The sequence below is a fragment of the Corvus hawaiiensis genome, chromosome 28, assembly GCF_020740725.1.
Source record: "Corvus hawaiiensis isolate bCorHaw1 chromosome 28, bCorHaw1.pri.cur, whole genome shotgun sequence".
Classification (NCBI taxonomy): Eukaryota; Metazoa; Chordata; class Aves; order Passeriformes; family Corvidae; genus Corvus; species Corvus hawaiiensis.
This window is the reverse complement of record NC_063240.1, coordinates 7,599,268-7,659,936: the sequence shown is the minus strand read 5'-3', so window position 1 is coordinate 7,659,936 and position 60,669 is coordinate 7,599,268. Positions and strand designations below refer to the sequence as shown.

The following is a 60,669-nucleotide window of genomic DNA, read 5'->3' as shown; positions in this document are numbered from 1 at the left end:
GTACTTGGAACCAAGGAGGAGATGAGCTTTGCTAAACTCCTGTAGCCGCTGTGCACCTGTCAGAGTTTCAGAGCTTACTGAGTCAAGGCACCTTATCTCCAGCTCTGTCGTGGTGCGGGACCGACAGCGCTCTGTCCATCCACAAATCTGACCGTATCAGCTTAAATTCAGTTTAAAATTTTTAATTCAGACTGATTTTTTTCCCTTTCACAGTTCTGAAATAGACATACAGAGTGCCTGGACGCCGTCTTAATTTTTTTTTTTTCCTAATGCGACGAGGGAAGTGAATTGGAAACAAGGAATGATGTGCCTGTTTTTCTGTCTGACCTGTTTTGTACCTCAATCTTGTAACTTTTTCGGTCATTTCCTTCAAACCCTTCTCAAGTCCTTCTGCTCTTCTGCATTTCCTTCCTTCCCCAACAACTAATGCTATGAATTTATAAAAAACTGAAGGCAGACTTCAGAGCCCAGGGCTCTGCATTTGCCTCTGGACACTGGCTGAGAGGATTTTGTGTGGTGAGGAGAAAGGGAGTGAGAGAATCCCTGGAAGCCCCGACTTCAGCTGTGCCACTTTGTAGTCTGTGGACGGACTGAGGTAAAATTTTTCTGCTTCTGCTTGTCCAAGAGCTGTAAAACAATTCCAGTGATGCTCTGGGGTGAAGAACTTTTAAAGCTCTGAAGTACGACAGTTGCCCTGCACTTTTTTTTTTTCCTAAACGGATTCCTGTTGATTCAGCTTTTATGTGGTCACAAGTGATCGAGCCTCGGTCGGGCTGCTGCTCAGGATTTATACTCGGCAGTCAGGGGTGTATTAACTTTGGTGTATTTGATGCCGAAAATTTGATAATGGACCACAAGAAGCTTCATTGGGGTTGAAGGACCTTCACTGGATGAAGGCTGCTTTGACAGGGTTTAGAGCTACAAAGTTGATCGAGGACCGGAGCGTCTCGCTGCCGAGGAAAGACTGAGGCAGCTGGGTCTGTTCAGCCTTGAGAGGAGACCTCGCCCGTCTCTCAGTGTCCGCGGGGAGGGGTCAGAGCATGGCCCGGGGGCTGCTCCGTGGGGCCCAGCAATGGGACAAGAGGCAGCAGGCAGAAACTGGTGCCCACCAAGTTCCACCTGAATATGAGGAAGAACTTCTTTACTGTGCAGTGACCGAGCGCTGGAACAGATTGCAATCCCTCACCGGAGATATTCCAGAACTGTGTGGACGCAATCCTGTGCCATGTGCTCTGGGATGGCCCTGCTGGAGCAGGGACGTGGGACCGGGTGGCACTGTGGTCCATTCAAACCTCTCTCGTTTTGGGATTATGTGACTGCCCAGGGAGGTGGTGGTGAGGTCCCCATCCCTGGAGGTGTTTAAGGAACACGTAGCACTCAGTGCTCTGGTTGACAAGGTGGTGATCGGTCAAAGGTTCGACTCAACGATCTAAGAGGTCTTTTCCGTTCTAAATGATTCAGCGACTCTGTGGAGCGCTGCGGGCAGCGGGCACTGTCGTCGAGGAGCGCCTGCCACGTCCCGATAGAGCCGCCGCCACTTGCCGGCGGATCCCGGGCACCTCCTCAGCCGCGCCGCGGCCGCCTCGGGCCCGCCCGGCCCGGCCGTGCCACCGCCCCTCGCCCCGCCCCGGCCGCGGCCCGACCCAGCGGGAGGAAGATGGCGGCGCTCATCCCCCTCAGCCAGCAGGTACCGGGCTGCGTGGGGACGCGCGGCCCTCAGCATCGGCGACCGGGCGGGCGCGGGGAGCGGCAGCGGGGCTGCAACGTAGGCGGGTGCAGCCGGGCCGGGATTGGTGCTGAGTACAGGCCCTGTGCCGGGAGCGGCTCGGCCCGCGGGGAATGAGGGTCGGGGCGCGGCGGGGAGCAGGACCCGGGCGGGGCAAGGGCGGCGAGTGGCCCCCGCCGTGCCCCGGGGCCGGGGCGGCCGCTGCTGGGGGACCCCAAGCCGCGCCGGCGCCCTCCCCTCCTGGAGGCCCTGGAGCTGCGTCCTTGGGGAGCGGCTGAGGGTCTCCTGGCGCTTCCCCACCCCGAGCCGCCGGGATTACCGCGGGCCGGGGGTTTCAAGGCAAGGGCTGGGGCTCCGCACGTCACCCCGTTTTCCTGTTCTTACCGGGGGGGTTGATGCCGCCTGGGGCTGCTGCACTGTTGTGACCGGGTGTCGTGACTGTGTGTGGTGTTTAGGACGTGCGTGAGGAGCGCGGCCGTAGCGCGGGGACACCGGGAAGGGGCTGAGGGATGAGCGGGAGGTGGTCGCCTGTCAGGAGGAGGATGGGCTTCTCTGCAGGGCAGGGGACACGGCACATATCCCTGACCCTTGGGAGAGGCTGTTTCCAGCTCTGGTTGAATGCTTGGGATCCCTGGGTTGATTCCTGTTGTTACAAGTTTTTTGATTGATTTCTCACCCGAATAATTCAAGCCTAAGCAGTGTGACCGCGGTTTATTTTTTTCCATAGCCCTGTGAAGAGAATCGGTTTACTTATTTGCTTTAAAGCAAAAGAAAAGTAACACCACCCCACTACCCTCAATGCCTTGAAATTAAAACTATTTTCTACGCTGTGCCTAGGCCAGTCAAGAATTCAGAATGACTCCTATTATTATTTAAATATATCGATTTACTTTTGGTAATGATCTTTGAGATGCGATACTGTAAAAATTTCTCTCTCAGTGGAGTTACGTGGTGCTTGGATAACATAACTTGCTGTGTGTCTTACTAAGAACATGTATTGCTGTTTAGCTTCTGAATAGCAGGAGTCCTGATTAACATTGGTTTGATTAAGTGGACATATTCAGAAACATCTGAAAACATCCGTGTGCACACAAACTTATCAAAAATTTTCAAGTGACTAATGTGGTGCAAAATATGTAAGTCAAATAAACTCTGGATGTGAAATAGTTGTGAAACCTCTATAGTGCATTGGTAAAAATCAATTATCAAATATTTACTCTAGAAATGCAGTTTCTCTGTTGTTTAAATTCCCGTTGCTATTTGAGAGACTGGAATCAATGGTATTCCTTTTGATAAAAAGTGTGTTTAGGGGATAAAGGACCACATTCTGTAAACATACCAGTTATTTTTATAGTATTTTCCAAGTAATTCAGTGGAAGCATTGTAGTTTGAAAGCTTGTTTTCCTATATTGAACTGTCAAGAGTAATCTAGCTGTAATCAGGGCAGTAAACAGAATTTCTCTTAAAGTAATAAACTTCCTCTTTTAATAGCCTCCGTTTTGTGATTACTAAGGAGATGTGTACTTAGAGTAAATGCCAGGAATGGAATTAGAATAGGAGAGGGTACACGTGCTATAATGTTGAGGCATGTCCATTCAGAAAGATATAAAATAAGAACATTGATACCAACATATTAAGAGCTGCAAACAGCATGGGTAATTCGAGCAGCTTAAAATGTTTGATCATATTTGATCATTAATCATTTATTATAATAATCATTTTAGGAAGAAATTCTTTCCTTTGAGGGTGATGAGGCCCTGGCACAGGTTGCCCAGAGCAGCTGTGGCTGCCCCATCCCTGGCAGTGTCCAAGGCCAGGTTGGATGGTGCTGGGAGCCACTTGGTCTAGTGGAAGGTGTCCCTGCCCATGGCAGGGGGTGGAGCAAAAGGATCTTTAAGGTCCCTTCCAACACAGACCCTTCTGGGATTCTGTGATTCTATGATTCTGTATTATTCGTATTTAACATTCGGCTGTCTTTGTTTCACCTGGCTATGTATAAACCTAGTTGAAGAGCAAGCCTGTGAAATCAGTTCTTGGAGTTCAATTTGGTTTCAGTTGTTTACCTTCAATAAGTTTATTTTCTTACATTTTATGTGGTCTTTCCGCTGTGCAAAGCCTGTTCATCCTACAGCTTCAACAGGTTCTGGAGAGTTATGTTAGAGGTATTGGGACAGTGCAGATCCTTTTGTAGCTCAATCTTCTAAGACAACTCAGGATACTTGTCAGGTAACGTAAGGGCAAAGGCACTCATTTTGGGGCAGCAGCAACCTTCTTTTGGCTCTTGTCTTTGTGAACATCTTTTTTTTTTCGTCTTTTACACTCCCTGTTTTCAGCTCTCCTATGGTATGGCTAGCACGGCTGAAAGAAAATTTTTAAAGAGAAGGGACACCAAGGAAAATAATGAATGTGATCCAGAGCTCTTTGTGACCCTGAGATGACCTCAGGAAAGAGAACTGGATGTATGAATTGTTCTGGCGGCAGGAGCTTACTCCTGCCTTTTTCCCAGGCCTGCAGTAAGGGACTCGGAGCGGTATCCGTGCGTGCGCACTGCGTACCACAAACGCAGTGTACGGATCTGCTGTCACTGTGCAGGCTCAAGACTTGAACTTCTGAACAGGAAATCAACTTGGGGATTAAACAGCAAGGCGCTAGGGCTCCGAAGGGTCTGTTTGGCAGGTGGTCTAAAATATTAGTCAGAGGTGATGTTTTGGGGAGTATAGAGCAGGCATAGGAACCATGAGGTGGGTAAACTGTTAATCAAACTGAACCTCTCTAACAGGTTATGCTTTGACATCATCAGCTGTGGGCTCTTCAAAATTTTTGTCTCTGCCAGCGTTGACAGTCTTGGGTAGGTCTTTCATCAGCAGGTGTCACCAAATTACAGAATCCTCTTGAATGATAGTGATGTCATGGCATGTGGTGACGGGTAGATAGAGAGCTGTGCTATTTTTATCACTTGAACCCATTTTGTCTGGTCTGCTTCATCACAGAGGTGTAGTCATTTAGGTAAATCGGTCGGAGAGACTGAATCTTTGTAAAATTCCGCAAGTAGAGAATTGATCCTGAAGTGCTTTCCAGCAGCACTTGGGTGAATAATTTGCTGTAGAAGAAACTTCACAGCATTGAAGCACATCACCCTGGCTTCCTGCCGTGTCTGCCAGGTAAGTCAGCTCCACGTCATGGCTGACGATATCAAACGAGGGTGACAGGAATGTCTGGTGATGGGATGAGATCATTCAGTCCTGCTGCTGGAGTGGTTTGCTCTGTATCTTGGTACGAATCCAGTCTCTACATGCTCTAGGTCGCTCACCGCGTCGGGAGAGCATTAGAGGAGCTCGTAGTTGGTGGTTGACTCTCTTGTCAGAGCTTTCTGATTAAACAAGGGGTGCATAGTTTGGTGATAGTTGGCTGAAAACATGCTGGGTTTTATTCAGAGTGGAACAGACTATTTCCTACTTCCACCTTTTCTCTGAATGATGTTTCCTGCTTGGACAGGAACGCAATGCTTATATGTGCTGATCATTTACATGCCAGCAAAAAGAATAGTCAGATTAATGAGTTACGGTTGCAGCATTCTTTGGAAATCCTGTCCGCCATCAGGAAGAGCGAGAGCTTCCAGAGGGGGCTGATGTTGGAAAATGCAGCAGCTTGTTTTGTTGATGGATATAAGTGAAGTACATTTAAGATGCTTAGGAAACTGTTCTGAAAATGCCGGATTTTTCTATTCAAATAGAGCTACAATCCTCAGAGAGTCAGTGTTTGCTTGTGCTTGGTTCAGAGAACTTAGTTATTATGGATCGCTCCTTAAATGAAGATTTGGCATGTTTATTGTAAACTCACGGGAAGGTTTTCTTGGCATAAACTAAAATTTTCATGTTCTTGATTGGTCTTTTCTTTCATCTTGTTCCTGCCTTCCTTCCTCTCAGAGTAGGCAGAACATCTGGAGATCCATGACGATGACAAGGAAGAAGATGACATTTGGGAGGGGACACAGTAGTGATGGAACTTAGTGTGAAATACTCCTTTTCGGGTGTCTGACTGCTGTCCTGGAGGTGGGGAGTGGTTATCCCAGGCAGGTTTTGTGACATCTCTGCATCTCGCTCTTAAACTGTTTATTGGGTTGTTTTGTTGCTTTCTGTTTAAGGCCTCTGAGTGGTCTAAGGACTGACCTGTTTTTGACTGGATTGGTTTTGCTGTTGGCATTGAGGCTGAGGAGAACAGTGTGGAGGATAACCTGCACAGGGCTAGAGCTCACGTGGCAATTGGAGGAGGCGAGTGAGAAGATGGGTTTTGGGGCTTCTGCATCTTTTGGCATTCCAGTTCCCATCTGCTTGGAATGTCAGCAGGAGGGACCGGGATCTGCTTGTTTAGTACACTGAAAAGTCAGGGCTTCCCTTGGGTCTGCAGCTTTCGTGCAATGCAGTGATTACACCAAGTTGAAATCCTCCAACGGTGCCATCAGGAAATTGTGAGAGTTGTTAATTTGCCGTTCATTCTTCTTTTTTTTTTTTCTTTTTTTTCTTTTTAAAGTCTATTTCAGTTTAAGTTCCTAGTCCTGAAAATGTGTTAACACAGGCACAGGGCTCGGGGGGTGTGTGTGTGTATAATTGTCTGCTGAAAATACTCTGTAAGGATGTATACAGTGCAGGAGGTAGTCAGGTCAGTATTGTGTTGAAAGCTGGGCCTTTGTTATCAGTAGTTCTCATACTGATAACCTGAAATACTTGGGCAAATAATTTGAAGCTGTTCTTCAAAACCTTATTACTTTGTAGTGTCATTAAGTAAAAGTGTGAGGAGAGGTAGGAATCCTGATGAATGAGAAGTTCTAAGAGGTGACAATAGCCTGTGGTCTTGGTGGATCACTGTTACCCACACTTAAATTTCAAGTGTCCAGTTTGTAACACAGCAAATTAACACACTGTTTTAGGTGTTTGATAGAAGTAACACACAAAGTGCTACGTTTCTTTTCCTGTCAGTTCTGATTGTTGTTTATTCCGTTTTCTTACTTGTGTTTCAGTTTTCTACCGGGAATCCAATATATGAAACTTACTACAAACAGGTACGTTCTCAAAAAAAAGTAAAAATAAAGTGCAGTTTCTTCTTCCCCAAGATTCCCTTCTCTTTCTTTTCCCCATTGCAGTGCTAAACCTGTGTGAATTCTGAGTGGTGATGCAGTTTGTGTAACTCCTTTTGACCTAGGGGCGAGAGACATTGCATTTCTTAAATTTGCTTTCACAGCAGTTGTGTTTCAATTAAATGTTAATTTTTCTCCTTCAGGTAGATCCAGCATACACAGGGAGAGTTGGGGCAAGTGAAGCTGCGCTGTTTCTTAAAAAATCAGGTCTCTCTGATATTGTCCTTGGAAAAGTAAGTTGAAGGATTTGGATAATGCAGTAATTGTCTGTACACTTTTTTAAGTGAAAGGAAAAATTTAAAAAGAAAAATTGTCTTTTGTGTAACATTTTTGTTTTTAACTTGACAATTCAATAGCATTGTATGTCATAATTTGAAAGCTGAATGAACACTTTAAGAAGACATACAGTAGGAACTGTTGAGCCGAGTTAAATTTTATTTGAAATTCACAATGGCTTTTATTTTGTGTCTGCACAGATATGGGATTTGGCTGACCCAGAGGGTAAAGGATACTTAGATAAACAGGTAAATGAAATGTTCATGTAGACTTCCTATATTACCTTTCCTAGATTAGCCTTGTTTCAATCAAACCCTGGTACCACAAGTAGTTATTGTTAACTTTTTCTGGGTTGAGTTTTTGTTTACAAGATGAGTTTTTTTCCCCAGCACTGCTCATATCCAAGTGTACTACTCAGTGAGGCTGCAGGAGAAGTTTGGTTCTAATTTTCTGTATCTCTTTTGTTTTGTAAATAATCAGTGTGTGTGCTATGCAGATACACAGTCATCGAGTCACAAATGCAAAGTATGATTGTGTTTTAGAAGACTCTCTTGGGTAAAAAACTCTAGCATTTTTATTAAAACTAGCTTGGAATATCAAATAGCAAGTTACTTGTAGATACAGATAAACTCTTTCAAAACATTACTAATTTTTAAGAAAAATTGTTAAATTGTTGAGGAGAGTTCTTCATAAAAACTAACTTCCAATTTTCTGCTCTTTGTTTCTTGTTACTGTAAAAATTTTCCTGACTCATCTTTAAAAGCAAAGGGGTAGTTGTCATTATGGGGCTGTACATCTTGGGGTTTTTTTTACTGAGCTGCACATGTACGGTGTTAGTAAAAATCGTAAGCAGGTTATTTTTTGTGATTTGAACTGGTTTCTAACAGCCAACGCAATTGTTTGTAGGGTTTCTATGTTGCGTTGCGCCTCGTAGCATGTGCACAGAATGGCCACGATGTCAACCTGAGCAGTCTGAATTTGACTGTGCCACCTCCTAAATTTGTAAGTAATATCCACTTAAATGCAGGTATGTGTTATATGAGAGCTAAGGCTTCAGTTGGAACATTGGAATTCCATTTCATAAATGTCATGGAACATTGGAATTCCATTTCATAAATGTCATGGTTCTGGGGCTTCAGGCTGCTGTCAAACAGTTCCTTAGGACACAGCAGCCAGGGCTGCCACAGTCTTGTCATCCCGAGTGACAGGAAACCGGCCCCTTCCTGGACTGCAAAACCAGTGCAAGTTTAAGTCTGGTCAACTTGGTCAGGAAGCTGATGTGGCTAAACTCTGAATTTATGAAAAAAAAGGAAAGAAAAAAAGATTATTTTGGGGCTGGGTCAACAGGAGTGGGTAGTAAAAGTCACAGCTGTGGCTTTGCCCTGCAGTAGCTGCTGCAGAACCTCTTTGGCTTGTGTTGGTTCTGTGTTTGGGTACAAACAGAATGTGCCTACTGAATGTCCTTACCCAAGTGCTGTAATGCTATAAAATGAGTGTGACTTATATTTGGGTACACGTGCAGCCTATTTTCCTCAGTGTAGTTAAGCTTCATGTCTATAACCATCTCTAAATTAATGCAGTTAGTAAGTATTAGAGACAGAAGTGTGTGTATTTATATATTTATATATATAAAAATAAAAAATTTTCTAATTTTTAGCATGACACTAGCAGTCCTTTGCTGATCACACCACCCTCAACAGAGACTCACTGGGCTGTTAGGGTAAGTGTAAAAGAGAACACATTCCATCCATATTTTAGAAGTAAATATTTTTCTTGTGTGTAATTTTCCCAGTGAGAGAATTTTGTATCAGATGTATTTCCCATTTCAGAAGTCATCCCTTTCTGTGCAAACTTGTGCACAACAGAGAACACGGAGGTGTAGTTTTACATGTGCAATGAGTACTAAACAACTGTTTGACAAGCACTGGTGTGATGTTTTTAAGACAGTGAATTTTAATCTTCTGCCTGGATTTCTTCCAGAGTTCTACAATTAGGCACTTTGTTTGTATAAAGGAACCCCACTGGGAACAGCAAAGTATTTCACCACATCCAGTCTGAAGTATTAATTTAAAGCTTGAGTTCCTATGTTCTAATTAGTATTCAATGATACAAGCAATATATATCATTTGGAAAAAATAACTTTTGGTGCATATATGAGGATATTTATATTTAAATAATTTTCAAATGCTAACATTTCCAAAATGTAGAAATTTAATAAAAATACTTGTAGTTACATGTACTTTAAAGTGGGAAGAATACATTTTAGTTCTGCAGAGTTTATCAAAATGCAGAAGCACACCTTGTCTGCTGCATGGTCAGCTGTCATAACCTTAGATTTAGGAGCTTAATTTCAAAGCTTTCTCTATGGGTTTACATTTAAATACAGCACAGTGGCACTTGCAAGAAAGCTTGGAAATTTCGGATGAGTACGTTATAGACCAGTCTTAATTTCTTGCAAGATCTCATTTTCAGTACTCACACAGATACACTTTTTTACTTATTCAGACTATTTCTTACCAACTAGGTGGAAGAAAAAGCAAAGTTTGATGGTATTTTTGAAAGCCTTTTGCCAGTAAATGGTTTACTTTCAGGAGACAAAGTAAAACCAGTACTGATGAATTCAAAGCTACCTCTTGATATCCTAGGAAGGGTAAGTAAGCTGTTAAGATTTAGCTAGTCTCTGTTTAGCTTCTCATAGTTGCAATGTTAAAAATGTAATTTATCAACATAGATCAGGTTTTGGCTGAGATTTTGCATTGTGTGCATGCTATAAAGCAGGAACATTAAGACTCTGAAGTCTTCCACTTAGAAATAAGAATAAATGTAGTAATTTCGGCCCTAGAGTAGATTGGCTTTATTTTCTCTATTCATTTAAGAGCTGGAAATTTGATTTTGGTTGTTTAAAACCAAGGAAAGGCTTTCCTAAACTGTAATAGCTGTTATAACATTAGATTCCTCTGTTTTGTCATTTTTACAAATATCAGTTATTAGACATACCATTAAATCCATCCCCTGTTTGTACAGGAGAATACCTTAAAACATCCTCCTTTTATTGTAGCTGCCAAATTGTCACGTTGGTTTTTTTCTTTCATTTCATAAATACTTCCAAGGTCTGAGTTTAGTGCATCCATTGCTTATTTGCAAGGGAAGCAGACCTTAAATATTTTTCTGCCTCCATTAAAAACACATTCTTTAATGCTTTGCATATTGATATTTCTGAGAATGAGTATACTCTGTGTAAGAGCTGTATCTGCGTTACCTACTTTTATCTCTTCAGGAAGAACTGCCTCTTGCTCTGTATTATCTAAAAAAAAATCTAAGTAAGATTTGTTTTAAATCTGTACTTGAGTATTGCAAAGTCTTTGAAAGACTTTGGATTTTATATTGTTCTTGCCACAATGGAAATTCAGGAGGCTTTTACCTCTTCCAAAAAAATTTGTGGACAAGGTAAGGGACTGAGGAAATGGGCAAAGGACTAATCGAGGAGCTTAAATTTGCCAAGGGTGCAGTGATAAAGCGGAGTTCTCACAACTGAGCCTCGAGTCTTGGCTTTTTGTGCACTCCATTATCTCCAAGTCATATTGATGGTTAAACAGTGCTGTGTTGGAGTTCACAAAGTTTTGTATCTCTCTAAATCTTCTGCAGGTTGCATTGGCTGTGCCTGGCCTAATAATGAACTAAAGTTGATAAATGCTTAAATTCTCTCCCACAGGAAATTCAGGGGGCCAGAGGAAGCTGCGCATAGTTTTAGTTGTTAGTAGAAAACACTCATCATATAGGAATGGAATAGGAGTTAGAAATGTATTGACTCTTTCTATTGAACTTTCTTATGAAGAATTTGAATGATCTGCTAGCCCACACCCTTGGGGCAGTTCTGAAAGCCACCTCTGAATGCTTTTAGTCAGCTTGATGACTCCATAATTGCATCATAGAAAGATGAAAAACCTGCCTGTGTTGCAGCCAGAATTTGTTAGAGTCAGTGTTGATTCATGTGGCCGGAAAACTCTAATCCAATCTCTTTCATCAGAGAATGTTTAGATAGGTAATATAACTAATATGATCTTCACCAAAATCTATTAGGAGTCTTCAGGGGGCATGTTAATATGATGAATACATAAAATGTAGCTTGCTCTGCAAATCATTTTTAATCTTGATTGCTGTAGGTCTGGGATCTCAGTGATATTGATAAAGATGGTCACCTGGACAAGGATGAATTTGCTGTGGTAGGTTGCTTTAAATTCTCAATTCACAGCCTAGTCTGTCTGCCAAAGCAAATAGCTCATTTTTTTCTCAAGAGCTTTGCAGCTTTCTGTGCTCCAGTCAACTATTCTAATCTAACCTGTTCACATGGAGCTGTTAAATGACCTTCCTCAAATCCATCCACTCACTCTTCTCCGTGTCAAGATTAAACTTGTTGGAATTACATTCAAAATTATTTGCTCTGGTTTACATCTCTAATCTAACTGTCTTTGTTTTACTAATATGTAAATGACTTACACGGGAAGATCTTGTTGCTTTTTCTAATAATTTTGAATGTTATCTGACCTTCTTGCCTTTGCAGGCAATGCATTTGGTTTATAGAGCTCTTGAGAAAGAGTCAGTTCCTTCACAATTGCCCCCTTCTCTCATACCACCTTCTAAAAGAAAGAAGACACCGGTCTTTCCTGGTGCAGTTCCTGTTCTCCCTGCAAGTCCTCCACCAAAAGACAGCCTCCGTTCCACCCCATCCCACGGCAGTGTCAACAGTCTGAACAGTACAGGGAGCTTGTCTCCCAAGCACAGCATCAAACAAGCGCAGGTACACGTCTTTCTTTCTTATTTTTGTAATTTTGTGTATTTGTAAGCTGTAGGAAAAATAAATCTGCTTTTTAATTTCTGCCTCATGAGCACTTGAATTCGGGTGATTTGAGTGGAGCGGGCGAAATGAGAGTGGTAAGACTTGGAAGAACGGAAGAACATCAAGTGAATTTTAATTGGTGACCACGAGGTAGCAAATCTTAAGGGGGAATTTTCACTTTATGTAGAAAGTGAAACCATAGGTTTTGTTTGTGTATCTGCTTTAAAACTGAAGAAATCATTAATCTACTTCTAAATCTCCTGTTATTAGTGTGAGGACTTTATATGCCTAGTTGGGTTTGTATTTCCAAAGAATTAATGCTTTTCAACTGATGAATAGCTGTTTATCAGTGTTTTTATTCAGATAAAAAGTGTGAAGTTAAAACATGCAGTGAAAATACTTATTTACCAGTCAGACTGGAGTATGCAAGATGTTCAGCACCTCCGGCTCCGGATAGTGTCGTATACACTCAGTGTGTTCATAAAGACTGTTTCTCTTCCTTTGAAATACCGAATTTTGTTTTGCAGCCAGCTGTGAATTGGGTGGTACCAATGTCTGAAAAAGTGCGGTACGATGAAATTTTCTTAAAAACAGACACAGACATGGATGGGTTTGTGAGTGGCCAAGAAGTAAAGGACATTTTTATGCATTCAGGTCTGTCTCAGAATCTCCTAGCGCATATATGGTAAGAAATCCTTACTAGCTGTGTTTTTGTAACTTGCTGATCGGGGAACTCAGATTCAGAATGTGATCCTAACGTGAAAAAAACCCAGAAACAAACAAAAAACCCCACCCTGTTTTACTTGTCCGCATACTGCAACATATGGGCTATGTAGAAAATTAAAGGAGACGTAAATACTCCCTTTGCTTTTCTGGGAGGGAGGGCAATAGGTCAGTCTGTGAATTGTGATTGTGTTTTGAAGTTCTAGTGCTGTAAATATTTTCTCAGAGTAACACTACTCTATTCAATTAAATATGCGTAATAAAATACTGCACTGTTTAATAGAACCCCAACTAGAATAAGTAAACTCTGATGAGGATGAACCGAAAGGAAATGACCTGTATATGCGTATTTCAGGCTTTTTGGTAGAGCAGAAATAAGATTTTCTTGTTCGTAAGTATCATCTGTTTTTTATCAGGGCTTTGGCAGACACGAGACAGATTGGAAAGCTCAGCAAAGACCAGTTTGCACTCGCCATGTATCTCATTCAGCAGAAGGTCAGCAAAGGGATTGATCCTCCACAAGTGTTATCTCCAGATATGATCCCTCCCACAGAGAGGAACACACCCATCCAGGTAAGTCAGTGATTTGTCGTAGATAACATTGAACTTACGTGCTTTAAAAGTGATGGGCTTTGAGGGTGAATTGTGTATGGGTTTTTTTTTAAGTGTTATGATAAAGAATTGCCAGTACTTTTTCTTATCTCCTCTTACAAAATTCTACTAACATTTGAAAATATAGCTAAATTTCTAACAACCAAGACAGTAAGTAAAGAAAAAAGCAGCAAAATATTCCATAAACCACGGAATAATAATGCTGAAAAAAATCTAGCATAAAAAATAATCCTTTGTCGTAGAGAAGGTTGAGTCAGGGAACTTGTAACAGCAAATATTAAAAGCTGGTCGAGCAGCCTATCCCTGACTGTGATCAGCACCAAATTCCTCCCATGAAAACAAAATCTTTTAATGGCTAAATGAGGAGTGATGACTTCCTAGTTTCTGGGACTCATCTTTTGTAGCATGCCTGTCCACACTCCTGTATCCATCACTGCTAATACCACTTTACTGTAGTATCTGATCTTTTGCTGACCCTGCTTTGTTCCTTTCCTTGATAGCATGTCAGTGCATTTCTGAAACTGAAAAAAGAAATACTTCTGTCATGTCAATACATTCGCCTTTTCTATAAATTATATTGTATTTTTCTTTACTTTTTTTTTGCTTTCCCTAACCAGAAACCTTTGGAACTCTAAATATATGTTAATTATTGCTGTTGCTATGGTCCTCCTAAGGTTTTTCCTATATCCTTTTCCTATAGACTCTATCAGGTTACTTGACCCCTGTAGGAACTGAGATCTCAGCACTAACAGAAATGCGGCGTGTGAGTAATTGCGGTGTCCAAAGGAATGCACATTTCTGATGTATGCTTTTTGTAACTTCAAAAAAAGTGTTTCTTTCTACACCTTTGCCTGTCTCTGCTCTCGGGTTCTGTGCATGGTGATAATGTCACAGCAATGTGAAGTGCCCAGCACCGGCTGCCAACCTGGTGATGTTCCTTCCTTCAGCAACTGGAGATGTATTGATCTGGCAGGGAATTCCTGGGACAGGCAGCTCTGTGCTGTCAGAATTATTCCTGGACTAGTTCTCTGCATCTGTGAGCAGTAAATACATCTTGGTGTGAGAGCTTTAAGCTTCCCACTGTTTTCAGTTAATTGCAATTTTTTTTCCATGTGGTATGTATTTAGCTGAGCTAAGATAAAATAAACTATATGCTACTGTGAGCTTAGTTAAGTGACTCTTACCCTAACTGCTGCAGCAGCTCCTTTGATCTTATTTCATAGTCATGTTGGGTGACACCTGGCTGTGATCCTGTCCTGCATTCAGTACAGGTCTCCCAGCAAATCTGTATCTGGCCTGAGAGTATAAACGTGATTTTTGATTTGCTACCTTGAAGAATTAGTCTGTATTGTTGTTGTTATTTGTGATTATTTAATGGCGTATTACCAAAAAAATGATCCCCCAAAAGTGAGGACTTAATTAAATTATTTAAATTGTGTATTCACCTATTGTTTCTACAAAAATGTCACATCTTACTCTGCTGGTCTTGGCTTGTTCGTTGGGTTCTTGTTTGTTTTTTAATATTTAATAAAGCCAAGCTTTCTGTGGTTATCACAGTGGTCTCAAAGTGAGCGACGCAAGCAAACTCTGCATTCTTCTTTTTAAAATGCTATATAAAAGTTTTAGGTCTCTTGGTTTGTCATACTAGCAGTGAGTTCAGTGCTGCAGTTTTTGCTCAGTTGCAGTGGTTTTATTTTTTTCGAAGAGCAATCCTTTTTATAATAACAACCAATTTTGTACCTAATGCTACATCCTTTCTTAACTTCTGATAGTGATGGTCTTATCTAGAAGGCAAGGGATGCCCTCTGCATCTTCCCTGATCTACACCTGAATGAATGTAGGAACAACCTACAGGAAATGGGGTATAATTGCAGAAATTGCCATTAATTTGTGGCAGGGCTCAAGAAGACTGAAATTACAATCTGATTTTGTTAAGTCCCCTGGAAAATTTACTCTTGACTATAGCAGAACTGAGTGTTACGTTTTGAATTTTAATTCTGATGTAGTCTGCAATTTCCTTGTTGGCATTGTGCCTGTCCTTTCATTGCTGTGTGTTCAACTGTCCTGTCTATTAAACAGGCATGTTAAAAATTCTCCTGTCTCACAGGTAGAATTGTGTGGCATGTTCCCTGCTTGTTGCAGAATAATTTGATGCCTGTCATAGAATTTTGAAAACGCGAATAATGAGGATTTTGTATCCCACCTCTGTCCTCAGCCTTTGTTAAAGGAAGAGCTTCTGTTACAACTTGACATTTTAATAGATTGTTTCATTCTTAACAGGATAGTGCAAGTTCTGTTGGATCAGGAGAATTTACAGGAGTGAAGGAACTGGACGATATTAGTCAAGAAATTGCACAGCTGCAGAGGTAATAGTTGTGGACTTTAACAAAATCTTGGTGTAGAGTGACAAAATAAGTCTATAGTACAGATGTGTCAGTTACTTCTATTTTCTTCTAGCAATTTTGTCATTATTTGTTGCTGTAATCGGTGATGAATTTCCGAGTGATACCCTACAGGTCTGTCAGGTGACTTCAGAAGATTGATGATGGGCACAAGATGGTATTTTTCAAAGCGTAATTGATACATATGCACCTTTTCTCCTTTACAGAATACATGAGAATACAGGCTGGCGTTTTTGGCTGCGTGGTGTTTCCGGAGTAATATTTAATTGATTGTTGCACATGTGTTATATTATTTAACTAATCACAAATACATTTTCTTTTTTGTCTGACAGAGAAAAATATTCTCTGGAGCAGGACATTAGGGAAAAGGAAGAATCAATCAGACAGAAAACCAATGAAGTTCAGGTAAAAACTCTGTTTATCATTAGTGGTTTTCATTTTCATCTAGGTAATATATGGCAATTTAGCATTTTTTCTGTCTTTCTGTTGTTCTATCATTCTTTCTGTTGTTCTTTCTTTCTTGGGATTTTCCTCTAACTTACAGAAAGAATTTTATTTTAGTGTTCTCCATCAGAAATGTTTTCATCTGATGCTGGCTAATACGAGCCTAGTATATGTGAACAGTTTGAAATGTCTTTTTTGTTAGTGTTTAACTAACACCGTAATTTAGGAAATCATTGTTTGGAGAGTACTGGTTTTGATAATGAGGATAACTCGATGCCGTGTGCTCTGTGTCACAGTCCCTTTTCCTTCTTGTGAGCAGTGATTTATTTCCTGATGTCTTGCACAAGTTCCTGCAGAAACAAAACAGGCCAGTGCAGGGTGTAGCCTATATGATGTAGAAAATCTTCTGAATTTTGCTATGTTCTTTGTCTGTGGCTGATCCTTCCTTAAGACAACAGCTAAATGTGAGTTCCAAACTGTGGAATTTTCTTCAGGAACTGCAAAATGATTTAGATAGGGAAACAAGTAACTTGCAAGAGCTGGAGGCTCAAAAACAAGATGCCCAAGACCGCCTGGACGAGATGGACCAGCAGAAAGCCAAACTGAAGGATATGCTGAATGACGTAAGGCAGAAATGCCAGGAAGAAACACAGGTGGTGAGTGTGTGTTAATTCTGGACGTGCTCAGGAGTGTTACTTCTTCTGTTCAGGGAAAGTCTATTTATGTAATGAATAAGCTTGCTTGCTTTCCTTCTTTCTTTCCTTCTTTCTTTCCTTCTTTCTTTCCTTCTTTCTTTCCTTCTTTCTTTCCTTCTTTCTTTCCTTCTTTCTTTCCTTCTTTCTTTCCTTCTTTCTTTCCTTCTTTCTTTCCTTCTTTCTTTTCATTTCCACACAAATACAGAGGTCCAAGAAAGGATTCTGCTGTCCTAAATACCTTTCATAATGGTCATAAATGAAAGGTTGAACCCGATGATCTCCAAGGGTCCCTTTCTACAGGAATTGTTGCTGTTCTGAGAATATATGAAGCGTTTATTCAGCCTAATACAGCAGTTGAAAATCAGTAGTCCTAACCCATGAGACGGTCCATGGCAGTGGTTCTGGTTTTGATCTCTCTGAATGTCATCAGTATTGAGTTTTCAGGTTGATACAATTGCTAATGGAAATAGGATGTTACCTTGAGGTAGAAACCTACTGTGTAAGGAAGTCACCTAAGAAAGTGTATAAGGAAGGTTATCTGCAACTCTGTAATTTTAACTCTTACTGGAGTTAAAAATGCACTTTAAACTATTTGATAAATGTTTGAATGGAACCAAGTTCTGAATGGAACCGAGGTGTGAAGGTGAACATCCAGGAAACAGCTTTTGATTACCTTTTTAATTAGTGGGGTACTTCTCTGATTTAAAATAGTATTTCTTGGTTTTATTGAGTGTGCTTTTATCAAGGATTGTAGCAGAAGCAGCATGCATTTCTTCATATTAAGTTCTAAATATTTTCCTTAGTAGTTGATAGGTTGGTTTACCACTTTCTATTACTTATTATAAATTCACACTTTAACAAGTCCCATTTATTCCAAATTTCACTCTGATTTTTCTACTGTGTTGTTTCAGATTTCATCACTAAAAATGCAGATTCAGTCTCAGGAATCAGATTTAAAGTTACAGGAAGATGACCTTAATAGAGCAAAAGCAGAGCTGAATCGCCTCCAGCAAGAAGAGACTCAGCTAGAGCAGAGCATCCAGGCTGGAAAAGTGCAGCTTGAAACAATAATCAAATCTTTAAAATCAACCCAGGAAGAAATAAACCAGGTATTCACTGTACTTCATACAATTTTTCGCTTCTTGAAATGCTGAGTTGAACATTGCCTAGAAGAATTATTTTTCAGAGGAGAAAAGAAGTCCTGGTTCATGAAATAAGCCTTTTTGACTGGTGTTTGATTCGGTTAATTCCCAGTTTGAGTCAGGAAGCATTCAGTTTTGGTGGGGATGAAATGCAGCTGGCTGGCACCGCTGTTTTAAGGAGACTGTAAGAATGATAGTGTTGTCGAGTGCGTAACATGCTAAAACATTTTTCCTTCTCAGGCGAGAAGTAAACTCTCTCAGCTGCAAGAGAACCATCAGGAAGTGAATAAGAGTATTGAAGAGTACAATGAAGCTCTCAATGGGATTCATGGTGGGAGTCTGACAAATTTAGCAGATATGAGTGAAGGCCTTGGGCAGACAGAAAGAAGCAATTACGGAGCTATGGTAAAAACAAAATACTGTTGTTCAGTATGTTTTACACTAATTAAGCTTCTGACTTGCACCTAATCTGAAATAGTTGTTTAGTTGGTAGTTGGCTCGTTGGTCTTGTGGATTTGTAACCTGTCACACGTTCAGTCTCAGGACAGAGATGGGGCTTTATTTCCAGGTCAAGTGTTTTGTGTTTTCTTGCATGCTGTCCAGTTTACTAAGGCAAAACCTTCTCTTGCTGTAAACTTCCTCGATCATGTATTTCCTTCTTATTTCCAAAAGAAGCTCTACAAATTTCTTCTTTACACTGAGCTATATTTATTACATATCTCAGTAAAAAACATGTTCCCTTTCCAAAAGGATGTTTCTCTTTTGCTTAAATAATTCCAGCATCATCTTTCTCATTTATTAAGTTTTTATTTAATCAGCATTTTTTCCCAAATCATAAAATCTTTCAAGTTCTTAAACATTTTTTGAGTCAATTTCTTTTGCTGATTTGGGTATTAAATAATCCTCTAAATCACAAGAATTTTCTTTTTTTTTTAAGCCTATTTCTTGTCTTAAGTTGCATACTTGCTTGATTCTGCTTGCATGTCTGTGGCCCTTCATCATTATGGAAACATGCTTACCCTTGTAAGCACAGTATTTGCTATGGGTTTAGTATGAGGTTAAATATATAATGTGTTAGTAAATATTCACCAGGCATTGCTGCCTTTAATGCCATACTTTACACTTGCTCTGTAAAAACAAACTGCTCGAAAGAAGAGAAGTGTAGATAAAAAAGAGCAGTACATTGAGAAACATGGACTTAAAGGTCTTAAAACACTTTAGTGCTTAGTTTCTGTGCTTGCATGGCTTGCATAAATATATTTAATTTCCAGTGAAATCTTCCAGATGTTTTGCTTACTTGCAAAACCTAGGAGCCACTTACTGGCAGAAAACAGCAGTCTATGTTCATAGCAATTTTTTTAAACCATTGTGCCACTTTCCTGTTTCTCAATTCTTCCTTCCTCTTCCTTCTCTCCCCACCTCCCTCCCCCTGTTCTGAGAAGTATTAATTAAGATGTTTGCATTTGCATCTTGTGAAGGGATGAAAGAAATCCTGTCTCTTTCTGGTGTTGGGGGCAGTGTGAGTGGGTAGCTGTTTCTGGATATTCCTTACGTTGGTGTGGCACGGCTCTCATTGCCCCTGGAATTCTGCTGTGCAGGTGCTGTCTGCGCCTGGGGCTTCATCAGAGACCTCCAAATCAGACCCAAGCCAGGGGTATCATGCAAGTGAATGTCATGAAGAGGTTTCATAACTTCAGTTTGCTGCTTGTTCATGCAGGGTATTTTCTGCAACTTGACAAACTTAGATTTGGCCTCTGCTGAGAAACCTTGTCATCAAAATGTTGGGGTGACTCTTCCTGCATGAAGTGCTTTATCATGGGAAATCAGTATTTGGAGCTTTAAACTCAAAGATGAGTTAAAAAGAAGCAATCTAGTATTTGACTACTCAGCAGTAATTTGTTGTATTTCTAGTCCACAGATTATTTATGTATCCTTTCCTTTTAAGTAAGTGTCTTACCTGAAGCTGAGCTGTTAATGGGGGGGAAGAATTTTTTGATAGTGTGATGTTTGAGGTTGGCTTGCTTTTGTTATTTGAGATTTGAATATATTAATACAGGCAACAGTTTAACATTTAATTGCTATATGTACTGTTATCTTTTGATGTTCTGTGTAGCCTTGGGGTACACATTCCCGTCTGCTCTGTAATTACTTCTACTTAGAAGTCACATATTGAGAAAGTTCTTTAGAAAGCAATTTTTAAGATTGTTAAACAGGAACCAAGATAGCATTCAATTTCTGCTAAATATGTAACTGAGCATTTTTATCATGACCAGCTGCTGTGATGTTTCTCCTCTTAATTTTTAGGATGATCCATTTAAGAATAAAGCCTTGATGTTTACCAATAATACACAAGAATTGCATACAGACCCATTCCAGTCAGAAGATCCTTTCAAATCTGATCCATTTAAGGGAGCAGACCCCTTCAAAGGCAGTAAGTGACAAGTGCTTACCTAAGACCTTGAAGACCAATTCTTGAGTAAATTATATTTTCACAAGCTTTTATCATTCTGCTAAATAGTAGATAAAACAAATTATTTTTCTCTTCTGCATAGGTGACCCATTCCAGCATGATCCTTTTGCAGAGCAACCACCTGCTCCAGCAGGTAATAGCCCTTTTTAATGACAGGACAGGTGTGGTATAAATGATTTGTAGCCAAACACAAAGATTTACAAACACAGAGAAAGCATAAAGGTTTCCCTAGCTTCGGATTTTTGGTTTGCGTGTGGGAACATAGAAACCTGACAAGGTGTGCATTCAGAATCAATATGTTTAATGAGAAGTGTGTAGCTATTAAGTCTGAAAGCTTCATATAAACATGTACTTGCTCAGACTTAGTAAATACCCTCTGTAGAGAGGTCTCTGGAAGTTTATCGGATTTACCAAAATACTGTGTACTTGTGTAGGAAAAATTACCTCAGTGAGTGTGAGGTCAAATGTAGCATGTTTATAGACACACTAGTGCTACATTCTATTTACCTTTTCATGCTCCTTCTAGATCCCTTTGGAGGAGATCCGTTTAAGGAAAGTGACCCATTTCGTAGTTCTGCCCCTGAGGATTTCTTCAAGAAACAGGTGAAGAGTGACCCATTTACCTCAGATCCATTCACAAAAACCCCCACTTTACCCTCAAAGGTCAGTAATTTTTAAATCTACACTTAATAGATTTCTTTACTGTTGACAGGCTTATTGTCTGAAAGCTAAAAGGAGTGAAATAACACAAAATACTTTTTTCCTAACTGATGAAATATAATTAATTGTATTCTTAAAATGTAAGTATGGATTGTTAAGGCAGTCTGCAGTGTTCTCTCTGGTTCCATGATGATGAGGTACATCCACCATGAAGGTACTGTTAGGTGGATATTTTTTCTCTCTGTTGGGAATTTCAAACCAGCAGCACCCACTCATTCCCACCATTCCCTCCATCCCATAGATTTGTGCAGTCACACAGTGAGTGAGAAGGAGGAAGTGCTCTGGCTAAAGGATTCCTGAGCCCTGAGCACACACTGGAGCCAGCACAGTGGGGGGACCGTGCAGAAAGTGCTTGTTAGATCCCTAGTCACAGTTCTGAGCTGTTCTGATGTACATGTGTGTGCTTCTTTGGGGGGGAGTATGAATTTTTTGGTTTTGTTTTTGTTAGTGTTTTCCTCACTCATGCAATTCATTGAGAGTTTGCCACCCAAGACCAGTTTCAGTCAGTGGGAACTTAGTTTGTCTTGCAGTATAGGATTGTACTTAAATAAAAGCAGACTTGTCAAACTGAAGAGCAACTGTAAATACCATCTGTATTTACATATACAGATTCTCTGAATTAATAATAATATAAATGCATGACCCAAATATTCAGTCTCTGTTGCTTAAAGACTAAACACTTCTGGGTGTATTTTCATATGTTGCCCTGGTAACTAATGTTGCTTGTATTTCAGTGGGATCTCACTTGTAGGTACCTGGTGTTGTGTTCAAGGCTATCCATAGCTAAATGCACTAATAATGTAAATTTCATACAATCAGTTGATTTTATCCTACTCTGTCCGCTGAATAGAGTGGTCTGAAATCGGAAATAATTTGTCTTAAAGCAAGAGATTTTGATAGGCATAAAAAGCTAAGTGCACAGTCCAGCAGCAAAATAATTATGCCTATCTGTTCTTATTTAGCCTGACCCTTTTGAAAGCACTGATCCTTTTACATCTTCCAGTATCTCTTCGAAAGGTCCAGGTAAGAAGTAAACATTTTCACATGAAGATATATAAGGAGGTATCTTTTTATGAAAGAAGAATCAAATGTAAGAGTTAAGAATAAAGAGTCTTGTGAACTGTTGGCAAAAAGCATCACGGTCTTGTTCCAGTTCATGAAGACCATCTGTGGCACTATATATGCCTTTTTTTTTCTTCCTGTATTTTCCTCCAAACAAGTGGTAGAAAACCTATTGTTTTGTGGAGTTCTCTTGTAACATCTCATGGCAGGTCAAAATGCAGGTGTCTTTTAATCACCTGCCTAGTTTTGTGCTTCATTGGCACCACCAAGCATTCTTTGTAATTCTTAAGTATTACTCAAAATAACTTTTTTTCCCCCCGTGTCTGTTCCAGATCCATTTGGAACACTGGATCCATTTGGAAGTGGTGCTTTCAGTGGTGGTGAGGGATTTGCAGACTTCAGTCAGATGTCAAAGGTAAAGGTTAAAAGGAAAGCAACTGTCCTTTTAAAAATGTATGTACAGACACTTTTTTAAAGGGTGTGATACGATTGTAACTTTGCAGCTGACAAACTGGTTTTGGTCATTTTTTTCCTATCAGCCTCACCAATTACGTAGCAAAGTCTTATTAAGACTGTTAGATTCAGTAGGGATAAATAAACTTCTCACAAATATTTTCAAATACCAGATCAGGAAAAGAAACTAACTTGTAGTGTTAACTCGTGAGAAGAGGTAGTTGTTGTGGATATTAATGTATTTCAGTGTCCAGCCTTCCTGTAAGTTCTGGAATTTGCTTCTTTGTTACTTCATAGTAAGTATTCTGACTTGTTTCTAAGCTTACCATAAAATCATTCAGGTTGGATAAGGCCTTTGAGAGCGAGTCCAACCATTAACGAAACACCACACTACTAAATTTACGTAAACTAACCTTCCTGTAAACCCACTCCACTCTTAACAGTCAATCAATCTCTCCCACGTTTTAGATGTGCAATTTCTGTTCATTTTAAATAGCAGATGAAGAAAAAGGTTCAGGACACACATGAAAAAAATGGATAATTGTAAAGGTCTTGGTCTGCTGTTACTTTCCTGAGGTGGAGTTTGGAATTTACAGTTAACATCAGTGCCCAACTCCTTACATTAGTTCTACAGTAATGCTTGAACACTGTAGAGTAAATGTTAAAAATAAGATAGGTTATCTTTTCACTTTGATAATTACATTTCTTGATGGTTTTTTTATTCTCCCGTAACTTTTCTTACTATTTTGGGGAGGGTTTTAGCTCTCCACTAGATGGCAACAGCCTTTACCAATAGACGTGGCTGGCTTGAGGTAGAAATTTTAGCAAAGGTTTGACTGCGATTTTTACCTTTGCTCACAGAATTCCTCCTTCTTCATTTCACAGTGATAAATTTCCTTGCATGGCGGAATACTTGTGGGCTTCTTGAATCAATAGGAGAGCCCTTTAGAAAAGCCATCTGAATACAGGAAGCATTAAACCCATGCTTTTGGATATTCCCTAAGGTTTTGCTAAAAAGTCAAATACCCGTGTGTGACTTCAGAACAGCTTAGAATAAAGTTCTCTGTTCTGCAGTGTGCCGTGTTTTTCCAGGTTCTGTCATGGTTCTGTTTATCAGAGTGAAGGTCAGGCTGTGGTATGACTGTTCATTGCCAAACAGTAAAAAGTAGAGTTTTGCTTCCTTTTATTTTTTCATCAGCTTTTTGCTAGGACTAACAGTTCTAGAAGTACTTAAATGATTAAGAGCGTAAGTTCTTTTGAATGTGAATGGGATCTTAGCACTGCTGCCATTGGGCATTAGCCTCTTACACCAACTCTCTACATCTGCCCTCAGGTTTTGAAGTTAATGGTTTTACTTGAGTTAACCTGTAGCTTCATGAAACCACAGGTATTCTACAGTGTGCTTACATCCCTTCTCTTTTCTTTTTTTCTCGTGTAGTCAGTAGCTTCAGACCCCTTTGCCCCCTCTTTTGGAGGGGTGGGATTCGCAGATGACCCTTTCAAAAGCAAATCAGACACACCAGCATTACCTCCGAAGAAAAATGTCCCTCCACGACCCAAGCCACCCAGTGGTAAGGAGGTTTTCTTCTTTTAAAATCTACTTCTTCCAATTTACAGTGTATTACTGGATATAAGAACAAGTTGACAGTCTACTATTTATCTTGGTTTTACTATTTCAACCATGGAGGAAGATATGAAGTTACCAGTAAATTGACAAAATTATCAGTAAACCAGACTGGAACTCTTCAGACTGGAAAACAGATGATGACAGAGTGCTATGACGGATCTGTAAAATCACACGTGGCAGGAAAAAACGGGAAAAACCCCTATATTTTCTAAGTAGACAACACGTAGGATTAGTAAATGGCACCTTTAAAATAAAGAGGTTTGTTTTTATATGGTAATCTAAATTTAGGATTTATTTCTGTGTTTACCAGAGAATATGGTGAATGCAAGAAAGTTTGAATGGTCTTAAAAAAACCTCTAGATAGTTCTCAGAAGAAACAGGGGCAACAGGGTGTCCCAAAAGCCAAAATACTGGCTCTAGCTGCTTTGTAGCTGAGTAGCAAGGCAGTCTGACTATGGCTGCATCTTTATCTTGTTTGTATGTTCTTCCTGAGGCATCTGCCACGAGATACTGACAAGAACAGGGTACAGGGTTAGACAGACCTGTCCTGATCTGCCTGTCCAGGTAGGATCATTCTTGCATTTGCACATTACTGCGTGAATTAAACAGAAAACACTTCCTGAATATATATGTATATGGCTTTGCTCCTGCTTCAAGTCCCTTATTTATGAAAATCTGGGAGATACATAAATCTCATGAATTGAAAATAAGATCTCTCTTAGTGGAGCTTCAACTTCTGCCCTCCCTGGAGTTGTTTTCAAGATACTCAGCTACCAGTGAAACTGTTTAAAGAACTGAAGGCACGTAGTTTCAAGTCTCCTTTTAACAACTGTGGTAGAGTTCAGTTGATATTAAGAGGGAACTTTCAGTTGGCCTCAAAAACCAACAAAAGCTGGATTCTGCTTATGGATAGGCACAGACTTTTGCACTAAACACATGGATCAACATCTAGTATGTTTACAGTATCTAGTATCTATAAAGATACATGGAATATCTTATACTATATACATCCACAGACAGTATTAGGAAGCATCGTACAGAGAGAACAGATCCATGATTAATGTCTCCCTCAGTGTGTGGATTCTCTGCCTTTCTGTTGGTGCATTTTGGAGCAGAGCATGCAGCCTGTTTGTGATGGGTATTGTTGATCTGGCTGGTTTTGCAAACCAGTTATTCTAGAATGAACTCCTTGGATAATGTGAAAAGTGCTTTCTGTTACCAAGGTGTCCTTAATGTCATTATATGCCATCAATTGATCCAAGGTATGAAAGATACCATTTCACACAGTAGACTTACCAGCAGACCATTGCAGCAGCATTAGTTTGTTCCTGTTGCTGTGATTTCATTGCTTAAGAGACGATGGTGCACCCTAAAACCCTGAAAGCAACAGATGAGGTTTTTTGTAGGTGAGTATTGATGCAAACTTGTCAGGAAATGCTCTAGGATTGTGGAACAGCCCTTGAAGCAGTTCATTCCATGCTTGCTTTGTGTATTTTCTACTACTGAGGTACTAAGGACTTACAGTAATTAAAAAAAACCCCCACATAATACGTCATGTTGACAAATATCAAACACTAGGGCAGACATGAATAAAAGGAGAAATAGAAAAGCTGAAGGGAATCTCATCTGACATTGTGAATTATTATGTTATTTTTCTTTATTTGGTTTTCAAGGAAAAGAGTGCAAGTGGCCATCTTTCAAAAAAATGTCTACATGAAATATTTTAGTGTTAACAGGGCCTGTGTGAAGTTGGATGATTCAAACAAATACTAAATATACCCATGTTATCTCTTGTATGTGGTTTCTCTCTATTCCTTGTTAGAAACATGATTACTCTTAGCAAATGCAGCGTAACAGTAGCAGCAAAGGTGAGTACTGACTTAACCTACATGAGGGATTTGGGATTTCTGTGTCCTCATTCCCTCTTTTGTACATATTGAGGAATTTGGTGAATATTCAGCTTTATTAATATATTTTTAATTTAGCCATGTGCACTCAACCTTTAATCAGTTGGTTAAAAATGGTTTAAGTGTGTCTCTTCCCCCTTTCTAGGGAGATACAATATTTGTGAGGTTCCGCTGCTCTACCAAAAGCAAATCTTGTTATGATAAAATAGACTAAGGAGGAAACAACAGGGTTTTTTTTAAAGCAAATGAGCCTCGTGTGCTTATGCAGTTCTACTCCTCCCTTCCTTCCACAACTAAGGCAATCTTCAGTGGTTACTTTAAGCATGAGAAATTATATAGTAATATAGTGCGATTGTAGCAAGAGATACAGCCATAAAATGTGTGTTAGAATGGGCTCAGCAAACAAACAACAGACAAGAAACTTCCGTTGTTTCTTACCTTTCTTATTGGTCTGTTTAATTAAAAAACAAGTAGGTGATAAAGATCTTGCTGATGGATGAATAAATGCCAGTTATTACCAGACAAACCTGTAATTTGCCTTTCTGTTCCATCCTCATACTCTTTTTAGTAAAACTGTTCTTGGGGGGGGATGGTGCAATTTTTAATATTGAAAAGCACTTTTGTGGTTTGTTTGCATTTTGGTAGGCAGGTGCAAAAAGCTATAAAAGAAAACTTTACTTGTCCTCAAACCTCTGCTGTCAAGTAGAAAATAGAAATACTTCTGCAGAGCACTGGAAACTGTCTGATTTCCCAGGAAGTTGATAGTGGAAACTAAACAGGATCCACCAGGGATTATTCCTGGTTATTCCTGATTTGATGCTTTTGTGTACGCGAAGCTTTTGTGTGTGACATGCAAACATTGTCTGATAATCCACTGAGGGATTGCACGATGTCCTGGACCAAAGTGTGCCACAGTTCTCACCTTGCCCATGGGTCTCTGTTTTGTCCAGATGAATGAGGAGTTTGGCATCAAGTCTCATTCCTTCATGAAAACAAAGGCAGAGCAAACCCTTGGAGCTGAGCACAGGATCAGGGAAACACTTAAAATCATGGCATGTCCTGAGTTGGAAGGGACCCACAAGGATCATGGAGGCAAACTCCTGGCCCTGCACAGGACACCCCAGCCATCTCACCCTCTGTCTGAAAGCATTGCCCAAGCACTTCTTGAGCTCTGGCAGCCTTTGGGCTGTGACCCCTGCCCTGGGGAGCCTGTTCAGTGCCCCACCACCCTCTGGGGAAAGAACCTTTTCCTGGCAACCATCCCAGCCCCCTGACACAGCTCCAGCTGTTCCCTGGGTCCTGTCCCTGTCCCAGAGCAGACCTCAGCTCCTGCCCCTCTGCAGACCCTCGGGAGGAGCTGCAGCCGCTTGAGGAGTCTCCCTTCAGTCTCCTCTGCTGCAGCTGAACGAGCCAAGTGCCCTCAGCCGCTCCTCAGACCCTTCCCCATCCCTGTGTCTGTCCTTTGGACACTCTCCAACAGCTTTAGATCCTTCTGATCTTGTGGTGCCCAAAGTGCCCCCAGCACTCAGGGTGTGGCCACCACAGTGCAGAGCAGAGCAGGAGAATCCCCTCCCTTGCCTGGCTGGTGATGCTGGGCCTGGTGCCCTCCAGGACGTGGTGACAGTGAGGGCTGCAAGGGCACACTGGTGGCTCATATCCAGCTTGCTGCCAGCCAAGGACCCCCAGCTCCCTTTCCACGTGGCTGGTCCGCAGCCTCTCGTTCCCCAGTCTGTCCATGCATCCGGGGCTGCCCTGGCACAGGATCCGGTGCCTGACGTGTTAAGCTGGGGATTGGCCAGCCCTTTCCTTTGTCAAGATCTCTCTGCAGCACATCTCTGCCTTCAAGGGAGTCAACAGCTCCTCCCAGCTGTGTGTCATCACCGAACTTACTTAGTCTGCCTTCCAGTCCCACATCCAAGTCCTTCAGGAGGAGGTTGTAGAGCACTGGGTCCTGAAACGGAGCTTTTTGGACACAACCTCTGTTTACCGTCTAGTGATGGTCAGAGCAAAAGGCCTTCAGATGTACCTGGAAAGACCTTTAAAAGGAGTTTGTGGTTCAGGGGAGCTGCTCTCGTGTCCAGGCTCTGGACGCAGTCTTCACCCAGCATTTAGAGAAACTCGTCTGCGTCTGCCAGGGTTGTCAGCAGCAGGATTGCAGTGGGTCATCAGGTCTGGTCCTACACATCCTGACCTGTTTGCTGGCTGCTTGTAAAGTGAAAATGGGTTGGTTGTTTTGGTTGGTTTGTTTGTTTTTAGTTAGTGTTTGGGTTTTTTCACAGCTGGAACATTGAGGAGCAGCTGTGATCTGAGTGTATTAGCAGATAGTTCAGTTCACAACTCTCTCTGGTTGGTAATATCAGGCAGGGATAGGCAAACCCTTTTTGTGTGGCGTGGATTAGGCACCTTTCAGATCCATATCTTTCCCTTCTTGAATACTGAGATTAAGAGAGGGTATGACAACCATGAGATTATTTAATTAGGGTTGTATCTTGGGTAGAATCTCAGCCTTATACTTGTTTTGTTCATCATAGATAATTTCCTTCTTTCTTACTCTATTTTTGACCAGTCTGTCAAGATCTTTTAGACATTTCAAAGTCCTAATCTGATCCTTGCTTGGTTCAAGAGAAATCTCGTGTTTGTTTCTATGGTGAAATGCTCTATTGAGCGTTTTTTCAGTATAACTATTCAGAGGTTAAGTGCAGAATCTTTAAAGAGAATTGGAGGAAGGTTAATAACTCAGTGAATCCCAACAGAGAATAGCAAGGAGAAGGTGCTCCAGAAGCAGCAAACCTAGATACCAGTGTCCCTCAAAGCTCCACCATGCTGTTTGTCGTGGTTTGAATGCAGCTGAGCGTCAAGCACACGAAATCTGTTATTTTCGTAAGGGGAAAATAAGAAAATATTGAGGAAAACTAGAAAGCTGCGAGGCAAAACAGGTTCAAACTTAAACAGTTGCTGTACAAAGAAAAAGTTTATTACCAACAGAATTAAAAGTAAAAAGAAATAACAAGAAAATTAAAGCAAACCTCCCCTCTCTTCCAGCACCTCCCTCCTTTTACTCAATTCACACAAAGGATAACAGAACATGGGATTTTAGTCAGTGTTGCAGTTCTTGAAAAGTCTCTTTCTTTTGCTTAAGGAAAAAAAGGGTTTCTTCTGCTTCACGTGGTTCCCAAACTGCCACCAACAGCAGACCCGCCTGGAAAGAAACAATCTGCTGTGGTGTAAAACATCTCTTCCATGAAAAATCTCACAGTTCCTTCACACTGCCAGACATGGGCCATTGCATGGGGTTATTAATCTTTTTAAGGATGAGTTATTTTGGCCTGAACACAAAGGCTTTCTTCGCCACAAGTCTCTAAAAGCCTCTCACTGCTTCTCTATAGCCTGGCATAGGCACTCTTTGCAATCTTCACGGGCCACATGTGAATTCTCCATCCCCCCATGTACTTCAAATGGATTAAAGAGACAAACAGTTTGTGATATTACAGTTTCTTACAGTTCAACCCACTCCACTGTTTCATGAAAAGATTCGGAAAATCACCATCTCTGTCCCATACGTGGTTTAAGGTTCTCTTTAGGTTGAGGAAGATCAGCCAAGAAAAAGTTCTTTAGCTCTTCTGACAAGACTCTTCTAATGAAAATCCCCAAGAGAGTGCGTGCATGTTATTTTTCTTCAGGAAGGTATTCATATCCATGAAGTTCCTAATGGACATTAGGTTTCGTAGGGCTTCCCTAGGACTTGGCTGGAGTAATTTGATGTTCACCAGGTGCTACTGGAGAACTTGCAGGTTTCTTTGGAGAGGAGTGGAATGTTTTGTGTATTTATTGGTTATATCTTGAATGATGCTCAAAAAGCACCAAAGAAATTCCAGTGCTTTGTGTAATGAGCTGTGATAAACAGAAAGCAAATAATAGTGAAGTATCTCAACATTCTTAAACAAAGGTGCCCTGTGGCAAGGGTCTACATTCTGCTGCACATTATTTTCTCAAACTCCCCTAAAGTATAGCTGAGTTTTGCAGATTTATAAGTACATTTTATTTTCTGGCAGAAGACTGCCTGTGGTGTTCAGCACTACCAGACTTCTGGTCACTTTATATTTCTTACGCAGCTTCTCAGGGTTTATGGGACTTGTGTGTAATTAACGATAAAAAGTCTGAAAGAACTGGTAGACTGAAACCTGTCAGTTAAAATGGCTCTTGTAAGTTCTCACAGATTAAAAATTATGTTTTCTGCTGTGAGCTGCAGATTGAAATCAGTCAGAGTTCGCTGCTAACTAGTTTCTAGGTAAAAGTTGTTGATTACAGAACGAGAGAAAGAGATTTTTTTTTTTCTTTTTTTTTTTAAAGTACAGGAAGTTGCTGTGTGGGTGTCAGTGATTGGGTTATAAGTAAAATGCTCTAGTGCTTTGATCGTGGGACCTAGTGCTTATGCCCCACCCTTACCACTTCCTTTCAGTGCAGCCCCATGCATTCCACATTGCGGTTATAGCAGCGCTGTTAACCAGTGAGATTAACCACTACTGACAAGCATCTGACACATTACTCTCTATGCTCTGGACTCCTAGTCAGGCCCTTGAGTTCCTGAAGGAAGCAACTCTATATCCTAGGTAGGACGAGCAACACTTGACCCCTCCTAGTACAGAAGGTAGTGCCCTGCCTTACTGATGCTGTGCATTAAGGATGTGAGGAGAAGACACAGGCATTGAACTGTGTGATGCTGTTCCTGCCTTTTGTGGGCCCTTTCAGACACAAGAGTTCCTTCCCCATAAAGTTAGCACCACAACAGGAGTGTGTGACCTGGCTTCCAATGGGACAAGGCACACCAAGTTGTAGGATACAATCAGTTCCCAACGATGCTTTGCATTGTCTTGGGTTTTACCACTGAGTGTTCCTGTAGGCCTCCTTAGGAATGGGAGAGTTAACTCACACAGCCAAATGCCAGAGAGATGGTTTAATGCCTTTAAGGCTGCTGGTGCATTCAGTGACCCGTGCTCCTTATCCACCACTCAGTATTCCTGCATGGTACTAAAATGATGGGATATAGTTGGTATCACCAGGTACTAATTGGCATCCTCCAAACAAATGTTACTGGCCCTGCTCAACTAATGATGGTCCAGGTGCGCATGGTTGCCAGAGAAGCTCAGAGACTTTTTGCCACCAACAAGTTCTTGGATGAATGTGATTCTGCCTTAATCCTGATTCCAGGAGTGATGGATGAAGTACCCAAATTTCCGGATGCATGGAGAACCCTAGAACTGGCAGTAGGTTCAAAATGGCTTCTCGTGCAAAAGTCACCTTAAAGCGTCCAAACTGGCACCCTCTGTGACCCATGACTTGCATTGGCAGCACTCTTACCTTGCTGCAGAAACATGATTCCAAGTTAAGAGAAGTATTTAGAAAGAAACTTGAGCATAGTGGGCAGGCAGTGTTTACTGAGGAGCAGTGGAGGATGCTTGAATCATTCAGAATCACCCAAGACGCAGGGGTCGAGACTCTCAGGAAGAAGAGCTTTTGTGATGAGTCCTCAAGCTCAAGGACCAAAAAAGTATCCACCTCTTGGGTGCCCAGCAGAGGTGGGACATGAACCTGTTGGAGTGAGTCTGCACAAAGCACAAAGATGATCAGAGGGATGGAGCAGCTCTGCTATGAGGAAAGGCTGAGAGAATTGGGATTGTTCAACCTGAAAAGGAAAATCTTTGGGGTGACCTAACTGTGGCACTCCAGTACCTGAAGGGAGCCCACAGGAAAGATGGAAAGAGACTATTTACAAGAGCCTGGAGTGACAGGACAAGGGGGAATGGCGTCACACTGACAGAGAGTAGGGTTAGATGGGATGTTGGAAAGAAATTCTTCCCTGTGAGGGTGGTCAGGCCCTGGCACAGGCTGCCCAGAGAAGCTGTGGCTGCCCCGTCCCTGGCAGTGTCCCAGGCCAGGTTGGACAGGGCTTGGAGCACCCTGGTCTAGTGGAAGGTGTCCCTGCCCGTGGCAGGGGCTGTTACTGGATGAGCTTTAAGGTCCTTCCCACCCAAACCATTCTGGGATTTTGTGATATTAGTGGAAGAACCTTCACCACAGAGCAGTGTGAAACCTTTGACCTCTTCTAAATTTTTATTGCTTGCATATAGTGGTTTTCACCCTTTTAACCTTGAAAGAATGGAAGTCCTAAAAGCACAGGAAGAAAATACGCTTTTCAATTTCAGTGTGCTGCTTTCTTGCAATGATTCTTTAACAAACGCAATTACTTTAACACTCTACCTTTTTTTAGCTTGTGTAAATGTTATAATTTATATTATGTTATTGTATATTAGTGATTAATAGAGGTAGTGAATATTATATTAATAGTGAACTTCTTAAATGCTTAATGCACTTAAAAAATTCCATTTTTCATTGGGGTGCTAATATAGAAATAGCAGAAAAATACAATGTAACTTGGAATGTATAGAATCATAGAATCTCAGACTCATTCGTGTTGGAAGGGGCATTAAAGACCATCCAGTTCTAACCACCCCTGCCTCGGGCAGGAACACCTTCCACTAGACCAGGTTGTTTCAAACCGCATCCAAACTGGCCTTGAACAGTTCCAGGGATGAGCACTCCACAACCACTCTGAGTAAATTTAAAGGAATAACATATTGAATTCATCCTATATAAGAAATAAATTAGTGGAGTTATTTAGCTGCTATTTGAAATACAGGTATTAAAATAATTTACATTGGTAAATTACTATTCCAGACTGCACATGGGGAGTTTGTCAAAAAACTTCAGCTTTGTTTTGTGATCCATTTATTTTTTGTAGCTCTGGTCTGTGATGGCAACTGAATATTGGCATTTCAGAGGTTAGTGGTTAACACCTCTGTGTTAACTTTTTTGAGTTAAGGGCTTCAGTTCTGTTCTCACGGTGTTTTTATTACTTTTTATGGTTTTGAAATGTTAAAGTATTGGAAAAATATAGGTGACAGTAGCCTGCTGTGGGTTAGGAAGCATGACTCTGGTCCCTCAGAGAGGCCTGGTCCTGTGGAGCTCCAGACCTCAGTGCAAGCACAAAGGTCTGCACAGTGTTTAATATGAGTGACTAGAAATTATTACAAAATAATAGTAATGGTGTTACTGATAATGAATTTAATCAGTCAAGGTATTAGGGTTCAGTATTTCACCAAATCACTAATTGCAAGACTGCTAGGTGTATTTTGTTGTTCTACCAACAAAGACAGAAAAGGCTGATTTAAGCAAAATCTGACTGATCAACTCCCGTTTTTTCATCTTGCCAATTGGTTGATAAACGATATCTGAACCTGTTGGTGGCTTAAAAAAATAAAAAGGGGCAGGGGTTTAAGAGCTTAACAGGTCTTCAGGATCTTAATATTGTGTTTATTGAACCAATTGAAAACTTACAGCTGCGCTGGATGCTGTAATCCATCATCTACAGAAACACTAATTCCCTAATTTGGGGTGGCCATGCTTTGCCTATTCTTAGAAGTGTGGTTGCAGAAGGTTGTTGTCAGCCCCAGGGAAGCTAGAAGTGCAAGAAAAATTACCAGCCAAGTCCCAGAACATCTTTCTGTTCTGTTCCTGTGGTGCAGGGAGCTTGCAAGGAAAATTGCAGATAGATTGGCCCACTCAAGTGCTCACGGTTATGGAGGGATCCTGAAAGAGCGTCTTCTGCTGGCACTTTGACCTCAGTGCTGTAGTGAGTAGATACCCAGATAATCACCCATATGCAGACATATTCCAGGTTTCCCTGGACCAGGATTGTCCAACTGAAAGTTTTAGATTCACTCTTTGGAGGTGTCTTTTGTACCCCTGGGACCATTTCAGAAGCCTCTTGCTCCTTCTGTGTGTAACAGCTGCTGGCCCAGCTCAGGGCAGTGCAGGCAATGTTTGTGCAGCTTCTGCTGCTCCCTTCCTTTGTGTTTGATGCTTCCTCCTCCTTCATGTCAACGATAAATATAGTTCTTTTTTGTATGTGTCACTTCTCTAAATTTAAGGCATTTTATGGTTTGACTGTTTTTGCAATTTTAGACTTATTTTTCATCTTTAAGGCAGCCCCAGAGCACTGTCAGTGCACATTGACCTCATGCTGACACTTTCCAGTGAGGTAAAGAAGGCTTAGATCTTTCTTTGCTGCTTTTTGAGTCGGACATATAAATGGGTTTTAGTAGTTCGTTTGCCTAAGATGTGTCTTCAGTGTCTCACTAGACCAAAATTAAGATTTTACAATTTGTTTGGTATCTTGCTTAAAAATGCAGCCAAAGTCTGAATGCTTAGTCTTGTACATTTACTGAACTCAGTTCTTGAAAGAAAGTGATGCCTTGTGAATACTTAGTGTTTAAACACATTACATTTTTGTGGACCTTTGTTTTTTGATTTGCACCATGTACAGTGTCCCCATGTAGAAATTTGCTCTATGTATTTAGTTAGATAAATTTTAAAAGAAAGAAGCCATGTTAGGTATAATGGATGTCATCAGGAGTTAGCAACAAAAGAAAGGATTGTGTTAATCAGCAAAAAATAATGTAAAATAATTCCCTTGATTTAATTTAGATTTAACTCTAAATTATGTAGATTCATTGAAGTTGTGGGGATCAATCATTTGGTCTAGAGCAGGGTGTACAGAGTTCTGTTCTTTACTCATTGTGAGATCACAGGAGTGTTGGGATGTTTACTTCTGCGTGATACCACACACCTGTTTCCTTAGAACTTTTTAAGCACCCAGAGTTATTAACAAGTACCATGGTGCCTGTTTACCTTTATTTTTTTCTCCTCATCTGCAGCCAAGAGTGAGAAAATCAGCCTCAAAGTTGTGACTGACAGGAAAAGTGTTTTTATTTTTCATGCCTTCTAGAAGACCTGACAGTTGCAGTAGAACACAGGCATCCCTTGTTGTGTAGGATAAGTGACTCATGGGTGGAGCACCTGCCTGGCCACAAGCTAAAAATTCCATTCACGCTTTGATTCTCTTGTTTATGCTGACCTCTCACAGTAAAGATATCTCAGTACTGATGGTTGAAAGAGGTTGTTCAGAAGCCGTTTCAGAGCAGATTGTTGGGCTGAACATGTAACGATTTCTCACCTTTCAAGAAGTTTGTAGATTGTCAGAATATTTCTCTTAAGCAAAAGTTTTCAGTGAACTCAAGGTGCAAACTTTGCAAATATTAAGCAAAAACAGTTCTGAGGGGATTTTGCATGGGAAAACTTCTCCCTTCTGTTACTAAAAACATGTTGTGATTTTTTGCAAAGAACATTATCATCAAATAGTTGAGTTTGAAATACAGCGCAGAAATAGCCCCTGTTGAAGACAAAGACCTCTGGGTATTCTATAGAAAATTTGGTTTAATGTAACTAACCTTCAGGCACAGTTTGAAAACTAGTAATCATTTTTCTGTGAGTTTGTAAAGTTCAGTTTATGAAGGTTTTACGCTGCATCGCTGGAGGAGCTGAATAATCCTAACGGGATGGTGGAAAACATGCTGAGTAAGTTGGGAATTAGGTGTGAATTTGGTAAACTGCCAAGAGAAAGATGTGCTGGGAGGCACCTGACACTTCTTCTGCCACGTGAAAGACAGGAGAGGTGGAAACCCTGGGATTGTATGTTCAGGTATAATCACAGGTATGGACTTAACTCACCCTATCACTCCTTACCCTCTGCAGCACAACTCTGACTTCTTAAAGGATATTTTTCAGTTTAGAAAGTTTCCTGGAAAGGAGCCCTTGTTTAGTGAAAGTTTAAAGTTGTGTCATTTCCACTCTGTCCTGTTTGCCCATGAGCCTGATCCATCCAGGCTTCAAAGGCAGGAAAAATGCTGCTTCTCATCATTCAGCAAGATCCTCCTCTGTGCAGAAAGTTGGGCCCAGCATTGAAGCATAGAATATTGAGACAACTCTAAATGGTTCACTTCGTTGTCAATATCTTGTAATTCAGTAAGACAAATTTTGTGCTTGCATTCTACCAGTGAGGTTGTATTAGCTTTGAAATATAGATCTCAGCCCTCCAAACTCAAGTTTGCTGTGGGGTATGAAATTAGATAAGCCCTTTGTATGGGTGGAGCTCACTCTAAGTAACAGCACTTGCTGTGGTAAACCATTTTGTTCATCATCTCTTTTTGCTGAAGTGAGTCCTCGGTGTGGTTTGGGTGCACCACTTGGGTAACTGCTGAAACTGCTGTGGTTTCAGAATAGGACCTGTTTTGCTTTTTTCTGAACTTTTTTCCCCTGCAACTATTAGCAGAAAAATCGAATAAGGGTTAAAACTGTTTGCCTGCCATACCTCAGAATGATGAGCGGAGTCATGTAAAAATACAACATTTTCCAGCAAATGGAAGATTAACGCAATCTCAGTTATGACTACATTTTGCAGTATTACAATTTTGCCAATGTCCTTCAGTACAGCTGGTAACCTTTTAATGTGGTTTGGGTACTTTTGCTTTACATTGTAGAAATCCTGTACCCACGTTTTTGACCCACTAAACACGGGACTACAAAAAGCCCTGTGTACTTAAGTGGGAGACTTGCTGTAAGTCAGCAAAGACATCAGAAAGATAATTCTGGTGTTTTTATTACTAATTTATGGCTAGTAAATGTGTAAATTCGAACATCTGACTGAACCAAACAAACTCTGCCAAGACCATGTTTGGTCTTCTCAAGACCACGTTTGCAGAGTGTGGCAGAATGAAGCAAACCATAAGCTATGTACAAAGGGCACTAAAAGACTGATTTGGACTTGGATGGTCCTCGTGGATCTCCTCCAGCTCGGGAGGTTCTGTGATTCTAGGGGCTCATTGAGGACTCTTTTGAGTGCTGAGGTTGGTGTATTTAGAGTAGGTGCTGCCCTTAAAATGGCTCTGCAAAAGATAAACTTGATTGCATAAGGGTTTCCTTCTCACTTTTTTAAAATTTTTTCAAAATAGAAAAATTATCACCCTATTCTATTCTTTAACATCAAAAAATCTGAAGAAAATGGCACTCAGGGTGTAAAATGAAAGCTTTCAGTATCATTAGCAATAACTCTCATTACAGGGTGGCATTTCCTCTACAGCAAAGTGATTCGTTGTGATCTTTTGTGAAGATGAAGCACAAGAAACCCCGATGCTCTGTGCAGGTTCAAAACCACCTGGGGCTTTGTGCAAAACCTTAAGCAGGCCACCCAGAAAAACCAGGCTTGCTGAACAAATACGTTGCAAACCCGGCATTTGTGTTAACAGTCACCAATTCCACAAAGTGGTTTCGCTAGCAGAAGATTTAACCTAAGAAAAGGGCAGCTTTAAAATGGGTCAGTTTTGCCTCCATCAATCCAAATTGGTTTTGGGTGATACAGGGTGAGGTATGAGGGGGAATTTCCTTGCTGGTAACTGGCAATAGAGGAAGGAGAAATAATGGAGAGGGCTCTTGTTTTGCCTTGACCAGAAATTGGAAATGCAGATACTTTAATTCTCAGTTTGGATGGAGCTTGGAGCAACCTGGTCTAGTGGAAGATGTCGCTGCCCAAGGCAGGGGGTTAGAACTGGATGAGCCTTAAGGTACCTTCCAACCCAAACCATTTTGGGATTCTATGACTCTAATTTAAAACAAGTTAAAATAAGTTGCTCTTTCATGTGGAGAATTACATACAAAATGCTGAGTTGCTCATCCCTTGCCAGGTTTGTATGTCCCCTGGCATGGGATGGCTGTGGCAGTGTTGAGATCTGAAGGCCATGGGGATGGGCAGGATGGGAGTGCAACACTCCGTTCCAGAGAGCAGAACGTGGCCTCTGGAAAGGCAAGTGGGGGTGAGGGAGGGTCCATGCGTGGGAGGAGAAGAATTTCCTGTATGTTGTGTCACTTCCTTCCATGAAGGACAAAGCACTGGCCTGATCTGCTTCTTTAGGAGTCACACAGGTGGTTTCCACCATGGGGATCTGTGTACCTGTGTCACATACGTTATCCAGGATGCAGCATGTACTGAACCATGGAAAAGAGTACTGGGATGAGCTTTAAGAGATCTCCTTCATCTTCCAGCTTCAAGGCAGCTGAACCTGTGTTGTTTCTAGGAACTTTCTCAAACCTCATGGATGTGTTGATGAAATGGCTCTCCAGAGCAATGGTTGTGGCCCCAAGGCTACCAGAGCTCAAGGAGCATGTGGACAACGCTCTCAGGCGCAGGGCGGGACTGTTGTGGTGCCTGTGCAGGGCCAGGGGTTGGACTGGATGATCCGCGTGGGTCACTTCCAACTCAGGATGTTCTATGATTCTATGAATGTGATAAGTTCCCTGGGCAGTCTGGAGTATCCTTAAGTTTTAAAAATGCTGTGGATTGTCTGATGTGAATCTCTTTTGGTCAGGTCTAAATCCATTCACCTTTTTCCTGATGGAAGACTTGCAGGACTATGATCAGGTTCCCCTCAAAACTCAGGTTCCCCTCAGGACTAAACAAATCCAGTTCTGTCTCTTACTGCATGTGCCTTGTTTTCCATGTCTCTGCTTGCTTGTGCAGCTGGGGGCTTCCTTGCTTCCCACTTTCTCTGCAGCTCGATGCCTGCCAGTGGTGCCTGTATTGCATCAGAGTCTGATGTTGACACTGCACTAATGAGAGTCTGCGGGATTTCCTCAGCTCCCTGTAAACCTGATGCCCTCAGTTCCCTGTGTACCCAACTCCTTCAGCTCCCTGTCCATGTGCCTCTGACTTTGGGGAATAGAGGCCAGCTGAGTACAAGGGAGGATGGCCTTTTGGCTGGCCCTGGGGTAGGAGAGGCTGAGCTGGGATTTACTGGAAGTTGCTGGATAGGTCATTTACTTAGTGCAAGTTTGCTAATCTTTATTTCCCTTTGATGAAAGTATTTCCACAGATCTGAGCATATTTTATGACATTCATGAGCATGTATCAAAGTACTTTCTGAAAAGCTCCCAGGCTATGACTTAGATGTGCCAAGTACACTCTGAAATTTGGGGGTTGATCCCATTTCTCTGTGCTTTCCTAGTATGTGTATCATAATGGGAATAAATTATAAGATTCCTATTAAATTAAAGAATTGGACGTTTCGAAACAGATAGCTCTATTACTGCAAATAATGTATGGAATTCAGGTTATTATGCAGGAAGTTGTAAGTATTTGTTTATTTTAAGAAGGTTTCTAGATTTTCCTTTTTCAAGTACGCATTGCAATCAACAATGTTCATCCAAGGAGTATTTTCCCTGGAAGCTGGATGAGTACTTGTCAGGAGCAATCTTTTTTTTGGGGGGGAGGGGAGAAATACATTTATCTGTTTAATTATTCGACCTCACAAAATAGTCTTTTGGCAAGGGGAATTAAAAACTAACCATTGAGGCTTTAATTGCAATGTATGAAGTATACACATATTATTTATGAGCATACACAATAATTCCTGTGATTTCATTTGTTGTTGGGGTGGAATATAAGAGCAGTCACCTACAAAAGGTGGGTTGTGGAGCAAACACCCCAGAGCAAAGTGATTTCTAATCAGCCTCTTTTTCTTTGCATATATGGTGGTAGAAGGATAAACGGTTCCAGGAAAAAACGTAGAATGCAGGCATTCTGTAAAGTGATGGCTAAGTTACTCTTAGTTAATCCTATTTAACATGACTTATCTTTAGTGATACATGTTTTTACGTATTTTGTCTTCTGTATAATACCAAACTTGAAATATCTCTAATCCTGGAAAATCAAAGTCATACTTGTCAAATTTTTCTGACCAAATGTCTTTAAAATGGGTTTCATCATTTAAAATCTTGATGGTATTAATATTTTGGTATGTATGAGATAAATAAATCCATTTAAATAAAACAACTGTTTTAGATTATTTGCATTGGGAAATGAATACCATTATATTTGGTTAAATTTTCACCCACCCCAGGAAGGATGGATGATGCTAAAGTGTATCAGCACAGTTTCCGATTTCAGGGCTTTGCATTGTCCATGGTAAGTAACTTCTCTTTTTCTCCTTTTGTTTTTTTTTCCTAAACTTTCCAGGTAAAAGTACTCCTGTAAGCCACCTTGGGTCTGCAGATTTTTCCAAGCCCCATGATCCATTCCAGCCATTTGGGGCTGGCAGCAGTGACCTGTTTCAAAGTAAAAAGGGGTTTGGGGACCCATTTAGTGGAAAAGATCCATTTGCTCCCTCCTCTTCAAGTAAAACTTCTAAAGACTCTTCCTTGGGGTTTGCAGACTTCAGCTCTGTAAGTTAAGTTCCTTGTCTCTGAGCAAACCACTTTCTGCTCTGCTTGCAGCAATCTCTGTTGGGTTTTTGTCTTACCTGCAAACCTACTGTTCCCTGGCTTCTGTCTCTCAGTACCTTCATGCTGTCCTCATTGTTTTTGTATTAATATTTCTGTAATAAAAAGGCGTTATTTCAATAAAAAAGAAGTTTCCTACTAAATTTTCAAGGGTTTACTTGCATTTAAGTTATTTTAGTACAGTGTGCCTTTACTCTCAAATTCTTTGTAGCAGAATCTGTGTATTGTTTTTGTTGCATGGAGGCTATTTTGTAAACGGATTTTTGGGAGCCAATGATGTAAAGACTCAAAAACAATTGATGAAAACGTTTCTATAGCAATTTCACCATATCCTGAGAAGCAAATCCTTAAAGGGAAAGTTTCTAAAAAGTACTTGTAACTGTTTGTGGAGAAAGTTCTGACAAATTTGTTGCGATGTTTGCTGTATATGATGGAATGTGGTCATAGAGAGACACAGATGAGAGAGAGATTGAAAATTTAGCTGTTGAATTTTGTTCCTGTTACTGATGTTGTAGAAAAGACAAAGAAAACAAAATGGTTTTGTAGAACCAAGATAGAAAGGTCCACACTGCACTCCAAAAGACAGTCCCAGAAAGTTTGAAAACAAAGCCAGGTCCCCATTCATTGAAAATGTCGGGGTTTCCAAAGCCTTTGGTTTTAGTGCTGAAATTGGGAACCGTGGTAAATGCAGTGGTGGTGTGGTTCTTATTGCTTCCATAAGTGGATAGAATCTGTTCCATCCCCAGCCTCAGGCTTCTTCCTCCTTTCACATGTTTTTGTTCTCTCATGTTGCCACGCAGTGAAGTTGCGAACTTAATCTGTTCCTTAACTCTGCTGGACACAGGTCAGCGTTCAACAAGGGGAGATATTTAAGCTGAATCTTTCAGGTTGTTTCTTTTAAATGTTTTCAGGGTTTTTTTCCTGGTTATTATTTAATATTAAATGTGTATCACTTTCCTATTTGATATTGTTAGCTGAGGTCATCTGTGCAGACTTTAGTTGGCCTCAGGGCTTTAATTTATCACTTTCGAAACGTCCAGGTTCAAGATTTGATGTATGTTTGACCACAGCTAGTTGGATTTGCACAGTTAAATTCTGATTGTATACAAATTGGTGACATTCTTAATAAAAATAAGACACGAAACCTGCTTTATCTGAAGTTTCTTCAACAACATCTAATTTCTTCCTGCAGTGAAAGACAAATGATGGAATGGAGTGACCGTTACCCAGTTATTGTCATCTTACTTTCCAGACTGTATTTCTTAAGTTAAAATGTGGTTTACTCTGAGTGATTGTATCAAATGATTAACTGAAATCTATGATCCCAATCCTGGTGGGTGCTCCAGGGTCACATTTGCTGTGCCATCAGGTTTTCACCTCAGATTAACTTTAGAAGATAAGGAAAAGTAGGAAAAATGAGATAATGAGCAGTAGTCACTTAACGATTCCTGTTAAATGGCATTTCATCAAATGAAATAAATTTTAAAATCAGTTTTCTGAATTAATTTCTCCTCCTGTAAGAAAAAAAGAAGTATTGACTGAATTTGGCTGAAAAGACAGAGATTTGATCCCTTTTCTCTTCAATTTATGGGGGTTTTTCCTTTCCTATAATGCAATTTTGCTGCTACACTTGACAATTCTTAATCCTTCTGTGTGATGTTTTAAATGTACCAGTTACCTTGAAGTCATTGAGAATACTGTGCTTCTCTTTGCCTCTTGGCTGGGAAACTTTGTTCATAATGGAAATGAAAATCAGTTTTACTTACAGAAGGTTTTTGACATCTACTTCGAATCCATGGAATCTGAGAACAGAGTCATGTAGGACTGAATAATCAGATAACCTGATTTAATTGAAATCCTTGACTGTTGCAAGAAAGAACATGAGAACCTTCATTATATTTTAGTAGGAAAATCTGGTGCTTTTTTGACACACTGTTCCATTCATGCACCCAGAGTTTACGTATGTTTTCATTGCATTCTTAACTTTGTTGCTGTCATTAAATACGATTCATTGGAACAAAACAAAGTCTTTTGGTAGCTCAGATTTCAGGTATCTCTGGGTTCCAGCTGCAGTTTACGGAACAACAAGAAAAATCACTTTTTTGCCAACAGAAAGTGTTTAAGTTTCCAAGAAACAGAACACTTAGAACTAAGCTTTTTGTCTCCATACAAGCTGGTAATTCAGTACACACAAGTCAGTGGAGCTTTTTGTGATTTGATTCATCTTGCTGCAGTCCGCTGGTTTCCTCATCTATGCCTTGGGTCTGTACTTCTGAAAAAGAAAAGAAAAAGAGGGGTTTAATGCAGTTACACATGTGACACATTTATAGACTTGGTGAAACCTGGACATATGCAAAAAAAATGTTATTGTATTAAATTACCTGTAAATTACCTTTTTATAGACAATCCGTGCAAGAATCTGTGGCATTAATTAACTGTTCTATATTTATTTCACTACTCAATGGTGAGAGTTATCGCCTGAAAATTGTACTTTGTGCCAATGACTTGTAATAAGGCACATCCAGATTTGTTTCCAATGAATCACTGGCCTATTTTTCCTTTTTTTTTCCTCACTCAGCACTTTTAACCACAAAAATATAACTTGTGTCCCATAAACAAGTTATAATTGGGGCTCTCATAAACTTTGGAAGCCTTATCCTAGAATGGAAGCTATAGAAGTAAAACTGGTTTATCAACATTAAAAAAACATCCCAGATGGTTTGACCAAAGCTTCTTGTATTTCTGAAGATAGTAACTGTTAATTCTCCATCCCAGCTGTAGGATCTACCTGAATTCCTGGACTAAGTGGAGAATTCCTGCTTCTGTTTGAATCTGTCTTTACCTTGAAAAAAATAATCTATTTAAAATTTAGTGAGCTTTTCAATCTTGCCTATCAGCTGACATTATTTAAATGAGGAATTGTAATAGGGTCTCTCCATTTTAAAAGGAAAATACCAAAAGGTGTTACACTTCTGCTGTATTCTAGTAATATCCAAATGCGAAGATTCTCATCTAAATTTTTATAGCAAGGAAAGCAGAGAAAAGTAATTTTTTTTTTTTTTTGCATCAAATAATCTCAAAAGTCATGTGGAGAGAAATAAAATGAGGAATGATGGGCATCCAGGGGCATAATTAAATTATGAGTAAATGAAAGTTGGGCTTGAGTTGAAAGAAATTCAAATAGGCATATTTATTTAAAAATACATAAAAAAATAAAAATTACAGATACAGTGCAGGGTGGAGGAGGAGGCTGGGGTGGGGCCATTACATAGTGTATATGCAGCTAGGCAGGGTTTAGCACTGAAACTTGCATTTTAACACTCAGTTCAATATTTCAGGTTGGTCTGGGCAGGTGTAGCTGCATCAGTTTGTGCCATGGCACAGCAGGCTGTGCTCAGAGTCACTGTGTCCTGGGCCACAGGGAATTTGTGCAGTATACATCCAGCTGAAATTTTTCTCCTCAAAAAAACCCTCAAATAATATGTTTTCCTGCATACAAAAAAAACCCCCAAAACAAACAAACAAACAAACAAAAAAGGAAACAAAACCCCCCCAAAACAAATGAACAAACAAAACCCCAACAACAACAACAACAAAAAACCCCAAACCAGCAGAAGCAGATTTTAGAAGTGGGCTTTAATGCAAACATTTGCGTGCAGCTTTTCCCATCCTCCTCCTCCTCAGCAAATGCTGAAATTAACTGGCAACAGATAATATTTGAATTTAAAATTGCTATGATTTCAATAAAATAATTTAAGATTCTGTGCAAAAAGTTCAAACAAGCAAACTTCTGCATCTTTCAGTGGTAAACACTAGAATATAATTTCAGACAAGTTTTGCTGCACTGTACTTTTGTTTTGGGAAACCCAAACAGGTTTAGGAGCTGAATGTTCTAGAGTGTGGTACTTTCTTAGTGTTCTCTGCTGAAGTAAGCTGGATTCGCTGACGTTATTTCTTACTGGAGAAACTCTGTGTGTATTTTATGAACAGCAGCAGAAGCACTTTCGGTAACTTTTGATTTGGTGATGAAACTTCCCACATGTCAGCAGTGTCCAAAATCACTTAACAAACCCCTCACCCTTAGCAGGTACTACCACAATAAAACTTTCTGCTGTGCAGTTGCACAAGTATAAATAACTATTGGCTTTACCAACTATTTACCAGCTTTTACCAGCTATTTCTTCTTAAAAATGTCTGTAGTTGCTGTGCTTCCAAACCATTAACTTCCTTTTTTTTGTGTTTGTGGAGTTCTTGTTTGGCCGTTTTCATACCCAACTGAGCCACAGATGCAGGGACTTGCATCCCATGTGGGTTAATTTCCAGGTGGGAGGAGGAAGAAACTAAGGAAATAAACTAAGGAAGTAAAGGAAGGAGGAATTAAGGAAATAAATCAAGGGAGGAAGTGAAGGAGGAAGAAATTAAGGAAATAAAGGATGAAGTGAGGAAACCAGTGAGTGAATTTCTATCTCAATCTAGAACTGCCCTAAGACAGCCTGATGTACTTGACCTGTATATTTAATAAGTCTGATTCTTTGTATTTTTTGCATAATTTTTTTGAGCTGGTTGGTAACTTTAGTAATTCATTTTCCGTTTTCGTTTTTTAGTTTGGAAATGAGGAGCAGCAGCTGGCCTGGGCAAAGCGGGAGAGTGAAAAAGCAGAGCAGGAAAGACTGGCTCGGTTGCGGAGACAAGAACAAGAAGACCTCGAGTTGGCCATTGCACTCAGTAAGGCTGACATGCCAGACTCTTAAAGGGGGTCTCGGGCTCCACCCTGTCTAAGAGAAACCTTGGAACAAGGCTTTTATAAAAATACTAAATCCTTGGTTTATATTGTGAAAATAATTTTAGTCACCTTCAGATGGAAACAGGACTGGCTGGTTGTGTCCAACCAGGCCCTGTGTGGCTTCTCAAGTGCATAATCTGCAGGAAACACTGTATAAGCTGTATTATATGTTCTAGATAAAATTTATTGCTTATAAGGAATTTAATGTATAATCCTAAGGTACTGAAAGTTTCTTTATCTGAAACACAAATGTTGCATAGAGTAAACTGCAGCTTGTGAATCTGGTTTTTTATAACCTGAATTCCACTGGGCCTTTGAGGCTGCAGTATGAATTTCAAAGAAAATGTCATAAAAAGAGAATATTTATAGAATTAGCTTTCACTTGTTACATTTATTTAATAATTCATGGTAGGCTAATCAGTACATCTTCTGTATCATCTATGTCAAAGCATAAACTCATTATTAGATGGTCCCTTTTTATCCAGAAGTCGTGGCTTTTACAAAAGAATCTGACAATTTATGTATGGTGGATACAAACTCTGAACTCCATAAAACAGTACAAATTTGAAGACTCCAGAAATTAGTAGTACTTCTAATTAAAACATTTGTTTGCATTGAGTTTTAGTAATTGTATGCGACTAAAAGAGGGAGTGAATTCAGTTGTAGTAAATGGGATAAATAACTTAGCAGTTACATTATGAAGTAAAATTTTGCTTTATTGTAAGCGAACAGATTGCAGGATGGTGATACACATTTGGGTGCTGCTTTAATGTGACATCAAGAAATCAAGTGGTGGAAAAGTTGCCAAGGTTGAGGAGTGCTCACCCTTACAACTCATTGTACCCTCATTTACTCCAACTCTGAGCACACAGACTAGGTTGTGTTACCCAAGTGACTGGTACAGTCCCTACCTCTGCTTCTTTAATTCCACCTCTTTGGGGTTACAGATCAAGCAGATTTAGCTGAAATCAAGCCAAGTTGAATCAGATTTTAGTTGCCAAATACACATTCACACATCAGTTCTGGCAGCACTGTCTGGGTTGGCTCTAAAATACCGTTTGCAGTACTCAGACCAGGTAGGAACAGGTTTTATGTGCACTGAATGCTTCCACCTGGAAAAGACAACACAGAATGTGTTTGACATTAGAAAAATGAGTCTGTGAATTTAATTTGCTTACTAGAAATGCCTTTTCTGATTACAGGAATTCTAAAACTTCAGTTGTGTTTGCCTTGGAATTTTCTGTCTCATGGAGTAGGGATCTAGCACAACATTTTTAAATGTCCTCAGTCTTCTTTCCTGCCCTTTGTTCTCTGGGTATGCAAAGCTTTCCATTCTGGGTTTTTACTGATGCAGCGCTTATCTTACAACATCTTCTCTATTTTTTTTTTAATGTGATATTCCTTCATCATCTTTAATGTGTTTCTATTTTTTACGTCCTTGCTTCCTTACTTTTATTTTCATACTGCAACGATAGTGCCTGCTCAGTGAATGAAAACAATCTTTCCCTGTTCCGTTGGGATTGCCTTACCCTGAATGCTTTCCTTACACAGAGGAGTCAGATTGGATCATTTTAAGCATCTTGGTAGTTCTCAGCTCTGGAATTCAGCCAAGATGTGGCATTTGTACTCTCAGGCTTTTGTGGGGAGGTAGGTGGGTGGGTGGGTGTGCAGACACACACATCCATCCATGTTTAGGATGTTATTTTTAGGAGTCACAACTCCCCTTTTGCTGTGTGTCTGCTGTGCTAATGGTACCATGTGAAATGATGTGAACCTTTTATTCTCAGAAGGGAAGAAGATTTATTTCTTATACCAAAACCAACCATATAATGATCTTTAATACTGTCCTTTAATGAGCCCTTTGGGATGCAATAGAAGCTATTTCTAATTGTGCAGAACCTGAATTGAAATCCCTTCCTGTTGCGATGATTTTTCTCTAATAGATGTTTGATTACATGATCAAGCATACTAAAACATCAAAAAATTCTCTCTTCTGTTGGTGTATAGGACTTGAAGTCTCTGAGAGCTAACTTAGGTCTGTCTTTAGGTAACATGATAAAACTTTTGCTGTGAAAGAGCAATTTTCAAAAGCAAGTGGCTGCAGGATTCTCAGTGAAGTTAAACACACTGTATCCATGTGTAAGATCCTCCTGCTCACTTGGACACAAGTCCTTGTGGTGTGTCTTCTGCTACAGTAAAATTTAGAAAGGAATACCAGTTCTGGACTGGATAATGTCACTCCAGAGGGACAGGTGGATGACTAAGTAGCTTGATGCAGTTTTGAAGTTCTGTACAAGACTTTCTGCTGCTTTGTCAGGGCCCTAAAATACTGAATTTATAATGCTTCTAAGCCAATGAGATGGTGTTTTCAAGATGTCCAGCAGGGAGGCAGAAATGTGAATTAATATTCACATTCATTCTATACAGAGATAGGGCTTGTTTTTGTATTTCCTTATTGACTCTCTCTCATATTTGCTTGGACAGTAACTGCAGATCAACAAATGAACAAGGACGGAACACAACATGTTGTCTATGCACAGTATTAGATTTAGGAACCTTAAGTTTTCTGAAACACTCTTGATTCAAAATGTTGTCACTGCAGTAGAAGAAAACCTAGCTGTGATTTCTCACTTTGTATTTAATCTAGTTTTCCATATAAAAAGGAAGATTCCCCACATTCTTTCCCTATGCTGTAACTCAGTATTTGTACAATACCTGCACTTGCTCTTTGAGGCAAAACTTTATCGCAAGACATCGATCTTCTTCCTCCAGAACAGTGAAATTTAAAGCACAAGCAGACCTTTTGCTATTTGGGAAGAGAAAATACATACAGTGTAAGATATGGCAAATGTGAATACCCCCAGTGCATATACAGTGTACAGTGAGATCCATATTATTTGTGTCTATGTGTGTGTATATATATATATACATATATATATAGTATTGTATAATGTAATCATAGTGTGTGTATATACTCTACATGTCCACATGCCACGTCCAGTATATAGCTCCTTGTGCTGTACATAAAATGTGTATATACAATGAATATGTAGAATATGCAGATATATTCTATATATTAAAGCTTGTGTGTATGTATGAATTCTGTAACCAGAGATGGATACAGAATTGGAATCTTTACAGAAATTTAGATTAGCTCATGGCTCTGAGAATTTCAAAGTCCTGGTTAAAGAAAAGAGGAGAAATGACTTCTAATCAATTTGTATCAAGATTTCTTTCATTGACATGAAAAACTGTGTTCATTAGCTGTGCCAGGTGTAAGAGAACCCTGGCAGAAAGTAGTAATCATCTGCGCTGGATGTAATTTCACATTCTTCGGAGTTTTTAAAGTATCTGTTTGGAATGTAGGCTCAACTGCTGATCTTGCATGTCATCTTTCTTCTCTGGGCTGAGGCAATGAGTTTTTCTCCTATGTTTGCTTGTAGTTTCACTTCCCTCTTTCCTTTTTTTGCCTTTATAAAAAATGATTTGTAAGGAGCTCTTCTCATACACACACTCCAAACAGTCACAGGCAAAGGTGGAAAGCGTGTTTTTCTTGCTTCATTCCAGTTAGATTGGTTGTGCATAATTGTCATTTGGATTCCAGTTCTGGTTTTCCTCCATTTCCACCTGAGCTTTTACTTCAGGAGGAACGACTCTCCATTGCATATTTGGCTTAGACGGAAGAGTGGGGGTGATTCTGCTTTCTACTTAGATAAATTATTAGACTCTGTGGTACCTTGAGCAATCACTAAGAGTTTAGGAGGGTTTTATGGTGGCATATGGTTTTATGTATGTTTTATACAGAATATACACTACTGGAATGACTCATGGAAAGCCCTGGATTGCACAGAGCACTGAGGCACAACAGTTAAACAGGACAGACAGACAATTACTCACGTTGAACCTGCACGTGCAGACAGTGCACGTAGGACACAGGTACTGAATTACTGCATTACCCTTCACAGAACTGTGTTCACATTTGCCTTGAGTGGTTTCCCTCAGTTACCTTCAAACTGTGTCGCTGTAAAACCTCCCAGTCACCTTGCAATAAAACCAGATGCTCATAAAAATCATACTTCCACAATAATGCTGTATGAAATATTTTTATATAGGCAAATTTTTCCTTATGGAACCTCTGCCCTGTGAGGGTCATCAGTCCTTCCTATATCTTATTCCATGTACTGTGCTCTCGAAGTGTAAGAAATTCCAAGCTGTGTCTGTGTAAGCCCTTTTTTTTTTTTTTCATTCCCATCTGTGAAATCCGTTAGCAGTATTGTAGAGATTATTTTGTCATCTTATGCTCAAAGATAATGCACTTTTCTTGGATTCTTCTTATAATCCTTCTGGGGTTACTATTTCTTCTTCAGTGTTTCTCCATTGAGAAGAACATTTGTTCTGTAGAGCCGTGGCCCAAGGAGTTTTGGTCCAAATAGAATTGTTGCTTTCCCTTGTGTAAGAGTTTGATTTCTCCTTTCTTCTGCATTTTATTCCTCCCTCTCAGGAGTTTCATTTCTGTTTAATCCTCATTTAGAGCTGGAACTCTTTTGAAGGGAATTGATCTCTGCTATTAATGATCTAATTCAATTATCTTCCTTACTAGTGGAACAGCCAAGTTTTTTGTTATATATTTGGTTATATATTTCATCTATGTAGACTTCACAACAACCATCTTTTCCTAGAAAGGAATTTTGCTTGCAGTATGATGGAATCATAGAAGATTTTATTTTTAGAGTAAATATGTTAACTATAATTCATTGACACACCTGTTTGATCAGTTGATATACTGCTCTTTTTACTTGAAAGTTTTATAAATAAAGGCTAATTTGTTATAAAATGGAATTTTCATTTTTCCAACTTCTGCCTCTCCCTTTAAGTTTCAAAGGAAAACTCCTAGTGACTGTGGTTCCTTCTGCTGTTGCAAGTATGGAGTGCTCTTCTGGTGTCCCTTTTAATATACCATTATTCAGTCTGATTTGAAAAAGGTGGAAACACAAAGCAGAACCTGCAATGGTGACCTAAATCTGACTAATATCTCCAAATATGTACATTATTGTGGTTATATTTATCTTTCAAATGTTATAACAAATTGTGAGGTATTTTAATTTTAACCCATCTCATGTGTTTATTGTTTAATATAAGAGAAATGTTACTGTTTAATATAATAAATGAAAAGTTACTTTTTGGAGCTCTGAGATTTCAGCACTCTTTCTTTACTTTTTTTTTTGTCCACAATTTCCCGAGTTTTTATGTTAAATTTGTGAATCTTGCTTTGACCAACCACTCTATTCTCTGCACTGAAATCTTTTCCTTGTTGGCTGGTTTCCTTGTTGCCCTCTGCACTGTTTTTCCTCCTGTCCTTCCCTTTCTTCCTTGTCCCAGCCACACTTGGGCTGAGCAGACCAGTCCCAAATCCAACACCACACCCTTTCCAAGCAATTTGTGTGCAGCAATGCTGGATGTCCTGGCAATTTACACCAGGAGTGGTTGGGGAGATCACCAGAGACAACCTTTGGCTGGCTGGAAAAACACACCTTACTAGTGGGCTGTTCCATTTACTCACTTTGACTCATTCTTCTCCCAGCTGTTCACTGGCTGTTCCTGCTCACCTGGACAAAGTGAGTAGCTGGTTGCCAAGGCAGGTTTCTCTCCAATATTTTTAGTACGCTGACATTTTGGAGCAGGATTTGACTGCAGCATGTCACAGATGGGCACAACTCCCTGCCCAATTCCTCTCATCGTGTCGTGCTTCTCATCTCTTACAGAAGCACGGCCCAGTGCTCCGTGTGTTGCTCCCACTCACATTTTTGGGGTCTGACACACACAGCATTCTCATCCCCACGCTTTCCCAAATGCTTTCCTAATCCACGTTGTCCGGGCTTAATCTCAAAGGACTCCCCTGTACCCAGCATGAGCTGAGAGCCCCTTCACTGGGAAGGGAAGAAAAGCAACACCATCCTGTTCAGGATGTGGAAATTTGACCCTAAAGGCTGCCCAAGTCTGAGCCCAACTCTTAACCTCTAACACAACCGTAGCATTTATTGACTGTACTTAAATATGTCCCAGGCCCAGCTCTCCTCTTGGAATTCTGAGCTCACGGAGTTGTCAGTGCCGCCCCTGTGCTGGAAGTGCCATCAGGTTTATCTCTGCAATTGCTGATCTCCCATCTGCTGGACGTGACTATCAGTGTAGTCACTCTTGAGTACCTTTTCCCTCCTGTCTGGTTGGCATTTTTTTTAATGTAACGACCACAATTAAAGCTTTTTATTGGTGCTGATGCAGCGTATCTTAAAATTGCTGTAGCCTTCCTTATTGATGAAGTATCACAGGACTCTGCCAGAGGCAAACATAATATATTTCTGCTTTAACTTCCCATAAAGGTCCTTGATCACAGTTTTCAGAATGACAAAGCCCTGTGCTCTCTGCCTATCCCTTGCATCCACAGAGAGGACATCCAGGCATTCTGTATCCCTTATTTTGCAGTATAATATGAAATCATTAAGATAAAAAAAACCACTTAAGGCTGTCATTACACACAGGCTGTAAAAAAGTGGATGTTGGGATCTGAGGACATTTTTGTGTGTGTTTTGTTTTGTGTTCAAGCCTCAGGCTCAGTAGCTAGTCACCTAATAAATGACACAGGAGATCATATCCAATATGATATTCCAGATATTTCCTGATGACATAATAAGTCAGAACTACAGGTATGCTCTGAGCTGTAAGAAGTGCAAGAAACCAAAGTAAAAGTGAGTTGAAGTGATACCCCATTTAGTTATAAACCTGTACCAGGTAAGTTCACCTGCAGTTTCTGTGTTGCTGAATTTATGCTCACAACAACAGGCAGAAAACTTCTGATTTGCTAAAAGGACTTACAGTGGGAGCAGGTAAATAAGCAGGTAACTAATGCTAACAATGGTTACAGAGTAAATGAAAACTTGGTTGCTTCTGCTCTCCTTGTGCTTAGAAAGGAGGTTTTGGTAAAGTTAACCCCTCTTCATTCTATAAAGCAGTCCTTATCGTTCCTCTTTAGTGTCTGCACTAAATATTATAAGATCAAATAATGGTGGCTGAAAAATCAGACCTCAAAAGAGTAAATCAAATATATTTTCTACCAAACAAGTTCAGGATAAATCCCTGCATCCTTTGCATGCTGCAAGTGGAAGGTGCTGGTTTGTGGCAGGGGCTGTTCCCAATCCCAGCTGAAGTGATGGGCAATGGGTTGTTTAGGATCAAATCATACAGAGCTTTAAGGAGTCTCTGGGAATCAATATGTTGAACTAGTTACCTCCAGCGCCTATGAATTGGGCATGGCTATGTGCTTCAGGTTACCAGTGTTTGGCTTGTAAACCAATTACTTCTCCAAATCAGTGGGAAGCACATTTCTGCCACAGCCTGGGCCACGGCAGAGGAGCTGCTGCAGTGCCAGAGTTCGGAGCTCTGACTGCTTCACTCACAGCACACAAGACATGTCTTGGGCAGGTGGCATCTGGGACAGACCCAGCTGCTTCAAGGACACCCAGGAATTTTCAGGTTTGGAGATGCCACCAAGTAGGTTTTGGATGCTAGCAATGGGGATGGATTTCTCCCTGTTAAATTACATGGGGTTTGGGTTGAATTTTTTGCTAGCTACCATAGTGATGGCTACATGACTTTGTTGTAGTTGTTCTATCTAAATATAGCAGAAGAAATTGCTAGAGCTTGGGGTTCTGGCTTCGAAAATTCAATTTAAGCGAAGCCTAACAGCTACTCTGTGTTAGAGGCGCACAAAATAGCTTGAGAAACCACAGAGCTTCTACCACAGAAAACCACAGAACCATACAATCCTATAATTTGAAAAGTGGACAAACTTATTTTGACGTTCTTGTGGATGGAAGACCAAAGTTTAGAGCCAGTCAATGTTTTCAGGCAGTTTGTAAATGGCTGTGAGTAACCAAGGGCTCGCACAGGTTGAAATGCCCCATCCTGCACGAGGTGAGCCATGGCCAGTACTAAAGCTTCAACTCTCCCAGATGTGATCAGCTGCTAAACTGAATCTAAAATAAACTTCCAGAAAAGCCACTGGGTTTCTAGTCCAGTTTTCCACTTCAGGGTTGAAAAAAAGAGAGTTGAAAGTGCCCTGCCTGCTGGCTTGCCAGGTGCTGGTTGTGCAAAGGGTGCTGGTGCAGTGCTGGTTGTGTGCAGGGTGCTGGTGGGGTGCTGGGCTGTTTCACAGGGCACTGCTGTGGTGCTACCGTGGTGCTGGTTGTGTGCAGGGTGGTGTTGGTTGTGCACAGGGTGCTGGTGTGGTGCTGGAATGGTGTTGGGATGGTGCTGGGTGAGCACAGGGCACTGGGGCACCTTCGAGAGCCAAAAGGCGACCGAGCCAAACGGCCCTGTGGCGGCTGGCCCTGGTTCTGCTCTGGGCCATCTCAGGATTACGGTGTGTTCTGACAGCGAGGTCCCATCGCGGGGGAGTTTAACTGACTCTTCTCAAGTCAGTGGGTGAGGAAAAACCCTTTTCAGCAGAGTGAAACACAATGCTCTGAAACTCCATGTGGAATGAACAGACTTAGAGCAGTGACTGCTCTGGATGGTACCTGAGTTTGGCAATATTTACTAAAAATTTCACTAGGATCGTTGTGCAGGATTTGCCTGTTTCTGCACTTAACCTGCTCTATCTTATCTCACAATCTATCTTACAACAATAGTGAGCCCATGGCTGTGGTATCTTACATTAATATGTGTGAAAATCTTGTTTTCAACGGACTCTACATTTCCTCCCCTCAGGTTTAACTACAACTTCTGTAGTTTTTTCCTTTCCCTGGTATGTCAAAATCAAATCTGGGATAGCTGCAGGTTGTGGTCGCTGGATGCTTCCTGGGAGGCAGATGGTTAATTAGAACAAAATTACTTAAGAGATAACCTGATGGTCAGTTAGTAGAAGATGTGGAGCATTAGTGGTTTCCTGCTAACTAGGGGAGGCTTGGTAGATTACTGGAATTACAGCGACACATCTTTGGATGTACTCATTTAAAACAATTAAAGAGAGAGAAAAAAAAAAAAAGAGAGTTGACAATTACTCATAATGGAATGTGAGAAGAATAAGATCAGCATCTCTTTTTTTTCTGCTACAAGATGATCTCAAGATTCAAGAACATGCAGTTTCCTGTAAAGACCACGTAGCAATTATCACAGATGCCCTCCCTTAAACAATGACAAGAAAGTTTCTTGTGAACTTTTATTAGTGCTTTGTCCCCCATCCCATTCAGAGGCCTGTCTTTATATATTTTTATATAAGGTCTTTTACATTTATGCATGGGGTTTCCTCTGCTCTCTTTTCAGTTGAGTCACAAATCTAAAAGCTCAGACACCAACACCTGCTCCTCTTTCCTTGTCTCCACTGCCCATTAGGCTCTGAAAGCTATTTGGTACCACGCTATCAGGCAGATACCAACTGTCTTGTCTGAAGACTTTCTAGTGAGCAGCAGCAGAGGCAGCAGAGGTGATAACCCTCACAGCCAGACTCTTACCTGGAGCAAAGGCAGGTTTGAATGCTCTCATGCTGAGGCGCTGGAGGAGAAGCTGGAGGAGTAGGAGGAGGAGGAGGAGGAGGATGAGGAGGATGAGGAGGAGGAGAAGCACCCAGTGTGGTGGTGGGTGCTGCAGAGTAGCCACATGAGGGTTTTTTAGGGGTTAGTGACTGTGTTGACATTTATTTCTGCACAAAGGCCCTGAGCAGCACACAATACCTTCGTACCATTCACTGGCTGCAGCTGACTTGGAATCACAGAATCGCAGAATGGTTTTGGTTGGAAGGGAGCTTAAAGTCCATCCTGGTCAATTCAAGCCCTTGCCATGGCCAGGGACACCTTCCACTAGATCAGGTTGCTCCAAGCCCCGTTCAAGCTGACCTTGAATATTTCCAGGGATGAAGCAACCACAATTTCTCTGGGAATTCTGTTCCAGTCTCTCACCACCCTCACAGGGAAGAATTTCTTCTTCTTCACCATCTAACCCTGCCCTCTGGTAGTGTGAAAACATTCCCTCTTGTCCTGTTGCTCCAGCCCTTGTAGAGTCCCTCTCCCGCTCTCTTGGAGCCCCTTTAGGCACTGGAAGGGACTCTGAGGTCTCCTTGGAGCCCTCTTCTCCAGGCTGAGGATTTGGAAGGAAAGAAAACTGGTCAGACCTATACCCAGCCTCTACTAGAGGTCAGGAGAGGACTGGGGACAAGTCGAGCCAGATAAGTGCATTGTGATGTTGTGATGCTTCCAAGATCTTCCCCACCACTGGAGAGCTCTTGGGCCCTTCCCAACGCAGATATGGGGCTGAGCACTGAGATGTCACACCTCTTTGTCTTTTAAATTGCATTACAAAAAGCAATTGTTTAAGCTTGCACTGTATTACTGAAACCTGGGTTATAACAAAAACTGGGAACACTGAAAACTGGGAATGACTAAAACCATTTCCAGTTCTTCAGAAAGAGCAAGGGAAAGCCAGGTGAGTGTGAAGAGATGAGAGTAAGAATTTTAAAAGTTGTTTTCTTAAAGTTATAAACACCAAAGGACATGCTGAAATATGAAAATATTTGGCTATGGGGAAAGAGAAGGAAATACCTAGAACTGTTGCAACAATGAATGTGCCAAGTTTAGAACATCTTTAAGTCATCCTCACTTTCTGGAATTAGATTGTGCAATTTATTTTTTTTCTAGCAAATAAATGGGTTTTGTTTTTGATGAAGAAACGTTAAAGCTCCCTTATATTTCACTTTGAAAGAGCTATAAAAGTGAAATGTGGAACTCATTCTTCCATGCCAATGATTAGAAGCCCAAAATACATCTGTTCCACATGAACAACTTCAGCCTTTGCTTTCACAGAAGAACAGCTATATTTGTAGTTGCTCTAAATGCATTCCTGTTGATTTCATTCTTGTGTATTCTAACATGTAAAGTCAGAAAGAAGGTCACTATCTTGGCTAAAACCAAGTTCCAAGTATCCAGATGTTAAGGAAAAAAAATGCTGCAATATTAAGCTGAATCTGCAGATTTGATTAGCAGTGATGTACAGGTATCCAGACTCACCACAAGATCAGAGTTGTAAAGACAGAGGATGCCCATCAGACTGTCAGAACAACTGCTTGGATTTACTGCTTGGAATTCTGAGCTCATTTACAGCTGAGAATTTTTTGGGGGCTCAATTTGACTTTTGCAGCTCTCTTTACCCCTATAGCTGTTGCAGTATCCAGTTTATTTACAATTAGTTTTCACAGTCTCAATTCCTGGCTGATTTTCCCCCCAGAAAGTTACTAACTTTCTTAACTCCTGAAATCTAGGTGACACTGCAAATTATTAGGTGAATTTAAGTTCTGGGGAATGAATTATGGAAGGTATTTTAACCTGTATTGTGAATTCATGCTTGAATTCCACTACTGTTCTATTGGAATTCTGCACTGAGCTCTTGAGAACACTGATAATTTATGTACAAGAATGCCTTAAAATAAGCCTCCATAATTACAAAAATGCAGTGTTTAAATTTATAGTAAAAACCCACACACTGCTGGCAAAACTATAACTGCATCTGGAAAACATTAAGAATGCTATTAAAATAGTCTAGCATAAACTAGAAATGAGACTGAAATTACAGTGTTGCTTACTTAACCATTTTAAGGAAGTATATTTTGAATATGATCTACTTTCCTATTTGATTTTTTGATAAAGCACTGTACTGTGTCTTATTTACCACTGAGAATAACTTACTTACTCTGTTATCTGTTTCAGAAAAATCCATGGCTCAGATTTAAGTGTCTTCCTACAGTTGTTGATAATTTAAAACACAACCAGGTGGTTGCTGGTCCAGCCATCAGGGAAAAAGTAACAGGGAGATCTCAGAGGAGAATGAAAATCATAGCAATTAAAAACTTATTTTATTAAAAAGATGAAATGTTTTCAAACATTGAAAAATTATGTTTTTATAAAAACAGAAATAGGCAAAATACCCATTTGTCTTCTATTTACATATACAATATTTCTCATTGTATAAAATTATTTACAATATATAAAAAAATTACAGTAAATAGGTTATTTTCTTACAAGACATCAAGCCCTGTACTTCTAGTGTAGATCATGGCAAACAAGAATATTATTGCACCTGTGAACCAAACAGTCTAACAAGAGGAGTGTTCTCTTAGCCATGCCTTCAACTGAGATCTAAACTAACATTGTTAGCTACAGTAACATTCATTTTTTTATGCCTTCTAGGGTCAACTTCAGGCAGTTTCCATACAAACATTGTCTTGTAAAGCTTAGGAATGGGCAGTTAAAATCGGGGGGAAAAACCATATTTACAGCTTCTTCTATACAATCTGTATGGAGTCTTACGGAGTTTACCCTTCACAGAAGCTTCATAAATAACCCCTGTTCTCCTGACCGGGACGGGCAGGTCACTGATTCAGTCACGGCAGATTCTCTGCAGGAGATGCCTGGCTAAGGCTCCTTGTGTCAGATCCTCAGTGTCCGTCCTGGAGCGTCGGTCGGTGCCTCCCTATGTAGTACCAGCTACAGGTTTTTAACGCTTCTGCACCTGAGCAGTTAAATAAGGTCCACTGTTGGCAGGGCAGAGTCCCTGGGGCTACATGTGCCGCTTCATGTGCAAAGCCAGGTGGTCCGACCTGGAGAACGCCCTGTCGCAGAGGTGGCACTGGAAGGGCCGGTGGCCCGTGTGCTTGCGATAGTGACGGGTCAGCTCATCAGAGCGCGCGAACTTCCAGCCGCAGCCTTCCCAGTTGCAGTGGTAGGGCTTTTCACCTGTTTGGGGAAATCGGAGAGCATGACTCAGCATGGCACCATATACCAGGCAACCTGCTGAGGTTTATCGTAGCTATCCCTTTATTTGCTACCAAGCCCTTTCACAGCAGGATCCAAGTGCTTTTAAGCTAAACTACAAGAAATTCCTTTACTCACCCATACCTGCAGTGAAAATCTTTGGAGAAAGGGCTTTAGAAGCCCTTAGAAAAACTTTGACTACATAGGTGAACACAGGTCACAGACCTGACCACCTGCCATAGCTCAGCTGTGAATTTAACAGACTACAGGGTAAAAGCCCAGGCTGCAAACTGTTTTACACAGGGCTATCCCCTATCCCAACCGGCACACAGCACATCTCCGTATGAAGGCCATCAGCAACATTTACCTGTGTGTGTCCTGAGGTGGGCCTTCAGGTGTGAGCTCTTGGTGTAGGTCTTCCCACAGCCGGCATAGGTGCACGTGTGAGTGGCCGTCCTCTTCCTTGGCCAGGACCGGCGTCCTCGCTTTGGTTTGGAGTCCAGCAGCTCCAGAGGGGAGGAAGGAGGGGTGAGCATGCCCCTAGGAGCCGAGGGCTGTAAGGGCAGGCTGTCCTCGAAAAGGCCAAACTGGGAGGTGTTCTGGTACTGGAGGTGGGTCTGCGGGTGGTGGAAGCCGGAGGCCGGGTGGTAACTTTGCTGGAATGACACGGACGAGGGACACATCATCTGTGTGTGGCAGTCGTTCACCATGAGATCGTCGGGGCTAAGCGGGGGCGTCTCTGCCCCAGGGATCTGGGGGGAACTGGCCACCCGGGGCTGCTCGTAGGCCATCATGCAGGTCGCGTTCCCCTCCTGCTTGATCTTTGGGCAAGCCTGGGGCACCAGACCCAGGACCGGTCCATAATTGTCCATGTCGGGTTCGGGCTTAATGTTCTCAACGAACTGCGGGCTCCCGAAGGTGGGTGTCACAAAGAACCGCCCGTGGACGCTGCCAGAAGGGCAGTAGTTGGAGTCCATATCGGAACGCATCATCTCCGGCACGATGCCGGCGTTGTAGGGCGGGGGGCTGCCCTGCTCCAGGGCACTGTAGCATCCCGGGGACGGGTTTGTCTGGTAAAAGCCACCGCTTTCGCCTTGGGCAGGGGGATAGTCCCCGCCGGCAGTGCCCTGGCCGTAGCCATCGCTGCCCATGGAAAGGATAAAATCCAGCACGTTGTTGAGATCCTCGTCCTCTTTGCGTGGGGAGAGGCCGCCCCAGGTGCCGGCGGGGGTCTTGGCCTCCTGCTCGCACTTCCACCTCTGGGGAGAGAGAAAAGGGAGAGGGTTAGAGGTGCCGTTCGCCTCGGGGAACGGGGCTGGGGGGACGGACTGGAGTCGCAGCGGGGCGGCGGCTCCGCGGTCACTCGTGCGATGAGCCGTCGGTGCTGAGCGCGGGGGACACTCACTTCGTGCAGAGCTTTCTCGCGGCAGGGGCTGGCGAAGGTGGCGAAGGAGGGTAGGGCGGTGTCGCTCAGCGCCATGGTGCGGGACGAGCGCGGCCGGCCGCTCTCCGCACCTTATAACGCGGGCGCGGGCGGCCTCAGGCCAATTGCAGGAGCGGAGGAAACGCGTCCCGGACGGGGCGGGCGGGAGGCAGCGGCTCGGGCGCAGCCTAAATTTAGCCCCGGTATAAAAGGACGCGGCGGCGGCGGTCCCAGCCCGAGCGGGGCGGAGCGGAGCGGGGACGGGCCCCCTTCGCCGCCCTCCCCTCGCGGGCGGCCGAGGAGCCGCGACCCCCGTCTCGGGCAGTGGCCGTGGAGCTGTGACCTCCACATCGGGCAGTGGCCGTAGAGCCGCGACCCCCACCTCGGACAGAGGCCCGAGACGGGACGCTGAGGGGTCCCTGTCCCGAGTGAGCTGGGGGGACGCCGAGGGGTCTCTATACCCCTGCTCCAGGGACACTGAGGGGATCCTGTCCTGTGCTAAGAGAGGCTTGGAGGGACTTCGGTGGGATGAGGGTCCACAGGGCTTTCCTTGCCCTGGGAACACCTACAGGACCCTTCCTGACGTGAGGGGACCCTGTGCTGAGACATACTGTGAGCGACCTGCTGTGGGGTGGAGGGCATTGAGGGCTCCCTGACCTGGAAACACCAAGGGACCACCTGTGACACGAGGGGACACTGGTAACTACAAGCTTCAACGGAGACTTTGAGGGACTCGCTGTGGGATGGGGAACACTGAGGGGTGCTTGCCTTGGGGCCACTAAGAAAGACACCATGAATTAGGGGTTTGATCCCCCCACACCTCAGAGCAGCTGCCCCATAACCCGGCCTCATCCCTGGGGCATGTGGTGCGATCAGACTCAGAAAAAGAGGGTGGCAGTGGAAGGTGCCCGGAGCACAGTGAGGGAGACATGCCCTGCTCCCATGGGTAAACTGCTGAGCTGATGATGGGGCCCTCTGGCACTGGTCACCCTAAAGGTCCCAGATGCATCTTGGTCCTGACAGAAAGGTGTTCGATGCCACTCTTGTACAGTCTTCACTGAAGTTTTACATTTAATGGAAGTCCAGATCTGTAGCAGAATTTCCATTCCGGCACAAAGATTGCCAAAATCAATGTTGCAATGTGACATTATGAGAGAAAAAATGCACATAGCTTCTGTGATCTCCTCTGGATGTAGGCAATTTATGGTCTTGG

General features: G+C 41.4%; 2 protein-coding genes across 4 annotated transcripts; one reads left to right on the top strand and one right to left on the bottom strand.

Annotated features, from left to right (window-relative positions):
• Nucleotides 1–1,622: 1,622 nt before the first annotated feature.
• On the top strand, nucleotides 1,623–50,424 carry EPS15L1 (epidermal growth factor receptor pathway substrate 15 like 1). Of its 3 annotated transcripts, XM_048287716.1 has the most exons (25): nucleotides 1,623–1,687; nucleotides 6,744–6,785; nucleotides 7,004–7,093; nucleotides 7,337–7,384; nucleotides 8,043–8,138; nucleotides 8,794–8,856; nucleotides 9,661–9,786; nucleotides 11,300–11,359; nucleotides 11,698–11,934; nucleotides 12,501–12,658; nucleotides 13,113–13,269; nucleotides 14,009–14,071; nucleotides 15,589–15,674; nucleotides 16,043–16,115; nucleotides 16,649–16,810; nucleotides 17,761–17,958; nucleotides 18,232–18,396; nucleotides 20,296–20,422; nucleotides 20,544–20,594; nucleotides 20,988–21,124; nucleotides 22,144–22,204; nucleotides 22,576–22,658; nucleotides 24,135–24,267; nucleotides 40,194–40,399; nucleotides 45,061–50,424. In XM_048287716.1, the coding sequence occupies exons 1-25, from the start codon at nucleotides 1,658–1,660 to the stop codon at nucleotides 45,205–45,207; spliced, it is 2,799 nt and encodes a 932-aa protein (XP_048143673.1). In that variant the 5' UTR covers nucleotides 1,623–1,657; the 3' UTR covers nucleotides 45,208–50,424. The 3 variants fall into 3 exon arrangements, with proteins under 3 accessions (XP_048143673.1, XP_048143674.1, XP_048143676.1); XM_048287717.1 differs by lacking the exon at nucleotides 14,009–14,071; XM_048287719.1 differs by lacking the exon at nucleotides 40,194–40,399 and having other exon boundaries at nucleotides 45,061–45,153.
• A 6,698-nt stretch (nucleotides 50,425–57,122) lies between these two features.
• Nucleotides 57,123–59,549, bottom strand: KLF2 (Kruppel like factor 2). Its single transcript, XM_048288001.1, has 3 exons — nucleotides 59,439–59,549; nucleotides 58,401–59,292; nucleotides 57,123–58,015 (listed from the first exon to the last, which is right to left on the bottom strand). Exons 1-3 carry the CDS (start codon nucleotides 59,511–59,513, stop codon nucleotides 57,840–57,842), a joined length of 1,143 nt encoding a protein of 380 aa, XP_048143958.1. The 5' UTR covers nucleotides 59,514–59,549; the 3' UTR covers nucleotides 57,123–57,839.
• Nucleotides 59,550–60,669: the final 1,120 nt, after the last annotated feature.

What these genes read in the sequence shown, in the direction of transcription:
- KLF2 (XM_048288001.1), bottom strand. Translation starts at nt 59,513, where the DNA reads ATGGCGCTGAGCGACACCGCCCTACCCTCCTTCGCCACCTTCGCCAGC. An exon ending in GCGAGAAAGCTCTGCACGAA is followed by an intron (nt 59,293 to 59,438) that starts GTGAGTGTCCCC and finishes CTCTCTCCCCAG; the next exon opens with AGGTGGAAGTGCGAGCAGGA. An exon ending in CCACCTCAGGACACACACAG is followed by an intron (nt 58,016 to 58,400) that starts GTAAATGTTGCT and finishes TTCCCCAAACAG; the next exon opens with GTGAAAAGCCCTACCACTGC.
- EPS15L1 (XM_048287716.1), top strand. Translation starts at nt 1,658, where the DNA reads ATGGCGGCGCTCATCCCCCTCAGCCAGCAG. An exon ending in ACAGCATCAAACAAGCGCAG is followed by an intron (nt 11,935 to 12,500) that starts GTACACGTCTTT and finishes TTTGTTTTGCAG; the next exon opens with CCAGCTGTGAATTGGGTGGT. An exon ending in CCCAGGAAGAAATAAACCAG is followed by an intron (nt 17,959 to 18,231) that starts GTATTCACTGTA and finishes TTTCCTTCTCAG; the next exon opens with GCGAGAAGTAAACTCTCTCA.